At 38.4% G+C, this 72,089-nt stretch overlaps 1 protein-coding gene and 1 pseudogene across 5 annotated transcripts; both read left to right on the top strand.

The window, feature by feature from the left end:
• The first annotated feature begins 31,024 nt into the window (after window positions 1-31,024).
• On the top strand, window positions 31,025-64,071 carry CD55 (CD55 molecule (Cromer blood group)). 5 transcript variants are annotated; one of them, XM_021003157.2, is made up of 11 exons: window positions 31,025-31,344; window positions 32,939-33,124; window positions 34,712-34,903; window positions 35,681-35,780; window positions 37,243-37,328; window positions 41,751-41,939; window positions 46,525-47,691; window positions 49,322-49,342; window positions 51,114-51,198; window positions 53,546-53,622; window positions 54,819-56,269. In XM_021003157.2, the coding sequence occupies exons 1-10, from the start codon at window positions 31,263-31,265 to the stop codon at window positions 53,592-53,594; spliced, it is 2,157 nt and encodes a 718-aa protein (XP_020858816.1). In that variant the 5' UTR covers window positions 31,025-31,262; the 3' UTR covers window positions 53,595-53,622; window positions 54,819-56,269. The 5 variants fall into 5 exon arrangements, with proteins under 5 accessions (XP_020858816.1, XP_020858814.1, XP_020858817.1 ...); XM_021003155.2 differs by having other exon boundaries at window positions 53,546-56,269; XM_021003158.2 differs by lacking the exons at window positions 51,114-51,198; window positions 53,546-53,622; window positions 54,819-56,269 and adding an exon at window positions 62,630-64,071.
• A 3,073-nt stretch (window positions 64,072-67,144) lies between these two features.
• On the top strand, window positions 67,145-68,199 carry LOC110219686 (E3 ubiquitin-protein ligase RNF138-like; annotated as a pseudogene).
• The last annotated feature ends 3,890 nt before the right edge of the window (window positions 68,200-72,089 follow it).

Below are 72,089 nucleotides of genomic sequence, written 5' to 3'. Positions count from 1 at the left end.
TCGCATAAGTTCTTGTTCCTCATAATTATATAGATAAGTTGTGAGACAAGTGGATTTAGTGTCCTCACTACACCTCCCCTGGGAGGGAGGTGATATAGTTATCTCCATTTTACAATGAGGTAACTGAGGTGGACAGGAGTTAAGTAGCATCTGAAGCTAGTATCTGAAGCAATTGGAACTCAGGTCTTCCTGACTCCAGGTACAGGACTCTGTTCATTGTAACACCTAGTCACTTCTTAATCACTTTCTAGTTGCTTCATAATGACTTCCCCACTTATTAGCTATGGAACTATGCTGCCCTCCTATTGTGAGGATCATATGAGATGATATGAGTAAAAGCATTTTGTAACTCTAAAGTATTATATACCTTTAAGGTGGCGGTGTTATTATCAGTAACAACAATGTAGCACATGTTCTGGGCTCATTCTCCCAATTCCCACTCTCACTGGCAGGACTGGTGCCCAAAACTCAACTATATCTTCTACCCTTAGGACTGTTGGGGACCCTGAGGACTTGAGGGGCATTTTTCTAGTACTCTATCTCATAAGCCTCCACTGGTGGTGTTCCTTCTTTCCCTAGCTAGGTGGTACAGTGAATAGAATAATAGACCTGGAGTCAGGAAGACCCGAGTTCAAATAGAGTCTCAGACATTTAGTAGTTGTGTGACCTTGAGCAAACGACTTAACTTCTGTCTGCCTGTTTCCTCATCTGTAAAATGGGGATAATATTATCACCTATCTCTCCCATTGTTGTGAGGATCAAATGAGATATTTGTAAAAAGCTTTGCATATCTTAAAGCATTATATTAACTATATATATGTTATATTATAGAAAATATAATGCTATATATTATAATAATATATCATGGATGTAATATTATATATAAATGCTATTAGCTGCTATGTCAGTTAGACGATTAGCTTTTAGGAAAAAAGCATTTATTTACTAAAGTGGCATGGTAGGAATAGCTGGTAAAACACACATACACCAACACACACACACATACACAATCTCCTCTTTCTCCTCCCTCCAAACAAAAGTCTGTGACACATTCTTTCTTTCTACATAAAGAGCCCAGGGGAAAATTGGCTCAAGCTTAGAAAGTACATATGGCAAAGGGGGCATCACATCTCCTTTTGCTGGAGTTCACAAGATGTTCCCTTTACATACAGTGTCCCCTTAGGTGAAGGATCCCCTCTTCACTGGACTCTAAACTACTGAAGCTGTCTTTCTTTTATTTTTTGTTTGTTTTTTTTTTGTGAGGCAATTGGGGTTAAGTGACTTGCCCAGGGTCACACAGCTAGTGAGTGTTATGTGTCTGAGGTTGGATTTGAACTCAGGTCCTACCAACTCCAGGACCAGTGCTGTATCCACTGTACCACCTAGCTGCCCCAGAAGTTGCCTCTCTTCTGTGTCTAGTTTGTCCTTAGCTTCTGATGTGGACACTGCCTCCAATCACTCCTGTTCCAGGGAAGCTTCTGGGGCACCAATGAGAAATACAAATTTTCCAACCTTTTAAAGTCTGCAAAGTCCTCCTCTGGTTAAGGGGGAGAGAACAGGGTTTAGGCAAAAGGCAATTCTTTGGCTCCTCTTCTTCCCTCCCTCCCCACTGTCATCCCACAGCAATTCCCTTTCAGGGGGGCTTCCAGCTTCCTGAACTGTCAGACACTCTAATAATGCCAGAATAAGAACTAGATGGCTGGTTTTGTATAAGTCCACAGGGTATGTATGACCAAGTTTCCTCAACCAATCTAAACATGCCTCCTTTACCACCTAGATGAAATGCCTTTGAGTGACTGATCAATTGGTTCAATACAGGAATATAGGCTTCGTTTACATCTTATTCATATTTCTGATTAATTGGCTGACCTAATTCAAGTTATCACCTGAGCAAGGAAATTATTTGCTCATTTAATTGATTGATTCAATGGACTCTCCAACGCTAACAATAACAAAAAAAAGTGGTAGTGCTAGACAGAGTCAGGAAGACCAGGGTTCAAATGCTACCCCTGACATTGACTGGCTATGTGACCCTAACAGGTCTCTTAATCTCACTGAGTCCAGACAACAACCTAAAATTTACCTATTAAGTCATAGACCAATTGTGATTTGTGTCACAGAGGCAATTCCAATAGTAGGAGTTCCTCATAGAGACAAATCATGGCTCATTTGTGTATGTTTATATATAAGGTGTGTGCTGCCAATATAGGTTATGTGTATGTCCACATGGGTTGTCTAAATGCAGCAATCAGGGAGGCTTGGATACACATGGCTGTAGAAGTTGTGCAGACCAAGCTATTTCAGACAATTCACTGAATGAATGAGCTCTCCTTCTGGGAGCATTCCTTCTCTCTCCTTACTGATCATCTTTTTGATCCTACAAAAGGAACCCTAGAATGATCTAAGTCAAGTGCCCCAGGCACCCTGATGGGGGAAAAACAACACAATATGGATAAAGAGATCCCAGAGGAAAACGTCAATGTGGAAGAGCAAATCCCAGCCTTGACCTTTGCTAGAGTCCCATCTAAGGCAGAACCAAAAGCCATGAAGAATATGGGTCATCCTCAGCTTCTCATTCTCACTCACCTCATATCCAATCAGTTACTAAATCTTGTTGTTTCCCCAATATTTCTAGTATACAACCCTTTACACACACACACACACACACACACACACACACACAGAGCTATCACCCTACTTCAGGCCCTCATCAACTCTGGCCTAGAAACTTTTGGAGTAGCCTCCCATCTGGTCTCCTTGCTCAAGGCTCTTCCCATAATAATCCATCTTCCTCATGTCAAAGTGATTTTCCTAAAGCTCAGGTCTGATCATGTCACTCTCCTAATCAATAAACTCCATAAGATAAGACATTTTTAAAATCCTCTGTTTGCCATTTAAATTTCTTCACAACTTGACCTCATTCTATCTTTCCGGACATGATATACATTACTCCCCCCTTATATACACTCAAATCCAGCCAAACTGCTTTTGCCACTCCTCACACATGCCTTTGTACTAGCGATGATAACCAGTGGGATTAAACATAAGGTTATGAAAACATGTTGTCATGTAAAGGAGAATTAGGACATCTGGTTCCTTCTCAACTTTCCAGCTTCTTCCCTTTAACCAGGTTACTCAACCTCTGAATTCTTAGAATCCCTGGCTTTATTCAAAGGTTGGTTCAAATACCACTTTTAATGTGGATCAAACTTTTTCTCAGCTACTCCTTTGCTCCTTTTCTCTTAGTTGCTATTGCTTTCCTACCTGCTCCCCCAAATTTATTTTATCTTATTATTGTTTTTGTATTTTATTTACATCTTATTATTATTTATGTCTTATTTGTATATTTTCTATTTTGTATCTCCCTAGACATGTACATGTTTCCTCCTCTCACTAGAATGTAAGCTCTTTCAGGGCAGGGATTATTTCATTTTTGTCTGTGTCTCTGGCACCTAGCCCAGAGCCTGGCACTTAGCTTATTAGATTGATTGGCTGATTATTGCATGCCTTTTATGAGAATGGATGGGAAACAGCTCTGTGGATTTGAATTCAAATCTTTTCTATGTCCATTAAAAGGCTTTACATTTGGAGCCTGAGCCCTTGCAGGGAGAACTAGTGGTTACCTGTGGAAGAGTGCCAAGCTCAGATATTCCCAAGTTCCACCTGGTTGAAGGGAATGCACCAGAGAAGGTATACGTCCCCAAAGTGAAGCTGGGACCTCTATATCACAAGAGAGTCTCTTACATAAACATAACTTCCCAGTGTATAGATTAGGAAAATGTGACTCAGAGGTTAAGTAACCTGGTAAAAGGGAGAAAGTTTGAAAGTTGGGAAGAAACCAAGCGTCCTGACTTTCTAAATGCCACAGAAATCATGGTGTGAAATGAGAATAAATCAGTTCAACCCAATAAGCACTTAATAAGGGCCTACTAAGTGCCAGGCACTGTGCTATAAGCACCACGGATACAAAAAGAGGAAAAAGACAATCCCTGCCCTCAGGGATCTTACAATCCAATATGCATATTCTTTGAGGAGCATGCAGAAAATGTAGCTGCCTTAACAGGGAATTTTCTGCCTTGACTCTATTATATTGCCCACAGAAATTCACACTTTAATTGGTAGGTTACTTGGACTTCAGCCATTTGGCATTTCAACTCATATTGTGACTCTTGGTGAGTAGCAAATTCTTAGGAAAGTTTCACAGACATGTTATTGTTTGCTTATTGTTAAGCAATCTTGGTAATTAATTATGTATATACTTTTCACTGAACACCAACTCATCAGGGTGGGTAGGGAACATGAAAGAAAGCTGGGCCAAATTCCTCCTCTTAGTTGATTACTTCAGAGAACTAATATTGAACTTTAAAATAGCAATGGCAAAGAGTGCCAATAAGCATTTGCTGGAGACCTACTATGTGCTAAATATTGTGGGAGGTTAAATGGGACATAAAGAAAAATACAAGGCAAGCTATCTTCCAACAGTTTATAAGCCACTTTGGGAAGAAAAGGTGAAAGCTTGAAAAATTATGACAGTACGATATTTTAATAAAAATTCAAGAGAATAGTAACTGGCAAGTGCTGTCTAGTAGAATGAATACTGGCTACAGAGTCTAAAGATCTACGTTCAGAGTTCCAGCACTGATACTTGTTGGTTGTGTGACCTTGGGCAAATGACTTCACTTGCCTAGGATTCAGTTTCTTCACCTGCATAATTGGTAGATTGGACAAGATCTCAAAGGCCCCTTCAGGCTCTGACAGTTTTTGATTCCACAGAGGGGGAAATATCACATGCTATAATCATTCAGAATAGAGAGAAATCATTTTAGGATGGAGTGGTCAGGGAAAGCTTTATGTAGAAGGAGGGATTTAAGCTGAGTTATGAAAGACAGGCATGATTTGTATAGTTGGAGAATAGGGTGAGGGCATTAAGGTTGATTAGAATGGTTTAAGCAAAAGTACAGAGGTGGGAAATCACAATATGTATTTTGGGACATGATGAATAAATCAGATTATTTGTAATGGAGGCTTTGTGTAGGGAGAGAGAGAGAGATTCAGAAAAGAAGTTTGGATCCAAATGGTAAAACATTTTGAATAGTAGGCTAAGGAGTCTATAAAGTGATTAGCACAGTGCCTAGCACATAGTAGGGACTATATACATATTTCCTTCCTCTTTCCCTTCTTTTTATCCACAAAGATATCACTTACTGAGTGCCTTGTTGAAATTTCTGTATCCTACGTCCATAACATTTTCCTGAATTGTCAATCTAGTAACCCTATCAAAAAAAGGAATGGGATTAATATGGCATTAACCTTGGGCTCCTCATATTTAGAGGTGGAAATGACTTTAGAAATTATCTAATCTCAGGGTTCTTAACTTGGGCTCCATTGACCCTGATCTGTGAATAGATTTCAGAGTCTTTGAACTTGGATGGGAAAAAGTCACATCTTTATTTTCACTAACTTATTCTTTTTTTTAAAAATTTATTTTATTAATTTATTTTGGTTTATCAACAATCATTTCCATACGCTTTTGAGTTTAAAATTTTTCTTCCCCTTCCTCCCCAACACCCTCCCCAAGAAGGCGCACAATCTGATACAGGCTATACATTTACATTCCTATTAAACATATTTTCACCTTAGTGAAGTTGTAAGTAAAAATTAAAACCAATAGGAGGAACCATCAGAAAGAGCAAACAAAACTCAACAGAAGAGAAAAAAAAAGAAAGCAATTCAACTTTCACACTTATGACTACTATCTGTGTCTTTTTCTCCATCCTTTTTTCCCCGTTTATGTTTTTCTTTCTCCTTTCTCTTTTGACCACTGCCTCCTTCAGTTTCTCCTCCCTTCTAGTATCCCTTTCCCTTTTCTTCCTCTTTGCCCTTACTGCTTCTTCCCTCCCTTCTATGCCCCCTCCCTTTTCTTTCTCCTTTTCCCTCCTACTGCCTATAGGGCAAGTTAGATTTCTATACCTAACTGATTATGTTATTCCCTTCTTGAGCCAAATCTGATGAGAGTAAGGTTCAAACAATGCTCACCCCCCTCTTCTTTCCCTCTGCTGTAATAGGATTTTCTGTCTTTTCCTGTAATGTAATTTACCCTTGTCTGCCTCCTCCTTTCTCAGTACATTTTCTAAGATCAGACTAATCCACTTACTTGGATCCATTTAACACACTTGATTAGATTTTTTTTTATCATTACATCAAACTCAACTAATATCCACCCCCTTTATGTATACTCCTTTAACATGGTGTAATAACAATACAGTTCTCAAGAGTTGCAAGTGTCATCTTCCCTTGTAGGGATGTAAACAGTCTGCCCTTATTAACAACATTTTGTATCTTTCTGTCCCATTTACCTTTTTATGTCTTTCTTGAATCTTGTACTTGAAGATCAAATTTTTTGTTGAGCTCTGGTCTTTTTATCAGGAAGGTTTGGAAGTCCCTTCTTTCATTGAATATCCATCTCCTCCCTTGAAAAATCATGCTCATTTTTGCAGGGTAGTTGATCCTTGGCTGCAATCCAAGCTCCTTTGCCTTACAGAATATCATGTTCCATGCCCTGCGGTCTTTTAATGTAGAAGCTGCAAGGTCCTGTGTAATCCTGACTGTGGTTCCATGATATTTAAATTGTTTCTTTCTGGCTGCTTGCAGCACCTTCTCTTTCCAAATTTTGCTATTATGTTCCTTGGCGTTGTCAATTTGGGATCTCTTTTGGGTGGTATATTCTTTCTATGGTTATTTTATCATCTGGTTCTAGGACTTCAGGGCAGTTTTCCTTTATGATTTCCTGAAAGATACTGTCCAGGCTCTTTTTTTCATCATGATTTTCAGGTAGTCCAATGATTTTTAAATTGTCTCTCCTGGATTGATTTTCCAGGTTGGTTGTTTTACCGATGAGGTATTTTGTTTTCATCTATTTTTTCATTTTTTTGTTTCTGTTTGACTGATTCTTGCTCTCTCATAGAGTCATTAGTTTCCATTTGTCCAATTCTAGTTTTTAACAGATTGTTTTCTTCTGTTAGTTTTTGTACTTCCTTCTTCAATTGGCCAATTGTATTTTTAAGGGATTTGTTTTCTTCAGTGTACTTTTTTTCCAATTGGCCAATTGTATTTTTTAAGGACTCTTCTACCTCTCTCGTTACACTTTTAAAATCCTTCTTGAGTTCTTCTAAGAAGGCTTTTTGGGCTTCAGACTAGTTCATATTCCCTTTTGATGTTGCAGATGTGGGTTTATTGACAATGTTGTCCTCTTCAGAATTTCTGTCTTGATCTTCACTCTTCTCATAATATAAATCTATGGTATGTTTCTTTTCACTCATGGTTTCTTTATTCCCTGGCCTTTAAAGAGATTGAGCTCTTCTGCTGAGGAACATAGGGCACTGATCCAAGCTTCTTGTGTTGGGAGCCTAGGTCTTGGTCACTGGCTTTGTGTGCTGGGCCTCTTATGTTGGCAATTGGAGGCTGTAGGGTTCTGGCAGCTTACCTGGTGTTGGGTTGGAATCAGCAAGGCTGGGACTTTAGGAAGACTCTAGGTTGCTTTCTTCAGTTCCTTTCAGATGAATGCTGCAGGGTGCTTGTAGGCCTGGGGTCCTTTGTAGTGCTTCTTACCTTATTTTTGCTGAGGCACTGGGAGACCTGTTTGCTGGGCTGCTGCACTGCTGTTCCCCATTTTGCTTGTAGTTCAGCTGTTCCGGGTTGTTTTTTTTTTCCGGGGTGATATTTTCTGGGTTTTCAGAGGTTGATAGAGGAGTGTGAGAGCGACTACCTTTTTACTCTGCCATCTTGGCTCCCAGAAGCAGAAGTCTAGTTTCACTAACTTCTAACTGAAATTTAATATTTCAGTCATGAATTTAAAATGGATTATTCAGAAAGGGGATCCATAGTCTTCACCAGATTGCCAAAAGGGTCCATGATCCTGATGTTTCCAACTCTCTATCACTATTTTACAATGAGAAAACTAAGACCCAAAGAGTTTAAATGATTCACCAAAGGTCATAAGTAGGTAGCAGAGCCAGGATTCAAACTTAAATTCTCTGACTGTGAACTCAATGTTCATTTTATTATACCACATTGTTGCTAATGAACCAGTGCTGGCCTCTAGTGATCACCACTTTCTTTTCTTATGTTTACAGATCAGTTTCTTTCTTGACTTTCCTACTTCTGTTACTGATGCTACTGTTTTCCCAGTTACGCAGGATCAAAGCCTCTATCATTCTCCTTTTCACTCACCCATCATATCCAATCAGGTGCCAGGTTTTGATTTACAGCCCATTTATCTGTCTACTCTGCTATCTTGCAATCAGTGTTGCCACTTCTTCATGCTTCATGCTTCATACCATCCCTATCACTCACCACAATAAAATTATTTTCCTCAGCCACCACTATTCTCTATGCGCTATCTCCCCCATTAGAATATAAGTACCTTAAGAGCAGGGACCAACTCACTTTTATACTTGTACCCTTAGTGCTGAGCACTGTACTTGGCATATAAAAAGTAAATAATTAATGCTTTTTCATTCATTCATTCACTCATTCATCCTACTTCAGCAATATTGCTTACATCTGCCACCTCCTTTCAATTCTCACCACTTTCACCCCAGCCTAGTCACCCTGGACTCCCATTACTCTCACCTGGATTGTTGCAAGAAGTTGCTAATTGATCTCCTTCCAGTATCTTCTCCTGCTAGTCCATTTTCCATACTGTCTCCAGATTAATCATCTTACAGGAGAACTCTCATGTTAAACCCCCCCTCCCCAAATCTAAAATCTTCAAAGCTCCCATTTGCTGACAAATAAAATCCAAACCTCTAAGCCTAGCATTCAATGTCCTCTAGCATCTGTCCTGAACCCACTTTTCTAGGACTATCTCTCACTTCTCCCCTTACTCCTTCCTCCACCAAAAGTGTCCTCTGCTTCAGTTAAGCTGATTACTTAATGTTCTTGAACATGTCCTGAGCTCTCCTTTTTCTGCATCCCGATCCCTGTCATTTTTGTGCCTAAAATGTGCTTCCTTCCATCTCTACCTATCAAAACCCTACTTTCATGGTCCATTTCAATAGTCACTTTCTCCATGAAACCTTCCATGGTCACCCCAGCCAGAAGTGAGCTCTCTCTTTTCTGAACTTTCACATCACTTTGTGTGTATTTCTCTTATTCTTCTTATCACATCCTATCCTGGTAATACTCTCCACCCTTGGGGACCCACCAGCTTTATCTTTATCCCCTGGAGGCTCTACTCCTAGCTCTGGACTTTCTCTACCATGCCACAGAGGCCTGCTTACCCTGGAAGTTGACTCCACTCCTGGATGGCTTACACTTAAAGTACATTCTACCCATGTAACCCCTTCTTCTGACTGGCTGATTCCTTCCAGAGCCTCCATTTAAGGATAATGTCCAGGCCAGCCACATCTTCCTCTCCAGGCTCCACTCCTGATTCTTATGCTTCCAATTCAGGTACCTCCCACCATTTTTCAGGTTTTTTTTTAAGTTATCTTTCTTTCAGCTTGTATTTGTATTCCCAGTGCTTAGCACAGTGCCTGGCACAGAGTCAGTGCTTATTAAATGTTTCTTGACCTGTGAGCTCCTTGGGAGCAAGGACTCCAACAGGTGTTTCATATTTAGATCACAGATAATAAGATTTAATAATAGCTAGCATTTATATAATGCTTTAAGGTTTACAAAGTGCTTTACAAATATTAGCTCATTTTATCCTGACAACAACCCTGAGAAGGAGGTACTAATATTATTGCCATTTTACAAATGAGGAAATTGAGGCACAGAGTGGCTAAGTAACTTACACATGGCCACACGAGGCATAACCAACAGAGATAGCATTCATTGAATGAATAAATGTACTTAATAAATACCATCCCTTTTAGATTCACAACATTTTAATGGGGATTCCCCAGAACCACAAGATGTGCAATGAAACCACAGACATTTTCTCCTAAAGCCAGAGACCTTTTGGTCAGATCAGCAATCCCAATTCAGCTTTAGGACTTTAGAGACCACCCTCATCCTCTTACCATCATATTCTGCTTTCTAAGCAAAGGAGTTTCTTTCTCATGCCTGATGCTCTAATAAATGAAGCATATCTACAACCAGATCCCTCCCTTGCTGCTACCACAGAGCAATGACCAAGTGCTGGGCAAATGGGCTGAGCCTGCTCTGAAGAGATAAAAACAGCTCAGAGCTTTGGCAACAGAGCCCTCACCCACTGGAACAGTGCAGATACCTCCTACGAAGAGCTAATAATATTTCTATAAAAATGGCATGTGTTATTTCCATTTTAAACAGAGAGCTTTATTTTTGACATGGTTTCAATGGAGTACAGCCCAGAGAAACATGTGGAGCTGAGATCATAGGGAGTTGCCCCAACAATTTAAAATTGGAAAGGAGGCATAAGGAGGATGTTCTGGAAGTGTTTTCACAGTTCACTCTGTGCAAAAGTCCCTTGTTTCTCTAAACACACCACTTCTATCACTTCCACTGGGTTGCTACCTATGATACAAACCTATCCTTAACCATGTACTGGTTCATTCACTTGTGAGCCAACTTCATGTAGTAAGTGTTAGAGGCAGGGTCTAAACTAAGATCTTTCTGACCCCAGGTCCAGCCCTCTATCCACTATGCCACCTGAATGGGTGACATGGTTGTATTTTAATTGTTGGGAACAGAAGAGGGGTTTAGCCTTCATTACCAACCCATTCCCCCCATTCCCCCACACACACACTTCAAGTTGAAAGATGAAAGCATCTCTCAATGATTTCCTTCTTTGTTGAACTCCTATAGTACTTATGGTCTACAGCATATTATTCATAACAAACAAACTTACTCCATAATTAATAAACTTGTTTTCATCTCAAACCTCTTCCTTTCTCACTCCTTCCATTTTTTGGTGCTCAATACATTCTAATGACACTGCTTCTCTGGCCACCCTTCCCAGCACTGGCAAAACCTTTTCTCACACCCTTAATTCAATGGTCATGGTAAGGAAGTCAAAACACTCCTTGCTCCCTGCGCTTACTTCTAGACTCTTCTTTCATCACTATTAATCAGCAACTTGTCTTCCTTTGAAGTTTATGATACCCAAATTTATTACCCAATCCAGATCCTCATAGCCACTATCTATTAACCCTCAGGACATTTTCCATCCTTCCTCAATGAGTTCATTGTCTCACAGTCTTTCTCTTTTCCCCAACTCCTTCCATCCCACTGGCAGACTTAACAAACATATTGGTGCTCTCTCAAATATTCTACCTTCATAGTTCTTCCCATACTCACAGGGTTGTTGTAAAGAGTTAAATGTAAATGAGTTAAATATGGAAAGCAATTTCTAAACCTTAAAGCACTTTACAAATGCTATTATTATTATTATTATTATTATTATTATATTATATTATTATTACTCATTTCCCATGATCTAATTCTCCACTCCAACTCAGTTACACACAGAGAAAGACATACCCTTGACCTTGACATTACCCATAAGTGTTCCACTTCCATGTTCTGAAATTTCTTTATTTGATAATAATCATTTATCATTCCATCTGTCCCTATGCCTTATAACCCTTAAGCCTATTTGTCATCTCCATCATGACCTCTTTTCCTTCCATCATTCTATTCTTTAAAGGTCATCACCTCTGCACTGACCACATTCTCTTATTCCTAACTGGATACCTTGGCGAAGTAACTCAAACCTATGCTGTTGTCTATCCTAGAATCCCATGTGCCCCCTTGTCTATCACCAATCATACCACAAACTCCAATCCTGGATTACTCCCACCAACAGCCTCCCTAGCTCCCATCTACATGTTATTCAATGGAATGGGAAGAAATCACAAAACTGTACTGATTGGGTCCACTACATATTTGTTATTTAATGTCAATCTGACCCTCATTTCAACAAAATAATCATTTTTCCCCTTAATAAATTTACTATCCCACTCTCCACAGCGGCTGTTTCAAATATTCTCATATCTCCTCAATCCTCCCCTCCTTCCACTGCATCTTCTTCTCCTTTTATCTGAGGACCTCACCTAGTACTTGAACAGAAAAAAATGAGTCCATTCTTCACGAGCTCTTTCTCCACTATCTTCCTCCTCATCTCATATCACTCAGACAACCTCTTCCTCTATCTTCTCCTTCACTCTTGTTTCAGATGAAAAGGTAGCCTGTCTACTGGTCATGGTCCACCACTCTAAGTGCACACTTGATCCTATACCCTCCTATCTTCTCTAGAAGATTGTGCCCCCTATCTTTCTTAGCATTGTCTTCTCCCACTAGAGGTTAAGCTCTTCGAGGGCAGAGACTGTTTTGCTTGTTTTTGTTTTTGTTTTTGGTATCCCCAGGACTTAGGACAGCATTTAATAAATGTGCGCTCTCTCTCTCTCTCTCTCTCTCTCCTCTCTCTCTCTCTCTCTCTCTCTCTCTCTCTCTCCCTCTCTCTCTCTCTCTCTCCCTTTCCCCAAACATTTGATGGTAGGACTATCAAGCTTAAGGAGCAATAAAATAATATCTTTAATTTAGAATACAAATCTGGAACTCCATTTGAAAAAGCATCTCATCCGACTCTTCTAAATTCCTTTAACAATGTTATAATGCAGTTATTGAAACATTTAAGTTGCACATTAGAAGTTCCCAGTTAGAACTCCTTACTTAAAAATGAGTCCTTGTATTTTAATAGAATTGCCATGACATGCATATTGGGATTCTAGATTTATTCAATGTATATGTGAGCGCTTGCTTTATGCTCAGGTTCAAACCCTCCTAGGCTCATAGATTTAGAACTGGAATGGATCTTAGTATTGTAATAGGCATAGACAAAGGCAGATATGTATTCTGATCTCAAAGGTCTTATGATCTAGTTGAAAATTTAAAGCATACACATATGAAATGTTAAACAATTGTAACAAACAAACCTCTCCAGTTTGGGGACCTTAACCTCTCTCACAGTTGTTGGCTCTCTTTCTGAAACAGTCCGTCTTCCTACTTGGCACTCCTACCCTGCCCTTTGCTGACAACATCAAATTACACCTTTGTACTCAACCCATTCTCCTCCAGACAACCCTAGACTCTCCCTACCTGTAACATCAGAAATAGGAAACCAACTGAACATACTTAAATGAGAACACACTCCCACTCTGGAAAAACCTGTGCCCTTCACCTGTACCTCATATCCACCAGAAAAGTGGGGAGGGGTGGGGCTAAATCTGAGGGGAACCTCTCCGCAAGACCATTGCTGGCCCCCCCACCCCGGAGACCTTTCTTCACCTGACTGCCTTGAAGACCCAACAGCCTGCTTGGCTACAGCCATCTTTTGTTCTTGCTCTCCCTGCTTCCACCCCTGGGAGCAAATTACTGAACATTATAGTGAAGCCTTAAGCCTTCCCTCCTGTGAATCAAGATGCTCTCTAATAAAGGTCTATTGCTTTAAGTATTGCTGCCCCGGCTGATTCCTCTGTGACCACTTCCTTTAAGTCCCCAAATCTGGGAAATGAACTGGAACAGAAAATGAGAATGGGACTAATTTCAAGAAAGATTGCACAAATTTTCTTTCTACTTCATTCTCTTTGTTGCAACCCTTATGAGCAGGCTGGGGCACTTCTTAGTTTAAAGACTGGGGAACAAGGATTCAGGCCAATTTGTCAACCTGGTCAGGGACTAAGCAGGGACACATAGGTATTGGGGACTGACTACTCTCTTTTAAATTTATTCCCCCTGGATTTCATGCTCAGCCATTCACTTGGGATGGGCATCTTTCTTCTCTCTCCACCTCCCCATTCCATACTAATACTGCTTTGATGAGGGAGAGAGGGAAGAGGGAGAGGGAGTGGCAGGGGGAGAGGGAGAGAGGGAGAAAGGGAAAGTGAGAGGGAGAGACGGAGGAGAGGGGAGAGAGGGAGAGAAGGAAAGAGGGAAAGTGACAGGGAGAGAGAGAGAGGGAATGAGGGAGAGAGGGAGGGAGAGGGAGAGGGATAGAGAGAGAGGGAGAGGGAGATGGGGGAGAGGAGATGGGGAGAGAGGGAGAAGGAGAGATGGAGAGGGAGAGAGGGAGAGAGGGAGAGGGAAAGGGAGAGAGGGAGAGGGAGAAGAGAACACAAAGTCACTAAATTTGCCAGGTCATCAGAAGTAATAGACTGAGGGTGCAGATTACGACAAATTTTTTGATCATGGCCAATGTCAGAATTTTTTTTTTGTGGTTGACTACACACACTTGTTGTAAGGACTTTGTTTTTCTTTCTTTTTAAATGGGTATGGGGGGGAGAAAAGGTAGATTTTTTTGTTCACTGATAAAAATGAATTTAAATTGTAAAGCCAAAACAAAGCCAGAATATAAATCCTTTGCCAACAGTAATGATTGTGGATCAGTTTGGTATTTATTATTCATCCTCAGAAAGTCTGAGGAGGAAAAAAGACAAGGCAAATGTCAGTAAGTCCTGCAGTACAGCCTTTGTTCTTCTCAGGTATCTCCACAAAATCTGGTAGGAAGCAGACTGATGGCTCTGGTGGTCAAGAAAGGGACCATACCTCTGGAGAACTCCAAATATTTGCCCCCAACCACCAAGGTGGCTTCTTGGTTTTTATGATGAAAGTGTAGTCTGTTAACTTAAGTCCTCTCAATTTTTTTGGAGGTTTTCCCTTTTTTCTCCCTGGTGTTCAGAATAAAGCATCTGACTTTGAATGGCAGGTGGCTGGCACTCAAAGCTTTCCTTCTTTCAGAAAAAAACAAAACAAACAGTAGTAGGCTTGCCTGAGAACTTAGCAGAGTGCTTTTTATTCCATAATGATTTTTACCCAACATTAATCACTCTCCTCCCTGCATAATTCATTGCAAAGCCTGGTGATTGAACTGTAGCCCAGGGAGAAATTTCTAGGGGGATTTCTTGATATAGCTGTAATGTAGGTCTGATTTGCAATTGTAAATTACAAAATTTACAGGCCAAAGGAAGCTTGGACCTTCAAAGCTTTTATGTTCTGTTATAAGAGATGTGTAAAAGATGTGCAAATGCCATATTTGGAGTGTTCCTTGAAATATACTTCAGGTAGTAGAAGGGGAAAAAAAGCATCTGACTAGCAGACCAGAGCTGGAGAAGAGGGCAGGAATTAATTAGCACAGAAGAGGAAAGATTAGGGCCAAGCCTGACTGTGGAGATACTCCATCAGAAAAAAACATTTTGGGAAAATAGAAAGACAATGTCACTGGTGGCTGTCCATTTCATATCCGATACCTTCATTGTTAAATTGTCAGAGGGTGAAAATTGAGGGGATGCCCATCAATTAGGGAATGGCTGTGGTATATGATTGTGATGGAATACTACTGTGCTGAAAGAAATGACAAGTGGGTTGGTTAAAAAAAAAACATGAAAAGACTTGTATGAAATAAAGCAGAATGAAATGAGCAGAAGCAAGAAACCATTGTATACAGTAATAGCAATATTGTTTGAAGAATAATTGTGAATGACTAAGCTATTCTGAGTAATATAATGATTCATATCAACTATGAAGGATTTATGAAGGAAAATGCTATATACCTCCAGAGATATATGGAAGTAAGTATTGTATGATTCCACATATATATCTATATCAAATGATGGCCTTTTCTAATGGCGGGTTGAGTGGGGGAGGGAAGGAGAGAACTTGGAACTCAAGATGTAATAAACAAATAAATAAATTGTCTGAGGAATGTATGCAGAATATTTGGTAAATTTTTAACATAGCCAGATATCATTATTATCATCAATTATTATTATTACTATTGTATTATGTTTTCCCCCTCCTTTGGCTGAAAAACTATAAAGGATAGATTTCCTGTTGCTGCCAATTAGGATGCTTGCTAATACTGATATAGGGAAGTAAATATTTAACCAACTGTGTTATATCCATATATAATAATTATAATAAAGTATATAAATATATAATTAATATAATAATAATGACAATAACATTTATACTGCAAAACACTTTAAATTGTCTCCTTTGATCCTCATAACAACCGTGTGAGGTACTATTATTATCCTCATTTTACAAATAAGGAAGCTGAGTCTGAGAATTTAAGTGACTTATTCTCCATTTTGTGCAGGGTCCTGGGTCAGCCAGTCTTCCATCCTTCCTTGTTCTACTTCTGATCTCTGGACTTTGCAGCCATGCACCTGCTGAGGACCTTTGTCTCTCCACCCCTATCTTTTAGCTCTCTGCACAATTCTTACTCATTTAGGGTAAATTGTTTCCTCAACAAACTTTTTGTTTTTATGTGCTGATACAATTTTTCCCTAGGAAAATAGTCATTATTTTGATAACTGACCTTTATTTCACAACAGAAAAACAGGATTTAGCAGGAGATGATGAATGGAAAATGTTGCACTTAGGTGAATGCTTCTGAGAATTCCTAAGGAAACTTTTGCATTTATCACATTTCCTAGTGACTCCACACCCAATTGAGAGTGTTCATTAATTCCAACTCTATTCAACAAGCATTTATCAGATAGCTATTATTTTCTCATTTGCTCTTACTCTAAGTTAGCATAAAAGGTTTGAATGGGGTGTGTGTGAATGAGGAAAGAGGCAAATGGTCACACATACCAGCATCTTTGTTGGAGGCATGATAAATTCACAATATGTGGTAGCAAAGCTTAGCTAGGGCTATGCACTGGAGATGCACATGAATGTTTTCACTTAGATTTAGTATTTAAAACAATTCAACCCAACTCTTCTCAAAGTTTCACTGTCTTACCGATCAATCAAAAAGCATTTATTAGATGTTTACTACATGCCAGTCATTCTGATAAGTACCAATGATACAAAAAATAAGGCAAAAAACCAGTTCCTACCCTCAAGGAGCTTACATTCTAAAGCTATATAGATTCCTTCACAATTGAGAACCCAATTACTGAGTAAGATTACCTGGTAGTGGGAATATTTCCATCTTTATTTTTCTCTGGAAGGTCTTTTCCATTCTTTCACAGAATACTTTACTCTCCTTGCTAACTTTTAGTCCTCTTTCATTTTATTTATTTAGGGAGACTAGCCTGCATTTACACTTGCATACACACATGTCATTATTACTCAGCTCTCAGAGAAACATAAATATAGCATGGATACCTCTGAATACCACAGAAACATTCTCCTTGCCCTGTTTGCTGAAACTGAGGTCCTTAATTTTCTATAGCTTTTGCTATCAAGCACTCTAGCAAGCAGTCTGTCATGCTTGTTTACCGTGCTAGGGGCTCTGTTTAGGACATTGCTAAACCTTGCTTTTTATTTTTTAAATTTTTTAAAAATGTCTTTAAATAGTATTATTTCCCCACAATTACAAATCAAGAAAAATTTTTAGCATCCATTTTTACAAGATTTTGATTCCAAATTTTTCTCCCCCCCCTTTTCTGAAAGCAGTAGACAGTTTGATATAATTTATACATATGCCATTATAGAAAACATTTCCATATTCATCATGGTTGTAGAAGAAACAGATCAAAAAAAAAAAAGAAAAGAAAAAAGAAGGTAAGTGAAAAAATGTTTCTATCTGCATTCAGAGTCTATCTGCTCTTTATCCAGATATGGATATGGATAACATTTTCCTTCATGAGTCCTTTGTACTTGTCTTGGATCATTGTGTTGCTGAGAAAAGCTGAGTCATTCACAGTTTATCATCACATGATATTGGTGGTACTATGCACAGTGTTTTCCTGGTTCTGCTTATTTCACTTTGCCTCAGTTCATACAAGTCTTTCCAGGTTTTCCTTTACTCTGAGTGTGTTTCTCTGCTTCAAGTGTGTTTCTTGTAAACACTATATTGTAGGATTCTGGGTTGTGATCCACTCTGCTATCTGCTTCTGTTTTATGGGAAAGTAAATCCCATTCACATTCACCATTTATGATTACTGCCTGTGTATTTCTCTCCATTCTATTGTTCTTCCTGTTTGTCCTTTCTCTCCTTTCACCCTTTCCCACATCACCAGTGTTTTGCATCTGTCTACCACCTCACTTGATCCTCCCTTCCTTCTGTCAGTCCTCACCCCCCATTCCTTTATTTAATCTCCTCCCCTCCTACTTCCCTGTCAGGTAAGATAGATTTCTATATTCATCTGATGGTGTACATTATTCCCTCTTTGAGTAAGGTTTAAACAATGCCCATCACCCTCTCTCCCATCTTCCCCTCCACTATAATTGGTCTTTTTCACCTCTTCATGTGAGATAATTCATCCCATTCTACCTCTCTCATCCTTCTGCACCCATTTTACTCAAAGTCTCTCAGGCTAAAAGACCATTCTACTCTGTATTTCTGCTGGCTCTGGTGTTCCAGGATTTGTTCTGGGGTGCTATTTTATGGCTCTTTGGAGGTGAATCTGGTAGAGCTACAGTGATTTACTGCTTACTCCACTATCTTGGCTCCTGGAAGGTCGTTTCTCCAGCCTTGCTTTTTAGATGGCAGGTTCATGGAAGGACAGCCTTCCATTAGCAGCTTTGCTACCTGTTCAGATGTATTTGATCTTGAGTGAATGTATTCCTGCCAAATGCCTTAATGCAAAATGCAATTACCTTCAGCTATTTTCAAAAGGTCTTTTGAATATAACTCTTGAGCACTATTGGGCTCATGTCTATGAAGCAAATTTTAAAAAATAATGACCTGTGTTCATAGGAATTCTGCCAATGGAAATATAGTTATAAAATGGCTCATGGTGATGCTCCCAATTAGAGAGGAAAAGCCTCTAATAAGAGGCGGGCAGTGTTGAAATTTTATCCCTGCAATAGGAAAGGTCACTGTCTTCTTTGTGGTTCCCAGAGGTGTTCTACATCCTAATGCCATGAACAAAGGGACATTAGGAAACATAAGAACAAGGTCTTATGAGAAAAAAGATGAGTGTTTATGAGAAACGTGGTTAGGTCTGTCAAATGCAGTCTTTAACAGAATGAAAACAATTAGAAATGGGTGCCAGTGACTGGAGAATGGCTAAACAAGCTGTCATACAGAAATGTAATGGAGTATTACTGTACTGTAGGAAATAATGAATGTGGTAAATACAGAGAAGCATGAAAAGATCTACATGAACAGATTCAGAGTGAAATAAGCAGAGCCAAGAAAATGATATACACAGTAACTACAGCAGTGTAACTGGAAAGAACCACTACAGGGGCAGCTAGGTGGCACAGTGGATAGAGCGCCGGCCCTGGAGTCAGGAGGACCTGAGTTCAAATCCAGCCTCAAACACATAACACTTACTAGCTGTGTGACCGTGGGCAAGTCACTTAACCCCATTGCCTAACCAGAAAGAAAGAAAGAAAGAAAGAAAAGAAAGAAAGAAAGAAAGAAAGAAAGAAAGAAAGAACCACTACACACCAAAAATCAAAAGTATAAAGATCAAGTATGAAGAGATTTAAAAGGACATTCTCACTCTACCCTTTCATTGATGTGGAATGCCCACAGGTTGCACATGTTTTGGGACTTTTTCAATGCATTGATAAGTTGTGCTGATTTTTCTTTTTCCTTTTTTTTTGTCTTAAAAATATTGCTATATTCAATAGCTCTCTGGGAAAGGGGAGAGAAAGAATACTGGGAAAAACTAAGATGATATAAAAAAACAAAAGCTATCAATGAAAGTTTATTTCGAAAATTAAAAAGCACTGGACTTGGAAGGGGAAAAAAAGAAATGGGCTCTAGTTGCAGCCAACTGAAATAGGGCAAGGAAAGGTAAGCTCACCAGTTTCTCCTGTCTATTTTTCTCTTTATGCACCAGCTACTAGAGTGAATGTCTGCAAATAATAATAATAAGAATAAATAATGATAATAAGAATAAACTTTCATATATCTCTCTACTTGTTCATTTAGAGTTTACCTCTTTTTTTTGTTTGTTTGTTTGTTTTTACTTTTTAGGCATTTTGGAGTTAAGTGACTTGCCCAGGGTCACACAGCTAGTACGAGTCAAGTGTTTGGTCTGAGGCCAGATTTGAACTCAGGCCATCCTATCTTCAAGGCCAGTGCTCTATCCACTGCACCATCTAGCTGCCCCTAGAGTTCACCTCTTACAGTCTTCTATGGAGCCCTAAGCTGAAGAAGGGGACTGCAAATGTTGCTGCTACTTGTCTCCCTTGCCACATCTCCCTCTTCTCCTTTCCTCCAGAGATCCTCAGAACTCTTGCTTCACTGGGAAAGACCTTGCCCTCGGGTCCTGACCTCACTTCAGCTTCTTTTCTTCCCAAGTTTAGATGAAACAAAACTCCCAGAGTCTTAAGTACAGTTTCCAGTGACTTTCCCCTCCTTTTTTCTCTTTGCTTCTTTATTCTCACTAATAATTAAATATCAGATGCTATATATTGATACCTTACCCTATCACAATCCCAACTTCTCTCCTAATATGCTCCGTATCTTCCATAAACATTTTGAAAACTTTGACACATGAGGTATACCTCTCTGAAAACTGCATTTAGAGTAGGAAAGCTAGTGCTTTGCTTCCTGGCTCTGACATTTCAAGGGGCACACTTCCTGTCAAGGGGCGGTCCCTTCTCTCCTTGGTCATCTGGCACAGCTGCTCCCAGGAGACAAATTAGGCAAGGTTTCAGTACCCCAGGGACTCCCCTCCGCTCTCACCCAGCTAATGCCTCATCACCAGTGTTTCTGGGAGAGAGTGAGAGGCTGAAGTTCTGTGTCCTCAGGCAATTTCTCCTTCCCAGCCAACTTGTCACTAGAGTTTCCAGGACCCCTTTACGGTCCTTATTCCCTGTAAGAATCAAGGTACACAGAAGCACATGTGATAACTGGACCAAGTCAGCTTCTGTTCCTATAAGATTGGAAGAAACATTAAAGTACCCTTTGGGCAGTACCTTCAGACCCCTATAAGGATTTTGCCCTGTTAATGGAGGATCAGGACCTTGAAATCCTCCCTTACATTGTCCTCTGCCCTTGCACAGACACCCCCACACACACACACACCACTGTTCTCTTCCTTAAGCCTCGAAAACCACCATCACACTAAGTCATATTCTATTTGAATGCTTATGCCTCCATATGATGACTGGTCTCTGAATCCACCAAATCACTCATACATTGTCAGTCACTTTCCTACTCTCCAAGTGCCCTAAATAACCAGATGAAATATCTCCCATTCCCCAACTGATAAGTGGTCAAAGGATATTAACAGACAATTTTCTGAAAAAGAAATCAAAGCTATCAATCGTCATATGAAAAAGTGCTCTCAATCACTAATAATCACTATTTTGCTATAAGAAATGACAAAGGGAATGGTTTCAGAAAAACCTAGGAAGAGTTATATGAACTGATGCAAAGTGAAATGAGCAGAACCAGGAAAACATTGTACATAGTAAAGCAATATTATAATGATGATTAACTGTGGAAAACTTAGCTACTCTGATCAAGACAATGATCTAAGAATATTCCAAAGGACTCAAAACCGATGAACTCTGAGTGCAGAACGAAGCATTTTTTACTTCTTCATTTTTCTTGCTGGTTTTTTTTTTTTTGCAACATGGTTAATATGGAAATATGTTTTATATGACTTCATATGCATAACAGGTATCATATTGCTTGCCTACTCAGTGAATGGGGGTGGGGCTGGAGAGAATTTAGAACTGAAAATGAAAAAACCTGGGTGGGGGGGAGAGCCTTCAGTCTCAAGACCACACATGGCCCTCTAGATCCTCAAGTGGCCCTCTAGATCCTCAAGTGGCCCTCTAGATCCTCCGTGAACAGCAAAATCCTTATAGGGGTCTGAAGGTACTGCCCAAAGGGTACTTTAATGTTTCTTCCAATCTTATAGGAACAGAAGCTGACTTGGTCCAGTTATCACATGTGCTTCTGTGTACCTTGATTCTTACAGGGAATAAAAGGATTTGTTCTATGAAGTTTGGATTCAGTCAAAGGGCTGCATTTGAGGGCATAGAGGGCCACATATGGCCTTAAGGCCATAGATTCCCCACCCCTGCCCTAAGGGAAAACAAATAAAAAAAAATGTTGGCTCCATTAGCCACTGCCTGAATCAGTAGATCCAATAGCATCTGGGTTCACTTCTACCTCCAAATTCTACAACACTTCAATCTCCTTAAAGATGGTTTCTAAAGTCCCTTCCAGTTCTAGTATGCTATTATCCTTCCCTCTGGCTGATGAGTTTTTTCTCATAGATGGGAATACTGTCCTATTGTCATTGAATGGCCCTTGGTATCAGACCCCTGTAATCAGTTACTCTGAGCCTTTGCCTAGGACTGCAACATACTCAGATTGAGCTCTACTATAGTACAGAGACATATCTTGATGTTTAAAATTCCTCTAGTAATGAACCTCCTCCATAAGAAGTGAGTCCTGATTTTCTAAAAAAGGCAGATCAATGAAATGGACTAGACAAGGAAAATTCAGAAATAATTATACACAATAACCCAGGGTTTGACAAATCATCTTTTTTTTCTATTCTATTATGTTATGGAAATGTTTATTTTATTTTTAAATTCAGAATAAAATAAATTAAATTAAAAAAATAAAAGATAAACCTGAAAACATAAATGACTAGAAAAGAACTCCTTATTAGAGAAGAACTTCTGGGAAAACTGGAATGTAACCTACAGCAACATTTGTCACAATATTCTACAATAAATTCAAAATGAATGTAACTGAAATATTGAAGATCATGACTTCTGCCAAAGGCATGATCCATTAATATTCTCCTGGTAATGCTATATGGCTAAGAATGGAATGATTCTTATTTCATATTTATATGAATAATAAGTAGTCCATATTTAAAGTGACCTAAAGGCCAATGGAAGAGTGTGTGGGAGATGTCATTTTGCTTTAGATATATTGCCAACAATGAGTTGTACATAAGAAAATTAGTATATTATCCATGACGTATGACTAGAGAAAGTGGTGGGTTATTCGTATAACGTGAGCAAGAGATGACATAGAGCCTGAGTGTTTCACTGGTAATTACTCACAAGAAGTTAGAAGACTCAGACAAAGGTATCATGCCTGTATATTATGAATTTTTTTGAGAATCAGAAAAGGCCTTGGCCATGGCAAGTAATGAATATCATCACCAAAAAAGGAAGTGGTCACATTTTAATAGACAAGAAACAGCTCATTAATCAAATGGAAGTCGTTCTTCAATCTGTGTAAGGCTACTGACTTGACAGAGCAAAGAACAAAATTAGCTCACAGCTAGAAGAAAGAATAAAAAATGAGCAAAAAAAAAATATGGCACACAATAAAACTCAATTCTGAGAAAACTTATGTGAACCGATACAGAATGAAATGAGCAAAACCAAGAGAACAATTTTTACAACACTCTCCTATGCAATGAAAGGTTCTCCCATAAGTTTGCTACAGGGCTCCAATCGGTAGTGTGCTGGTAAATGTTTAACCATCAGTTCTCTTGCGGGGAGGGAATGTGTCCTTGACACACGTTTAAGTATAATCTGCATTACATTTTCTCCATCATTTTCTTAAGTCTAGACAATCAAAGAAACAAGTCCTGATCAGTAGCATTTGCAGATCTCTGAGGTACAAATGCTCACACTGAAAATTACAGTGCAAGCTGGTTCCAGCAAATCCCTGGATCCAGCCTATTTAATGAGGACCTTCCTCTTTTTCCTCTAACATCATGAGGACACCAGTTGGTGCATATCTATGGAGCAGACTTACTGTCTCTTCCTTTGCTATACGACCAGGTTGTCTTTTATTTTCAAGAATACACATCCTTGATGACATCCTTTACGCTAGGGCTTAATCGAAGTTACTTATTTGTTATAAATTGCAACCTCCTCACATCCATTATGAGTGGCGATTGCCCCTCCAAGTCACTAAATATCTCTAAACATATGTGGAATGAAAATAATTTGTGTACAGAAGGCACTATGCAGAACATAAATGCAACAAAAATTCTGATGTTTACTTGAAGGTAGGCAAGATTATAGCAAACTGTGCAGAGAACAAGATGCAACAAAGTGTGGTAGCTCCATTCCACTTCTGCTTTTGATTCTATTGAAGCCATAACATTTGCAAGTAATTATCCAGTTGGCAGCTAGGTGGCGCTACTAGAGCTTCAGGCCTGGAGTGAAGAAGACATCTTCCTGAGTTCAAATCTGGCCTCAGAAACTTCCTAGCTGTGTGACCCTAGGCTAGTCACTTAGCCCCTATTTGCCTCTGTTTCCTCATCTGTAAAATGAGCTAGAGAAGAAAATGGCAAACCACTTTAGCATTTTTGCCAAGAAAATCCCAAACAGCATCATAAAAAGTTGGACACAAACGAACAAAAACAAATCCAGTTATGTTTTTGGCAAAATATGTGCTAAAAGTCTTCAACTTTTTAGAAACAGGTGCTGTCTTCATTTAGTAGCTCATTGTAATATTTCTCATAACAGTAATAATTGCTCCCTCTCTGTCCACCTGGGGTCAGAAAAACTGAAGTACATATGACTGCTACATATGATATTTCATTGGTGCTCAACGCATATGTGCTGGAGTGCTTGCAAATATGGCAACAATTGCCTATAAAAGGTAATATGGCTTAGGAAAGTGACTTCATAGCAGCCCAATGGGTTGGTGATGAAAGAGTGGAGGTGGTAAAGGTATAAAACAACAGCTTTGGGGTTCAGAAAAGGAGAGAGGAATGGGGAAACTGTGAAAAGCACCAGCTGTGAGATCTAGCCCCTAGCAGTAAGGTGGTCATACTACACGGAAGCAGATTTCCTATTTGGAGGAGCAGCTAGGTGGTGCAGTGGATAGAGCACTGGCCTGGGGATCAGGAGCACCTGAGTTCAAATCCTGCTTCAGACACTTGACATTTACTAGCTGTATGACCCTGGGCAAGTCACTTAACTCCCCCCCCAAAAAAAAAATATCTCCTGGGAGCCAAGATGGTGGATTAGAAGCAGCAGCCCAGCTGAACCCTCTCAACATTCCCCTCCAAACAACTTTAAAATAACTCAACAAATTTAACTTTGGAGTGGCAGAGCCTGCAAAAGGTCAGAGTGAGACATTTCTCCTGCCTAAGAAAACTTAGAAAGTCCACAGGAAAAATCTGTAACACTGGGATGGAAGCCTGTCCAGAGCGTAGTTATATAGCAGCAACAACAGCAGCTGCAGCACTAGAAGCTTTGAAGCTCTTGAGAGCTCTCAGCCCAGAGACAGGAAAGGGAGAGTCAGACAACTGGTCAAAAGAAGATTATAGGGGACCCTTTGCTGGTACTGGGTACAGGGCCTGGCACTGACTGGCAACTCTATTGCTTATACTCAGTTCCAGAGCAGAGGGTGGAGCTCATAGTCAGCAGGAATCCTAGTCACAATTCCGGGGCCAAGAGGTACACTAGCACTTGTAGCTGTAGGGGATCAGGAACCCTTCCCGAGTAAAGACCACAGCACAAACCAAGACAGCAGTGACCATACCTCTTCCCAGATCACAACCACCTTGGAAGCACCTGTGGAAGGAATTGTGATTTTTATAATAATTGATATGATATGTGTAATGAATATACTAATAGATTAGATTTTTCAGAATTGCCTCTCTTATGAGTCAGAGCTCACTATGCAGCTTGTAATGATAAATCAAAACTTTGACAACACTCATAATCACAGGTATCCTTCTGCCTGCATATCTGAAGTGAAACAAACCAAAGATTGTAGAACCCGTTCCTGTCACAGAACTCTGGTCCTACGACCCACCAACTAACGACTCCTAAAGACTTGAACAATGCTGTTCCCATAGAACTTTAGGACACCTGTACCTTAGTACTGTGGTATTTGTGGGCTGTTCATGGGAAATCACTCAAGGCCAGGGAAACATTGGTTGTAAATTCACCTTCCCCCCTCCCTTTACATTGTGATTTATGTATATAATCTCTGTCTTCACTTTAGCAAAGTATAATTCTGATCAGGAGAATTCTCAATTTGTAAATCAATTCCTCATAATGAAACTAATTAATTAAATGGCTACCCAATTACTGGCACTTTGTGTCTGGCCTGCTATTTTGTCATTCTCAGGTTAGAGACTGGCTCAATAAAATCCTGTTAACACTGAAAACAGCATCACAAAAAGCCTGAAGCTTAAGACAATACCTCCCCATTCCCAGGTGAACAGACCCCAACTAACATAAAGTTCAAAGTCAAGAAATAGGCTGGAAAAATGAGCAAACAGCAATAACAACAAAGAACTTGAACATAAAAAGCTACTATGGTGGCAGGGGTGCCCAAAACATAAATTTAGAAAAAGACAATGTGAAAAAAGCTACAAGTGAAGCCTCAAAGAAAAATGCTAATGGGATTCAAGCCCAATAAGAATTTCTGACAGTTTTAAAAAAGATATGCATGGTAGAGAAAAAAATTGGGAAAGGAAATGAGAATGTTGCAAGAAAATTATGAAAGGATAATTAACAACTTGGTAAGGCACAAAATATATTGAAGAAATAACATCTTACAAAACAGAATTAGCCCAATAGTAAAAGAGGCACAAAAACTCACTAAAGAAAAGGACTCTTCAAAAAGCAGAATTGGCTAAATGGAAATATGCTCTAAATCACAATTGTTTAAAGAAACAAATTAAAACAACTCTGAAGTACCACCTTACACCAATCAGAAATGACAAATGCTTGAGGGGATGAGGGAAAATAGGTACATGAATTGTTGGTAGAGTAGTAAATTGATCCAATCATTCCAGAGAACAATTTGGAACTAGACCCAAAGGACTATAAAACTGTACATACCCTTTGAGTCAGCAATACTACTACTAGGTCTATATACCGAAGAAATGGAAAAAAAAAAAAGGAAAAGGACATACATGTACACAAATATTTATATCAGCTCTTTTTGTGGTGACCAAGAATTGGAAATTAAGGGGATGCTCATCAACTGAGCAAAGGCTGAACAAGTTGTGACATGTGATTGTGATGAAGTTTTGTTGTTGTTCAGTAGTTTCCAGTCACATCTGATTCTTTGTGACTCCGTTTGGGGTTTCTTTGGCAAAGATATTGGACTGGTTTTCCAAATCCTTCTCTAGCTCATTTTACAGATGAGGAAACTTAGGCAAACAGGGTTAAGTGATGTGCTCAGAGTCACACAGCTGGGAAGTGTCTGAGGCCAAATTTGAATTCAGGAAGAGGAATCTTTCTGCCTCTAGGCCTGGTACTCTATCCACTGTGCTACTTAGCCGCCCTGTGATAGAGTACTATTATGTTATAAGGAACGACGAGGGTGGGGTGGTTTCAGAAAAAACACAGCAAGACCTATATGAACTGATGCAAAGTAAAGTGAAAAGAACCAGGAGATCATCGTGCATAGTAACAGCAATGTTGTAATGATGATCAAATGTGAAAGATATGGTTTCTCAAATGCTATCCACCTCCAGAGAGAAAACTGATGGAGTCTGAATGCAGATTGAAGTATCATTTTCTCATTTGTTGGCAATACGACAAATACAGAAATACGTTTGCATGATTTCACATGTATAACTGATACCCCATTGTTTGCCTTCTCAGTGAGGGTGGGAGGTGGTGGGGAGGACAGAAAGAATTTGGAACTTGAAGTTTAAAAAGAAAAGAATGTTAAAAATAAATGAATAATAACAATTTTAAAATAAAAATATCGCCCTCTTATCCTTTCCAAGTGCCCACATTAGTCCGTCACACATTGCCTGAAATGCTACCAATCAGAAATATATTTAATGAAGCTCTCTTCAAAATGCAGATATCCTTGGCATGGGGGAGGGTGCTATTTAGAAAACAGATTTATTTAATCAAAGTGATTTCCTTCTACCATCTGACACATTAAAAGAAGGAGAGATTTGGTTGGATAATACAGGAGAAGACTGAATTTTGGAGTATGAAGAAATCAAAAGGAGAGTGTCAGATAGGGTCGCCAAAGTGGTAGACTTTGCATAGTCAACATAGTATAAATGCCTTGGACAACAGTTAGAGATGGGGAAAAATGGACATGTTTTGCTGGCAGTGAGCTAAGGAAGATATTTGGCATCTCTCTCTGTCTTTCTCTCTGTCTCTCTCACTCTCTTTCTGTCTCTATCTGTGTGCCTCTCTGTCTATTTCTATCCCTCTCTCCCCTGGCCCACAGAAAATGAAGCTATTGGTCCTAACTTGGCGTGAGTCACATATAGTGGCTACATTTAATTTGAACCAGCAGTTTGAGGGTCATGCAAAATCATCTTTACTAGGCCTCTGGCCACAAATTATTTCAGACTCTGATATATATAAACTTCTATCTCTCAAAAACAGAATTTAAAAAATGTAGACAGAAAAGAGGCAGCCTAGCTGTAATGGATAGAGGTCTAGCCCAAGCCAGCCTCAAAGACAGAAAGACCTGAGTTCAAGCCCTGCCTCTGACACATATAGGCTCTATCACCCTTGGTAAGTCTCTTAAGCACTCAGTGACCTAGACAACTCTCTAAGACAAAGTTGCAGAGCAGGTTAAGGTTTAAATTGGTAGAGGGAGTTGTCTCAAAAGAAGGTCCGTATATCATTGAAATCACATGATGGGTCCAAAATAATTTTTTTAAGACAAATGCATTACTTAATAAAATTATGTTACTTAATATCATATTATTTGGTCAAATCACAGAATTTTAAAGCTGGAAAGGAATTTTCAGATTATCTAGTCCTAAAACCTCATTTTACAGATAAGGAGACTGAGGCCTAAAATGGTCAAGTGATTTACCTCCCAAGTAAGTTAACTTCCTCAAGGTCATACAGGTAAGCAAGTGCCTACATATCTTTACAGACGATGTAGACAGACAATGAGTTGGGCCTAAAATTGAACAGGAGGAGGAGGAGAGATGGCTAGATTGCATTTGGAAAATTACATAGTACTTTTAACAACCTCAAGCTTATCTCCAGCACAAAACTGTCTTTTCAGCACAAATATTCTCCAGGTAACATTACACAGCTGTGAATCTTGGATCAGTACAATCACTACAAACAAAAAGTCATGGATCAATAGAAAGGTGTGTATTGGCCTCCTCCTCATATCCCTGGCTTACTTTAAGACTCAACTCCGATTCCACCTTCTACCTGAGGCTCGTCATCCCCCAGTGCCATCTTAGAGATAACTTCCCATTTTCAACTGTCAATACCTTGAATGTGTGTATAGTTATTTGCAACGTGTCTCTACCATTAGAATCCTGTATGGCAGAACTTCTTTGTCTTTCTTTGTATGGACAGCACTTAGCAAAGTGCCTAACACATAGTGAGTGTCTCATAATTGCTTGTTAACTGAATGATTTCAGACACTTACTAGCTGTGTGACCCTGGGTAAGTCGCTTAACCCCTATTTGCTTCAGTTTCCTCATCTGTAAAATGGGAATAATAGTACCTACCTCCCAGGGTGGTTGTGAGGATCAGATGAGATAATATAAAGTGCTTAGCACAGTGCCTGGTACACAGTATCCTCTACAAAAATGTTAGTTGTTGTTGTTATTACTACTGCCCCTACTATGACTAGGTATAAGCAGGCTGCAATCATAAGCTTCCCTTTCTGTGTCATTCTATTTACCTCCTCAGAAGGGAAGGGAAAGACAAGGGGATTTCCAGTGGTAGTGCCCTGAAGGGATAAATATTGTCAAGGAAATGGCTGACTAGTAAAGAAGGTGGGCTGGTCATGTGGTGAAAGCAAGGGAAAACTAGGGGAGCAGCCTGGCCTCTACAAAATGGAAACTTCTGTACCACGCACAGATTTTCTGTTTAGGATCTGTGGGAGAACATAGGTGAGAGTCCCACAGAATAAGAAGGGGATTATGAGCAGGACTGAGAGAAGGGATGGTCCCACTGATAAGATCACAGATCCACAGAAGTTTTACTTCTACGATGATAGCCTCCAAATGAGTATTTGTGACTTCCTCAAGGAAACACTCTTGGGGATCATTTTAAACCTATCCTTAAAGACATCAGCCTAATAGTGGCAAAGCAGATAAACTTGGAGTAAGGAAGGCCCTGAGTTCAAACCTCACCTGTCTATGGGATTCTGGACAAGCCATTTCAAAACTTTCTTAACCTCAGTTTCTGTAAAACAGAGATAAGAATAGCACCTACTTCACAAGTTTGACACTGGAATCCTGTGAGATAACATATGTAAAGTGCTTTGCAAACCTTAAAGTGCCATATAAATGCTGGCTATTATTAACGTGGGGACATTTCTAAGAAAATGCATGGGAACGTCAGGCAGTGCACTGGAAATAAAATATTATCCGGCCCTTGAACAAATCCATGGCTATTCCTCACCTTAAACACTATGCGGTCACTGTACCCAAAAGATGGAACTAAAGAAGGTCAATTCAGATGATCAAAGACATGAACATCAGACGACTCACAAGAGGAAAGCGCAAGATTAAGAATCCAAACAGGAAGGAGAGATGAGCAAATATATGAAATCATGAAAGTTATGATAGGGTAAATGTGTAACAGTTGTGTTTACTATTCACTTCTTTCACATTGCGTCTAGCAAACGTATAAAACTTATGAGCTCAAAGCTGATAAATATAAAATGGCTTTAAAGGAGGTTTAGCTAAATGAATGAATGGCAGACGTCGAAAAATTATCGTCGCAGCCTACCCTTTTCCCCCCTGCCACAGCAGCTCTCTGTAATGATACAGGAGAATTGTGGGGAGAAGGGAGAGAGAGAGAGGACGGACACACCTACTCCATAATATATTGTTTGGTAAGTGTTCTTAAGTTCTTACACATTTATAAACTTTGTACACCCTTGTCTTCTTACCTCAGCGTAGTGAAAAGACCAATATTTTGAGTCAAGAGACTTGTGTGCTATTCTCCGTTCTTCCCTTCTCAAAACCCCAGTTTCCTCTTCTGTAAAAATAAGAGGGTTGAACCAGATTACACTAAGCTCCCTTCCCTTCTAAATCCTATTATTCTGTGAACAACATTTAAGTCCTCCTATCTTCATTTTCCAAATGCAAGATGCCATTTTTCAGTCCCGCCCTGGCGTTTCATGCCAAATCCCGCCACCCAGCTCTCCCCGACGCCCTAGCTTAAAAGTCTGGGTCCCACCCCTCACTGCTTCAGAGGCCCTTGCCTCTTTCCCGCACCTGCGCTGGACTCCGCTACTCCTCCCGGGACTCTGAGCCTTGGCCCCACCCTTGGCCCGCCTTCATTTAGCGAGGGACTAGAAACGCTGCTTACTCCAAGTCCAAAGAGCAATTCCCAGGGACTAGAAACGGGACTTCAGTGGACGCTTTTCTCCTCTTTCTATCCCAGGCGCTCAGCGTGAGTTAACTCTCAACCCCGCTGCTGTCCCTGGGACTGTGCATGTCATGAGCTCCGCGTCCCCCAGGGCACCCCCGACACCGGGGCTTCTCGGACTCCTGTCGCTGCTGTTGCTACCCGCGGCGCACGGTGAGTGGAGACTTGTGGCCGCCCCAGCCCCCTGGTCGAATGGCGTACTGACTTTGGGCAAGGGAGAGGGTTGCATGTGAGTCCGTCGTCATGGCAACCGAGAGTAACTGGGGACCAAAGAACTATAGAGGATGGGTTTACAAGCCTATGAAGTGGGTATGAAAGAGATTTTCTATGGACACTATCTCTAAAAAATACCCCAAAGTCTCTGCTCGCCAGGGTGGCTAGGTTTTTGAGTTGAGATGTGGGCTAGGTTCTGATTAATAGAAACTCTCATTTCTATGGAATTTTGAAGTTTGCAAAGTGCTTTCTCCACATCAACCCTATGAGATAGGAGGTGCAAATATTATCATGCCCATTTTACAGATGAGGAAACTGAGATTTAGGGAGGTTAAATGAATTGCCCACAGCCTCATAGCTAGTTTCAGAGGCAGCTTTCAAACCCAGGAGGTCTCCTGACTCTAACACTCCAAGACACCAAGCTGCCCCAATAGGTTAATAAGGAAACCTCTCTTAAAACCTCATTGGGGACCGAATAGGGTGAATTCACTAAGGGAAAAAAACCCCTAGTCTCTTAAAGGATTAGAACTGGAAGAGACCTTAGAGTTCATGTAATCCAGTTTTTAAATTTTGTTTAAAGAGAAGAAAGCTAAGATTTAGAGATGACAAGTAACGTGTTCAAAGTCACAAAGGTAGTAAGAAGCAGAGGTGAAATTCTAAATCAGTTCATCTTTCTCCAAATCCAGTGTTTTATCCATCACACCATGCTACTGCCCCCCAAATATTTTTGTTTTTCTTTTTTTCTTCCTTCCCTCCCTCCTTCCTGCTTTCTTCTTCCTTTCCTTTCCTTTCCTTTCCTTTTCTTTCTTTCCTTTCTTTCTTTTCTTTCTTTCTTTCTTTCTTTCTTTCTTTCTTTCTTTCTTTCTTTCTTTCTTTCTTTCTTTCTTTCTTTCTTTCTTTCTTTTTTTTTCTTTCTTCTTTCTTTCTTTCTTTCTTTCTTTCTTTCTTTCTTTCTTTCTTTCTTTCTTTCTTTCTTTCTTTCTTTCTTTCTTTCTTTCTTTCTTTCTTTCTTTCTTTCTTTCTTTCTTCCTTTCTTTCTTTCTTTTTTTCATCCTTAAAAGATCAGATACTTAATGAGCTCCAAGTATACACAGCCTATCCTGAAGTAGCTCAATGAAAGCAACCAGAAAACTGGAGAAGCTGTACTAATGGGCGTCTGGTTTCCTTTCTGGTTCTGTTTGGAAAAAAAAATGAATCATAAAGGGTGAGAACCCACGAGGATCTTGGAACTCATTTAATCCATCTTTCTGACATTTTACAGATGAGGAAACTGAGGCACAGAGAAATTCAGTGATATGGCTATGGTCACACAGATGTTTAGTGGTAGAGCCAGAAGTAGAATTCTTGAGTCTCATATTATTCCAATTCCTGGTTCTGTCAGTTCAGACTTGATTGGTAGTTATTCTATCTTTGGCGACTTCCTGTTCATTCATTCATCCATTTGTTCGTTCATTCATTTATATAATCACTTGAAAGGACCTAGTTACAATATGATGTTATTTCACTAAATTCAGCTTACTTTTTTTTTTGGTAGGTGCCTGTAGTATCCCTCCAGATATACCCAACGCCAAGCCAGAACTGAGTGGTCTAACAAGTTTTCCTGTGAAAAGCACTGTAACATACAAATGTAATAAAGGATTTGTAAAAATTCCTGGCAAGTCAGACTCAATTGTCTGTCTTCAATCTGATAAATGGTCAAGGTTGTCAGAGTTTTGTAATCGTAAGTCTTTCTTTTTAATATGCTTATGAAAAGTTGACATCCTGTGTCATCGAAATGGATAACATTTTCAAAGTGACTTTTAATGATTTACAATTAATGATTCAACACTGAGCATTTTCTGCTAAGTTATACCACAATCTTACTGAATGAAGGCATTCTTTACCTGAATCAGTTCTGCTTCTCATTAAAAGATTTTTCTAACATTACAGCCTCTTCCCAATTAATATAGTCACTGCTAGTAAGGGAATTAAAAAAAAATCATAGCTATTTTAAGTAATACTCTTGAGTACAAATTCCAGAGCTAAAATGTTTCTTAAACTTTATTCAAACAGAATTCTAAGTGGCATTTTAATTGCCCTATGTTTAATTCCTATTTATTTCACACCTATTGAATACAAGGGGGATATAAAAAGAAAGGTCCCTCGCCTTTGTTGTCTTTGAAGAATTTATAATCAACAAACATCTATTAAACATCTATTATGTGCCAGGTACTATGCTGGGTATTGCATATACAAAGACAGGAAACATTTCCTGCCCTCAAGGAAGGGGCAAACGATATAAATATCGTATATAAAATAATTTTGCAGGAGGTGAGGAAAAGGGTAACCATTAACACCTGGGGGATTTGTGAAGATCTTTACTTAGGGAATGATACTTTAGGTGAGTTTTGAAGGAAGTTAGTAGTTCTAAGAGGTGGCTGTGTTGAGGAAGAAGTATATTACAGGCATGGAAGACAATAGAAAATATATTTATTGTGAAAAGTTGTAGCAGGATGTTAGTTGTCAAATGGGTAGCACAAACAATAAACACAAAGAAGTTCAGAAGAAGGAAATCACTGTGAGCCCTGCCATATTTTGGATGGACCTTCTGTAGGTAATTTATGGAAGGACATGGATGAGAGTTATAAAGGATAAGTAGGAAGGAAGGAAATAAACAAACATTTATTAAGCACCTCCCATGTACCAGATACTGTGCTAAGCACTTTAAAATATTATCTCATTTGATTTTCACAACAATCCTGACAAGTAGGTGCTATTATTATCCTGGTTTTTATTGTTGTTGTTCAGTCGTTTTCAGGCATGTTCAGCTCTTCATGACCCCGTTTGAGGTTTTCTTGGCAAAGATACTGGAAGTGGTTTGCCATTTCCTTCTCCAGCTCATTTTACAATGAGGAACTAAGGTAAAGAGGGTTAAGCGACTTGCCCAGGGTCACACAGCTAGTAAGTGTTTGAGGCCAGATTTGAGCTCAGGAAAATGAGTCTTCCTGACCTCAAGCCCAATACTACATCCACTGTGTCATCAATCTCCATTTTACAGTTGTGGAAACTGAGGCTGCCAGAAGTTAAGTGACTTACTTAGGGTCACACAGCTAGTATCTAAAACAGAATTTAGATTTAAGTCTTCCTGATGAGTCCAGTGTTCTATCCACTGAGCCACCTCAATGTCTAGGCATGAATGCGTTGCTACCTGCATCATGGGGGAAATAGTCACATTGAGGAGATCACAACTGATGTGGTATATGGGAGGAAAAGTAAAGTTAGATAAAAAGGTTGCTTCTTGTTTCTGTGTTTTGCTTTTTATCATCAGGTACCTGTAACGTCCCACCTTCATTACGTTTTGCTTCACTCAAAAAACAGTTTAGTAAACAGAACTACTTTCCAGTGGGTTTCACTGTGCAATATGAGTGCCGTCCAGGTTATAAAAGAGATAATTCTCTGCCAGCAAATCTTACCTGCTTTCAAAATTTAATGTGGTCCAGTGCCTCTGAATTTTGTAAAAGTGAGTATGACTTGAAAATAAATTTTCTCTTTCAAATGAAGTGAGAGGATGGGATTGGGAAACAACGAATATCTGTTTCCCCTTTTATTAAAGGAGCCCTCAGTGCATGTAGTTTTTGCCTTAAATCATACCTGGAAGTTAAATTTATTATTTCTTCAATTTGTTTGTTTGGAAATAGGCAGACTTTTAAGATAACTTCTCAAATAGCACATTAGTCATATCTTTAAAGGTGACTAGAAATTTCACTAAAGAAAATGAAAACATATTATAGTGACAGCAATATTGTTTTAAGAACAACTTGGAGCAAATAAGTCAATTTGATTATTATACCTAAGTTAACTACAAAGGACATGAAGAAGATGCTACCTGCAACCAGAGAAAGAATTGATAAATAGAAGTACATATAGAATGGTTTTACATATGTATGTGTACACACACATACATATTTGTGTCTAATGGTAGCAATGGGGGGGGAGAGACATAAATTAAAAATAAAATAAATACATTTTAAAAAATTAAATGACGCAGCATTTTTAAAGTGTCTCTTTGGTGAAGTCTTTTCCTAAGAGGAAGGTGGACATAAAGGAAAAGTCAAAAGAAAAAGATGTATAGGTCTATTAATGCTATTGGTGTTATGTGTTTTATACTAATGCATGATAATAATGTTATTCAACAGTGCTCTGTAATATAAGTAGTAAAGAGTATAGATCAGATTGTATTTTGAGTGTATACTATGATAGGAGGATAAAGCCTAATTCCATTTTTATTCTCTTTTAGGAAAATCGTGTTTAACTCCTCAAGAGCTACCACATGGTCATGTCATTGTAACAACTGACATCTTATTTGGCTCAACAATTACCTTTACTTGTGACACAGGGTAAGTTTGAATAATATGGGAATAGGGAATAGACCTGTGGTTTCATTGGTAGAGGGAATTCCCAGGTCAGACAACTCATTCTACCAAGGTATGTTGGTATATTCTCTGCAACTTAAAAATTGCATTGAGATTAAAAGACCTGCCCAGGGTGACAAAGCCAGCATATGTCAAAGGTGGGATTCAAATCCTCTCTATCTACCATAACCACAGAAAAATCAAAGTGGGCTTAACATTAGGGACATATATTATTGCTGATAGTTTGAAACTACAGTTATCTGGGCTATTCTTTTCTTTCAACACACACACACACACACACACACACACACACACATGCGCTTTCCCAAGCAATTGATCTTACTTATATGTATTTCAAGGGCATGAAAGGTTTCTGAGATTCTGCGAATCCTTTGGAATCCAGAGCCTTCAGAATCTCAGCTTCCGTATACTTACTCTAATTTCATCACTGGTATCTATAGTAATTGTCAGAAGGCAGAAAAATCCAATAGAGCATGGGGGTTATACGCTGGTCTACATTTACCTTTATATATCACTTTAAAGTTTGTAATCTTCTTTACAAATAGTCTATCATTTTTATTCTCACAACCACCTTGGGAGTTAAGGGCTGTTATTATCCCCAATTCATGGATGAGAAAACCAAGAAAGACAGTGGTTAAGTGTCTTGCCCAAGATCACACAGTCTGAGGCTGGATTTGAATCGAGGTCTTCCTAACTCCAGATCTATAGCAGTCTATTCATTGGGCCATCTAGCTGCCTGTATTATTAATTATGTGGAGAGGGCTGGACTAGGTGATGTCTGAAGGCCCTTCCAAATCCCATGACCCTGGGAATTTTAACAGAAATGTGTTTGGGTTTTGGGGGAGAGGTGGAGCAGGGTAGAGATCAAGGCAGGAGAGGTATTCCCCCCCCCCAGCTTGACAGTTGTCATTTCTATTCCTAGTTCTCGTGCAACATCTCTAAATGACATTGGGAATGCTATTGGACTCATTTGTTCTTCACATTTTGTGAAAGGAGAATATCTGTCTTTTAATTTCTGCATGGTTATTAACTTGTTGTTTATAAAAGCATCTTGTATCCCTTTAAGTACTCTTCTATAAAAGAGAAATTGCTCTCTGAGGCTTTCAGAAGTACTGAAAAATTGGGGTATTTATGCCATATAACAAATGTCAAAGAAAAAAATTATTGCCTTTGTTGTATTGTGTGCTGGGGGAGAAGGTTCCGACTTAACAAAAAAAAAAGTCTATCTTTTATATTGTCCTATTATTACCACTTCTATCGCTTAAACACTTAGCTTGCTGCTTTTGATACAGTAGACTTTAATCACATTATTATGTCTCCACTCACTGGCAGAAAAAAGAACAACAAGCAGTTTCTGCAGTGGTTGAGAAAATTCAAATAAGAGCGTAGAACCTATTTCTTTCAGCTTTTTTTCTCTCTTGTTTAGATATAGGTTAGTGGGGCCACAAGATAGCCAATGTATTCTTATGGATAAAAATGTTACTTGGAGTGACCCACATCCAAAGTGCACAGGTAAGACATTAACAGAAGTTAAGTCAATGTTGTGTAGATTTTACAGCATCTGTAATAAAAAATTATTTAGGGGTAGCTAGATGGCAAAGTGGTTAGAGCACCAGCCTTGGAGTCAGGAGGACCTCTAGTAGTTGTGTGATCCTGGGCAAGCCACTTAACCCCGACTGCCTCAAAAAAAAAAAAAAAAGAAAAGAAAAGAAAAAGAAGTAAATCAAAATTATTAAGCATTTTGCTACTGGGGCATCTCAATAATAATAGTGAACATTTACCTATTGTCTTAAAGTTTGAAAGGCTCTTTAACATGTTATGTGCCTCGATCCTTATGATAATTCTGTAAAATAGGCATTATTATTATTATCATCATCATCATCATCTCCATTTTACAGTTGAGAAAACTGAGGCAGAGAGTGGTTAAGTGACCTGCCCAGGGACACACAGTTGTACTTACATACAGAATTCAAGGTATTCTGTCTTCCTGACTCCAAGCCCAGCACCCTATCTATCTACTTGCCATAGTAGAAGCCAACAAATGTTACTATTTTTAAAAGAACAAAAACTACTCTTCCCTAAGCAGATTTTTATCACGGATTTTAAGGAATGAAAACTTAAGGTTTAGTTCCTCCTTTCTAAAGCAACTAAACTTTATGACTAGGGTTTATTTTCGACATTTAAGTTACTTTTGGCACTGTACAGCCCATGTGAAAAAAAAATAGCATGGAAGATGGAGATACAATGGAATACAGTAGAAAGATTGGGACTAGGTTTTTCTGCCCTCCCCCCCAACCCCAACCCCAATCTCCGGCACACATTGTTTCCTAAAACCCAAGCTAGACTGTTGTATTCTCCTACTTCAATATTGTCAACACCCACTCTCATGCAAACAACTTTTCTCCTTATGCGATTCCCAGAAATGCATTTTATATACTCTGGCCACATATTTCTAGTACAGACTAGCTTTTGAATGGCAACCCCAGTTCACAGTAGCATGGTGGAGTGCCTAGGAATTATTATTTTTCATGTTAACTATGGGGATTAGAACATCGTAATCCATTAGTGGGTAGAGGACTTGTCATGGAATTAGAAAGACAATCAATCAATAAATCAAAAGATCTTTATTAAGTCCTTACCATGAACCAGGCACTGTACCAAGAACTACAAAGGAAACACTGCCTCTGCCTTCAAAGAGCTTATATTCTAATGGGGGAGAACGCAAGATGCATCCAAAGTAGGTATAAGGTGACCTTGGAGGGGAAGGCACTCTTGGCTGGGAGAACCAGGGAAGGCATAGAAGAGGGGCTTGAGATGGATCTTAAAGGAAGCCACAGATTCTACAATGAGGTAGAATATTCTAGACATAGAGGATATAGTTGCTGCAGAGGAGAGTAATATTTGAAATGACTAGAAATGATAGGAACACCTAGCTTCACCTCTTGCCTCTGACCATTGTTGTTGTTCAGTTGTTTCGATTGTGTCCAATGTCTTATGACCCCAATTGGGATTTTCTTGGCAAAGATACTGGAGTGGTTTGACATTTTCTTCCCCAGCTTGTTTTACAGGTGAAGAAACTGAGGCAAACATGGTCAAGTGACTTGCCGAGGGTCACAGAACTAGTAGGTGACAGAGGCCATATTTGAAATCAGGAAGATGAGTCTTCCTGACCTTTGGGACGTTCTGTCCATCTAGCTGCCTCTGACCTATACTATATACTATAAACTATGTATACTGTGTACCTATACTATGTCAGATTATAGGCAAGTCACATAACTTCTCAGTATTCCCAAGCAATTTTCTGAGAATATGAAGTTGGAGCGAGTGCAGATCTGTACTGATGGAGGGGGTTTCCACTTCAGATGTTCATCACATTGATAAAATCACAGTTCTTGACCAAAAAATCAAAGAAAATCTAATAGTTCCCACCTCTGGGCTGGTGAAAAGATGGCTAGTGTGTATACAATGTGTGAAGGGTTTGTACAATGCTTTACAAAGATTATCTCATTTTATCCTCACAACAACCCTGGGAGGTAAGTGCTATTATTATTCCCAAGTTACAGAGCATGGAAACTAAAACAAGCAGAGGTTAAGTGACTTGCCCAAGGTCATACAACTAGCAAGTAACTGAGGCTGGATTATGACTCAGATATTCCTAATTCCAAGTCTACTGGCTCCATCCTGTGTGGTATCAAGCTGCCTAAGGGAAGTTTTGGCAAGGTGTCTGGGAATACAAGTGTTAACAAGCATTCTAAATTGAATCTTTATTTAGTCTCACCCACATAGGCAATGTGAATAACAAGGTTTGTGTTGATTGTTTTACTTTATCAGTGCTTCATTTATGCCTAATAAGAAATTTAAAAGCATTACTAAATTAAAATCTATAGTAGCTCTGTGTCTTTAAAGGTATATATGATATTTTTCTTGAAGTTCAATTCCTTTTGTTGAGCTGTTATGTGTGTCTGAGAATTTTTTTGACTTTCACTAGCAGTCCTTGTACTTGGAAAGTCTAGGAATCCTTGCCTTAATCTTTACGATCATAGGGTCATGGATTTGGAGCCAGAAAGAACCTTAGAAGACATCTAGGCTAATGTTATGATTGTGATTGCCCCTGTAATCACTCTTAAAACCAGAAATGAATTGTAACTTCTCTGTAGCGCCAAATTTTTCTAACTACTGTCAAGTTTTAATTTCAAGGAGCAGTAACTATTTAGAACTAGAATTTGAGGTTGGAAGGCTGGATAGTTCTAACAAACAGGGAATCATCCTACTGTCTTTTCTTAAACCTCTGTCTCAATATTGTCCCTCTCTTATTTCAGCCCCCATGCCATTGACCTTTTATTGACTCTGTCATCTCTCTTTACTTCCCTGCCAATGATTTCCTTTCCAGAGATATCTACCTTTAACCAGGGAAGTGAAATTAGTCTCCTAAACATCTAACTCAGTATTTTTATTCTGTTCCTGATGTTAGAATAAAATGTCCCAAGAACATTTCTGATGGGGGAGGGTGGGGAAGAGCCTGAATTAGTTTTAATTCAACTTAATTCAACAAATATTTATGAAGACTCCACTATATACAGGACAACATCCTAGGTGCTAAAGGAGATTTAAATTTAGACCCAGCAAATGAGGTCTAGTGGGGAAAGATACATATACAAGTAACTGTAATACATGAAGTGAGAAGAAGAGCAAAATGCTATACAAGGTTAGAAGGGGAAAAGTTGTTGAGAATGGAGGATTGTGGGCATTTTATATGTTTGTAAATAGTCATCCATTTTATCTAAGTTATCAGTTTTACTAACATTTAATTAGGCAAAATGGTTTGTCATAGTTTCCTTTATTTCAATCTTCATTTGTGAATTCTTTTTTAAACCCATTTTTAACACAACTTGGTTTTCCACTCTCTTTTTAAAAAATAAGATTAAATAGATGTTTATTTTATTAGTTTTTTCTGCCAAATAACAAAAAGCTCCTATTTTTATAGATCAATTCAGTGTGTTTTTTCTTTCAATTTTGTGAATCTCTTTTTTAATTTTTCCAGATTTCTATTTTGATATTTAGTTGGAGTTTTTTCATTTGTTGCTTTTCTAGTTTTTAAGTTGCATGTCCAATTCATTGATCTGTTCTTTTGCTGCTTTATTGATGATATGTTTAGAAATGTCAGATGTTTTCTAAGGACTGCTTTAGGTGCATCCCAAAAGTTTGGCATATTGTCTTATTGTTGTCATTTTCTTTAATGAAATCTCATATTGTTTTTATGATTTGTTTATATGACCAACCAATTCTTTAGGATTAAATTATTTATCTTCCAATTAATTTCATTTTGTTCTTCAAAGGCCCTTTATTGAATATAACTTTTATGGCATTATGTCAATAAAGAATATGTTAAATATTTTTCTTTTTCTGTGCCTCTAATCATAGTCAATTTTTGTAAAAGAGTCATGTCCAACTTAGAAATAGGTAAACTCCTTTCCATTCCCATTTAGTAACTGGCAGAGGTCTATTATATTTAACTTTTTCAAAGTTTTATTTAAGTACTTATTTATTGTTTATGTCTTGATTAGATTTGCTTAGGTCTGAAAGAGGTCCACTGAAGTCCCCTGCTGTTACGATTTACTCTCTTTCTCTGCAATTTAATTGACTTTTCCTTTAAGTATTTGATGCACATTGAATATTACTATTGTAATAATCTTTTAAGCTATATTAATAATAATGCAGTTTCCCTGCCTATCTCATTTTATCCTTCATATTTTTGCCATCATGATTTAACATGTCATTTTGAATAGCAACATATTTATGGTTTTAGTCCAGTAGTTCACCTCATTGGTTTTATTTTCTTCACTAATAGAATTTTTCTAATTTTGTTGTCTTTAATGAAATGCCATTTGCATAAGACATTTAATGTTTTAAAGATCTTGGACTTTTTTCCTTTAGAAATTTTATGTCATGACCCTCCAGAAATTGCTAATGGAAGAATCCAAGAAAAACAGGACAGTTATAAAAATGGATCATTTGTAACTTATGTATGTAATAATGACTTCTCACTTATTGGAGAAAAATATATCCATTGTACTGTTAAAGATGAACAAGGAGAATGGAGTGGGCCTCTCCCTGAATGCAAAGGTAACTAATTTATATACTAAAATAATTGGGGTTTTTTGCTTTATTTATACTTGTGGAGAGAGCAAGCTTAAATTAAGACTGTGCCATAACATCATGAAAAATCCATTTTCAGCAAATTAATGGAAATATCTTTTCCTTTATGTATTCCTAAAATATTGGGTATGAAATTCACTCCTAAAACATGAATGCTATTCCCTCCTTCACTTCAATTATAAAATTGGAAATGAGGTCTAAATGGAAAAAAGCCACAATTAAAATGAGTTTGAAGTGTGTGGAAGGAGTCAAGATGTTGATTAGCCCAGCAGCATCATTTACGTTATGTATACAGGCAGTGGTATTTAGGTAAATTTTAACAACCAGCTTTCAGGGGGTGGGGAATGGGGGTAGGGATGTAACACATGATATACTTTTAATTTTAATCTGCAGTATTGAAATTTTCTCCATCACTTTCTTAAGTGTTGACAGTCAGTAAAACAATAAATCAAGCCCTGATTTTCGTAGCATTTGCTAATTTACACAATGTAAATACACTGAAAATTTAACAAGTGGTTCACTGATTCAAGCCATCTCTCTACACGCTCCCTGTATAGGCAATATTGTGTCTACTAGGTTATCTCCATGCTTTTTACCTGCTAAAAGAGGCATTCATTTTTCTATTGTATAATTTTTTGCAATTTTTAGCTCTTTTATGATTCTAAAAACTCCCTTCCACCCAGAGCTTTCACTAAGAATTCTGGTACCAAGGGCATATTCAATTTAGAGAAGGCATGAAAAGGGGTAGAGAGATGGGGGAAAGGGATAGGCAGACTCAAAGAGGAGTGACAGTGAAGAACTGTGGATATAAAGGGCCTGATACTTCTGGGAAGGCCACTGAAGATGAAGAGAGAAAGTGGCTGGGTATGGGTCCAGTATCAATACTCTAGTTTCTCTTAAAGGTGTATTCTCTTTCTTTTCCTTTCTTTTCTTTTTTTTTTTTTGGCCTTTTTTGGTGAGGTAGTCAGTGTTAAGTGACTTGCCCAGGGTCACACAGCTAGTATGTGTTAAGTGTTTGAGGCTGGATTTGAACTCAGGTCCTCCTGATTCCAAGGCTGGAGCTTTATCTACTGCATCACCTAGCTTCCCCAGGTGTATTCTCTTTCAAAAAGCTTTCTAAAGTAGAAAAATGGTTACAATAAATATCGGCATCTTGAAAAATGTCTATGACTCCATATTTTATCTCTATTCCTGAACTCTACCCACCTTGCAACCAGGTTGTTAAAATATTGTCATTATTTTCAGATGTCACTTGCAAAAGTCCAGTAGTCTCAGATAGGCAGCCAATATCCCCATCAAAAACTCCTTATAAATATCAGCATGCCTCGACATTTGAGTGCAAACCTGGATTCGTCCTGATGGGCAATAGCACCATTTACTGTGGTTCTGATAGTACATGGGTGCCTGGAATTCCATCCTGTAAGAGTAAGGAAATAATGCCTTGTTATTCCCCATTCAAAACATTTTACTTATTTCTGTTTGTGCATAGAGCAATCAATAAATATTTATTTAATGTCTACTATGTGCCAGGCACTGCTAGGTACTGAGAATACAAAGACAAAAATGAACATCTCTGCCCTCAAGAAGCTTACAAATTCTATCACAAATGTAATTTATTTTTAGAGGCCTAAAATTAATCTTAAAATCAAATGATAATGGCAAAATTAGTTAAGTGTGTTTAACTTTTCAGGTTGCATTGTCAGGTTATGGAAAAACAGGCAGTAAGACTAAAATGAAATTAATAAATTCAGGAAAACGTTCAATTTAGTAAATATTTATTGAAAGCCTACCATAGACAAGGCACTAAACTTAGGGAAATACAAAAATTAATGAGGCAGAGATCCTGTCCTTAATGTCAGTATGGTCTAATACAGGAGATAAGATATGTGCACAAATAAATTGAATATTAGGCAGACTATGGTGTGGGAGAGACACAAAATAGGCGTAAAGAGAAGAAAGATGATTTCCAGCTGGAGGATATTTGTGTTGGGCCTTGAAAATTGAGTAGGATTTTAGCAGGATGTGAAGAAGAAAAAATTTTAGGGTGGCTAGAACAGGAACAGTAAGAGGAAAGTTACAGAGGCTGTAGGGTGCTGGTCATGTTTGGGAAAGAAGTAGTCAGTATCACTAAACTATAGAGTACATGAAAGGGAATAGTGAGCGGTGAAGCCTGTAAATTAGATTAAAGCCAGATTGTGGATGGCTTTGAATGCTTTACTCAGGATTTGGGGCATGGAAGGCACTCTGGTATAAGGGAAGGAACACTGCTGTGCAGTCAGTGGATCCAAGTTCAAATCTTTGCTAGTTGTACTTGCTACTGATGTAGCAACCTCTGTGGGCACCATGATTAGTGTAAAATCAGGGAGTCAGACTGGAAAGGTTTTTGAGCAAAGGAGTGGTGAATTTGTTATCATTTTGTTGACCGTTGTGATTCTGGGTTTTTTGTTTTATCTTGTTTGTTTTGGTTGTGAGGTTTGTTTGGGTAAGGATATGTTGGTAACACACAAGAATTTGGAAGTTAAAAGCACCTTGACTAGGGGATCTTTAGTCATTTGTTTTGCAAGCATGTTAATAAAATAGGAAATACCCTAGTATAATTCAAGGGCCACTAATATGAAATACATACATGGACTGACCTTTTGCTTCTTCTATAAAGAAATTCCTATAAGTGAATTAATAACTTACATGCTATGTATAAAATTAATACACGCATTTTTCTGCTTAAGAAATGCATGAAAGATGAAAGTCCATATTAGGGGAAGGGTAATTGGGAGGGCAGAAAGAATAGTTTTAGTGCTAGTGCTAGCCTACTAAGAGAGTTTATGGTAGACTACACACTTTTTACTTTTTCCCCAGTCCCTCAGCTGCCTCAGTTGAAGTTGGAATCCCAGCAGAGTATCTTGAAGTAGGAGGACCCTGAAGGTAGCAAATTGATTGAGGCAATCCTGGACTTGCTGCCTGGGCTTAGGTTAGTGGCTTGTGGGAAGAAAGTATATCCATCTCTGCTCCTACCCCAAAGGAAAACAAACCAGATAAACAAAGGAATTTATCATCAATGGCAAAAGGTAGCCAGGAAGTCCAATGGAAGGGAGGATCCCCCTAGCTTGTCCTTCCATGCACTTTTCCCTCTCGGGCCCACCACCAATACATTTGGGTCACAACCAAAGCCATATCCACAATAAATGGGAAACTTTAGCGTAGACTCCCTATCCTGCATGCAGACAAATCATCTGATTACATACATACATACACACAGAGAAAAAAAAAATATATATATATATATATAAAATGTCTATGTACCTATATATTATATACCTATATTTCTATGCATACACATATATACCTGCACATATGTATATATAATATATAGTATATATGTCTAAAACTATTATAGATTATATATGAATTTAGAATTATAATTAAATTATATAAATTTATATATAAACTTTATAATTAATCTATTTATATCATGTATTTTATATGTAACAATTTATATATAAATGATAATAGATTATGTGTTATATAATGTATTACAGTTTGAGACTGATGATTAGATTATATTACTATAGTTTTAGACTGCTTATATTATAGTTTTAGACATTTACCTGGGGCATTGAGAGATTGAGAGATTGACTTGCCCACAGTTACACAGCTGGGATGTGTCTAAGGCATAGCTTGAGCCCCATGTCTTGAAACCATGACACTGAGGCTAGCCCCACCCTACCTTTAACCATTTAATATTGGCAAGAAACTGAGGCCAAACTGGAAAAACCGAGGCCAAAGCACCTGAGGCCGTACAATCAGCGAGGGAGGTAAGACTAGATCCAGGGCACCTGATATGCATTCTAGGCTCTCCATGCTGCCCCAACAATTCCCAAAGTATAATTGTCCATATTCCTGGAAGTCCATTGGGCTCTTCCCAAGGGATCATAGGCTGGTCTAAAATATAAGGACGGGACTTGCTGATGTGTGGATTAAGTGTTCAGCCTGTCCAAGAAGCAGAGAGAGGAGAAGCAGCAGCATTTTACACAGAGTGACTTTTTGGCTCAGATTTGATTCGATCTAGACTCCTCATTTCATTGGTATTGATTGGGAAGCCCAAGTGAGGAAACTCCTTTTTCTGACTTTGCAGCAGCAAAATTTCACCACCCCAATTTGAAAACATGGAACAAAGATACTGACCATATCTGCTGTCAACTTGTATTATAAGCAGACATGATTATATTTCCGTCTATCAAATACACATTGAGACAAGAAGAGTGAAGACAGAAATCTCACTGAATGCAGTCCTCATTCCCTGTCCCGTTTATTCGTAGGCTCATAGATCTGTGTCCTAGAAAGGATCTCAGAAGCCACTTAGTCCAACCCCCTCATTTTACAGACGAGGAACCTGAGGCCCAGAAAGCTTACAAGGCTTACCAAGGTTACCCAAGGTAGTAAGCTTCTCAAAGTCAAGTCTGAGCACTTGGTGTAGAAAAACATATTCAGCTGATAAATGCTAACTTGGAAAGTAATAGTTAATTACTGTGTATGGTTGATGTTCCCTTTATAGAAACTACCACATTGGCCCCAACAGCAGAAAAATCAATCATAACAAAGGCACCAGCAACACCTGCCCAGGCAATGGAACAGGCCAGTGCAACGAACGCACCAGCAACACCTGCCCAGGCAATGGAACAGGCCAGTGCAACGAACGCACCGGCAACACCTGCCCAGCCAGTGGAACAGGTCAATGAAACGAACGCACCGGCAACACCTGCCCAGCCAGTGGAACAGGTCAATGCAACGAACGCACCGGCAACACCTGCCCAGCCAGTGGAACAGGTCAATGCAATGAACGCACCAGCAACACCTGCCCAGGCAATGGAACAGGCCAGTGCAACGAACGCACCAGCAACACCTGCCCAGGCAATGGAACAGGCCAGTGCAACGAACGCACCGGCAACACCTGCCCAGCCAGTGGAACAGGTCAATGAAACGAACGCACCGGCAACACCTGCCCAGCCAGTGGAACAGGTCAATGCAACGAACGCACCAGCAACACCTGCCCAGGCAATGGAACAGGCCAGTGCAACGAACTCACCAGCAACACCTGCCCAGGCAATGGAACAGGCCAGTGCAACGAACGCACCAGCAACACCTGCCCAGCCAGTGGAACAGGTCAATGAAATGAACGCACCGGCAACACCTGCCCAGCCAGTGGAACAGGTCAATGCAACGAACGCACCAGCAATACCTGCCCAGGCAATGGAACAGGCCAGTGCAACAAAGGCACCAGCAACACCTGCCCAGCCAGTGGAACAGGCCAGTGCAACAAATGCACCAGCAACACCTGCCCAGGCAATGGAACAGGCCAGTGCAACAAATACACCAGCAACACCTGCCCAGGCAATGGAACAGGTCAGTGCAACAAACGCACCAGCAACATCTGCTCCGCCAACGGAACAGGCCAGTGCAACAAACGCACCAGCAACATCTGCTCCGCCAACAGAACAGGCCAATGCAACAAACACTCCATCAAAACAGGCCCCACCACCAACACAGCAGGCCAGCACAACGAATGCTGCAACAACCCCCACCACACCAACAACCAAAAAATCCACCCCAACACGGAGTTCTACCAGAATTGTAACCACTCTTCGTTCTACCACAGCTGCATCTTTTCACATGACTAGACCTAGCTCAACAAAATTTCAAGGAAAAGGAACTATTCCTTCAGGTCAGCAGGCATGCTCTACTTTTTTTTTTTTAATCGTTGTAGTGAGTTTGAGTTGTAAAAAATGAGGTTTTACGATGTCCTGTTTTAAGATAATGGGTTGTATAGAATTGAATGGGTCAGATGAGGATGTTGGTTAAATGATCCCTGGCCCGTCAATGCCATAGAAGCTTTCTGCAGGTCCCCCAAATCCTCTGCACTGGCATCCTTGGATGGCATCTGGACAGAAAGTGAGAGAAAAACCATTAGACCATATGGGAAAAGAAAAGGAAAGTGGTGTCCTACTAAAAAACCGTTCCAAGCTAAGGTTGAGAAGGGAAATCCTAGCACTTAGAGAAGTTTCAGGGGACCATGGAACCCAGGAAGAGGCTTATACAGACCCATGTGGGTCTCCCCTTCATTATGTATTCTTGCATATGGCTCACCTGACTCTAAAACACATCCTATCCTCCCTTCTCTGTGTGTTCTGAATCTACCAATGGGAAATTCCAGTTTTATGATGAGAAACTATTTGAGAGGAAATGTTTCTTCAATATAAAATGAACTGACTCTTGTAGGGAAAAACTTAATAGCCCTTATGTTTTCTTCAAACTAGGACCCTAGATGAATTTATTCACCTCAGTAGGGTGGGCTCCTATATATACACATATATGTGTGTGTGTGTGTGTGTGTGTGTGTGTGTGTGTGTGTGTGTGTATGTGTGTATGTATAGGTAGGGATATTGTTATATATGTGTGTATGTATATGTGTATATGCATAGCTATATATACATATACACGTGTAATATATGGTATTTGATATATAATTGATACACATCAATATGTATTATGTATTATTATAGCGTATATATATAGATAGAGATGTTTGAGGATAAAACGAGGTCAAATTCTACGCTATTCAAACTTAGCCGAGAGTATGAGTCACTAGAGTACATGGCTATCCTGAGTTAAGGTACAATTTGTGATGGTTAAAGGACTCTTACGCTCCCATCATGACAGGTCGAGTCAAAACATAATTTGACCTTTACATTGTTTGCACGGGATTTATTTTCTAGTAATAATATCTAATGTCCCTACAGCACTTTAAGTTTTACAAAGTGTTTCTCTCAAAATAATCTTACGAGGTAGGAAAATTTCCTCAAATGAGATTTTATCATGAGCATTTTATAGAATTAGTTTATTTAAAGCTGATCTTCTCTCTAGATTTAGATGGGCCATACAGCACATTTGATGTGGAAGATAAAGGACTGGTCTAAGAATCAGGACAACCTGGGTTCAACCTGGTTCAGCCAGCAACCTGGTTCAAGTCCTATCTCTACACATGAGCTACATAACCCTGAGCAGGTTATCTGATCTGTAAAGTTCCAGGCAACCCTCTGAAACTACACATTGCAGAATGGTTGCTAATTTGTGTTCACCCTGATGAAATCATAGACCAAAAAAAATGTTTAAAGCTCTTGCCTTAGATAAAAATCTAGCATAAAATTTTAAAAGCTTTTAAATAGCATATTTTCTAAATATACAAATCTATTTTTGACATATTGTTGTATTTTAAATCTGCGCCATTGATTCTTCTAGAAGACATCAACATTTAACTCAAAATTTACTATTTTCTTTATTCGTTCCTTCTTCAGGTGCTGTCATCAATACGTATGGTAAGTTTGGCTGTCAGACATTCTTAAGAAGTTGTGATCCATGTAAGAAGTCTTTGCCTAAGGAAAGTGAAAGCTTAAGAGTATCAAAGATATATCAAGTAAATGGATGGTATGGACAAATACTGCTGAAATTCAGGAGGATTAAATGCTCCTGGGTACTTGATATGTTCCAGATTTCTTCCAAAAGAACTCCAGTAAGATGGATCTGCTTCAAATTAATCAAATCATATTAAGTGTCCACCTTGTGCAGAGCAGTCTATGGGGTGATGTGGAGAAGTCAGAAGGAATTAAGATACAGTTCTTGTCTTCAAGTAATTTATAATCCATTGCACAATTCCTCCTTTACCTGACACTATGTATGCTGCCTAGATCAGGGGTGAGGAACCCGTGGCCTGAAGGCCATGTGGGATCCTCTAGGTCCTCAAGTGTGGCCCTTTGATGGAATCCATTCATGGCTGCACTTGGGGACTTAGAAGACCCCATGTGGCCTCAAGGCCACAGATTCCCCATCTCTGGCCTAGATAGACGATTCATAAGTATAATCAGCTTTAAACTATAGCCATTACATTTTTATGCCTTTTAATTGTGTTAGTACAACTTGACTTCTATAAAAACAGGTTATTCAGATTATTTTTTTTTACTTCAGTTAAAATTTAAATTTGAAAAAAAATGCTATATTCAAAGTTTATAAAGAGAACATTTAATGATGAGAATGAGCAAAAACCTTGTCAGAGACCTTGGTTCACAGTATGAATGTAAATCCTGGCCAAACTGGCTCTTGAAAATTCCACCAGTGGAAAAAAAAGTGAGGGGAGGGAAGGATCAAAATATCAACCAGGATGAACAAGAAAGCCATCTGGATTGCAGGGTAGAACTGGAGAGATGGTGGAGAGTTATTCTCGGGTACGTGGATCTGGAGAATGTCCCTTTCTGCCATCTTCCTCTCACATACTCCAAGGCACAGACTAAACACTAACTTCTTTGTGCACATACCTGCATGACTGTAGAAAGGTTTTAAACCTGTGCATTGTTGATTTAGAAGGGATGGGAAGGGGGTGGGGAGAGGTTGGAATATCTTTGCCTTTTAATCATTCACAATTTCTGCCATGCTGATGCTAACACATTTCATATTGCAGTAGAATTTCAGAGAGGATTAATTATGGTGAAGGAAGGAAGGAAAGAAGGAAGGAAGGAAGGAAGGAAGGAAGGAAGGAAGGAAGGAAGGAAGGAAGGAAGGAAGGAAGCCGGGCAGAATGGAGTAAGGGATGTAAAGGATGGCCAGAAGCAGAGACTAGGTAGTTAAGGTTGTGTGGGAAGGGTGATCTCTGAAAACATCATGTGAGATTTTAACTTAACTTGAAATGTTTCATACGAAAAACAAGAGTTCATTTTGTAAAACAATCCCTTCCATAGTAGGAAGCAGAGAGAACATCCTAACAATGATGATTCTTGGATGACCAAAAGCCCTTAAAAAACTGAGGACAGAGGTGATAAATTTTATAATTCTGCTGATCAAAAAATAGATCAGATATCACTGGAGGATATCAATGTTTAATTTTAAAAGTGGGAGGACAAGCTAATCTGAGAAATGGGTATTAGATATTCAGTCTCAAACCTGAGGATTCAGGAAGGTATCTAAGAAGTCTGGCTCATGTCCTCTGTTTTGTTTGATTTTGAATCGTTTCAGAACAACGTTTCATAATCAAGATACCACATTTAATGTTTTTCCTTTCCACACCTAACTTGGTTATCAAAATGTTTTTCTTTCAAGGAATAGGTGGTGGTCTCATAGTAATGGCTGTTCTAATAGTACTTCCGGTTTTCATCAAGCTTCTTTTTAACTCTGGGAAATCAGGGTGAGCCAAAATTCAAAAGTCTTTTTCTTCTTTTGATTTGTTAGCATCTTCCAGCATAAAACTCAGGTTGGGTGCTACCCCTGCCAAAAACTTACAGATTATTATTGTGCTTTGATATGTGAATGCCATTTCTTCTTTCTATAAACAACGTCTAATTACTCTCTTTAAGACTATACTCATGACTCAAGTGTATGCAGCAACACAATTTGCACTAGTAATTCAAGGAAATTTTAAAATGAGGGCGGTTTATTTATTTGTTTTTCCTGCTGCATAAAAGGAAAAATGCTAAATGTTCTGATTTTCCATTAATTCTTCAGTTTACTTCATGATGTTGGTTGTGTTTCACAACTTTTGCTCATCTGAAACAGGAAAACATAAACACTCCTGTAGCTGCTGTATTTGGGTCTGCTTTTGAATGGAACTATTTGCTAATAAATAAACATTTTTGGTTTTCTCATGGCGCTTTGATTGAAAATCTCAAGGTCACACAAGTTATTGTGTATTAGACATTAGGATTTTGCTTTAGGCAGAATCTCTGGGCTCCAGGCCTGTCTCCAATGCACATGGCTGTGTGACTGTGGGAAATCAGTTAACTTCTCTGTGACCCAGCCAATTTGGTAAGGCCACTATAGTTATAGACAAGCTCCAAGCTGTAGCTGTGGAAAAAACTTTCACATCAGGAATTCCCTACACTGGTGAAATGAGAAGTCCTGACCATCCTACAGGCCCTCAAATAATTTATTTTTTAAAACAAATTTAAAACACTTAAATGTGATATTAAGATAATTAACTGTATTTTAATTTCACAAGTAGTTATTTAAAACACAAGTATCAAACATTTTGATTATTTTAAATGTTTTCATTTCTTTAATTTTTTTTTAGTTACTTTTTCTGGCAAATTTTAGGTGAGGGGATTTATTCATTCATTTGCAGCTGGAAGGGACCTTAGAGGTCACTGAATCCAGTTCTTCCCCATTTTAAAGATGAGGAAACTGAGACACAGAGAGGTTAAATTACTTGCCCAGGATCTCATAGCTCTCAGGCAGGATCTGAAGCCAGGCCTCCCTGATTCCATATCCAATACCCTATCCACCATACCACATTGTTTAGACATTACTCCTAAAACTGTAACTATAGTTTTTGACTCTTGTTTTATTAGCCAAAATATGTCTGATGTAAACATATATGACACTTCTGAGTCATGTAAAAGTACCTAAGTGTGTTGGTTCAGCTGCCTTTCAGTAGTTTCTCTAGAAATACAATTTTTAGTGTCACTTTTATATAGTTTCTTATATTCCTTGCTGATTTCATTTTATGATGTATTCATTATTCACTTATCACCTAAAAGCCAGTGATTTATTTTTTCTTGTAGGGGTAGGGGAGAATTGCCAATTTTTCCTCATTTTCTCTAAAATCTGACACTATTCTATTTATAACTGATTCAATTAGAATGCCTGTATGTCACCCTTTTTTTTCCTGTGAAGAAAAACACTGTGAGAACATGTATTTGTTCTTTGGTGAATCTTCTGTGGTATTTAAATGGCAACATTGGTACCATCATAGATGGGCTCACAGGATTCAGAGTAGAAAAGCCTATAAAGTTCTTCTAGTCCAACCTCTTAATTTTATAGATGAGAAAGGCTAGTAAGTAGCAGAACTGATATTTTAAAAACCCAACCTTTGCTAACCCCAGGGCTCTTTTCACTGTAATGTATTGTTTTACAGCAAGCAAACCTGCTTCTCTAAGTGTAGGGAACATTCATGAAAACTAGCAATGAAGGGAATTTTAATTCCTCTCTCACTTAAATATGGAACCACTCCTTACTCTGGGTGTAACCAGCAGGGGGATGGAGCTGACTTTACGTTATTGGACATTAATAGCATTTTGCTTTGCATTCTCTAGTAGAAGTGGGTCTGTGGCAGTTGTTCAGTGTGGGAAAAAATAGACTTTAGGAAGTTAAAGTTCACTTATTTTCAGCTTCTCATTAACAGTTAACAAGGCTTACTTCAAAGGGAGTGAACTGGTTTAAAAAACAGAGGGGGCTTTGGATGGGAACTGAGGAGATCTGGGTCCTAATCTTGCCTCCCTTACTAACTAGTTATATGGCCAGCTTTTCTGGATCTTGATTTTCTCATCTCTAAAATTGAAGGAAGGTAGATTAAATCATTGCTAAGACCCTTTCCAGTTTTAAGATTCTGAGTACAATGGGTGTAGTAGTGACTTTCATATGTTGATAATTTTGTTTGGAATTGGGATAAGTACTGCAAAGAATGACTTGATTTTTCTTTTAGATTAAATATACCCTTACCTAATTCACTTAGCTATTTTCCCTCCTCTGCTATTCAGCTCTTACGATATTCATGAAATCAACAGAGAACTTAATGTTCTTACCTGATAAAAAGGAGATGGGCAAGCCCGCAAAAGTAAGAATTTTTGGTAAAATGAAAAATGTCTGTTCTTATCATGGCTCTTTTCTGCAGCTCCTAAAATGTTAGTCAAGAGATTTGATTTGGGACTTTTCCATATCTGATATTTATTCTATATTCTATATTCTATTTTATGTAGAATATTCTATATTCCATATTCTGACATTTACTACCAGATATGCTTTCATTTTAGTTTTCTTCTTTTGACTAAACACACAAATCATTAGAATGTTTATTCATTAATTCTTTACAATTCTACAATAAATCTTTCATCTTTTTTATCATAGCAAATAATGCTGGGGAAAAGTGGGCTGTATATTAGAGCTTATGCATACATATATTTTTTATTATCCTGCTTGTTATAAATGGAATGCTATTGGCCTGCATTTAACATGTTACTTCTTTTTCTTCACAGTTTTAAAGTTTCGGATGCTTTCAAAAATACTAACATTTTTACAGGTATTTTTGGAGTTTTTGAAAGAGATCTAAGAGGCATCAATTACAGCAGAATAGAATTTGGCTCCTTTTCTTCCAACATATACTTCTTCCAATAAATAATAATAATAGCTAGTATTTATATAGCACATTAAAGTTGGCAAGCACTTTACAAATATTTTCTCATTTCTTCTCCTCAGCATCTTGGGATATAGTAGTTATTATTATCCCCATTTTACAGATCAAGAAATTAAGTTATAGAAGTGCTCTGTCCAGGGTCACACGGTTAGTAAGTTCTGAGGCCAGATTTGAATTCAGGTAATAATCTGATTCCAGGTCCAACATTCTATTCTGTGCACTGCTCTGCTGAGCTACCTCACTTGGGTACACATTGCACACACGTATGCATACACCATGCCTTACTCCCGCAGAACACTGCTTACCTGAAAGAACTCAACCTGGAAACTTGTTTTAAATTTTTCTGTGTTACTCAAAAGAAACATAAGAAATGAATTCTCATCTTTTAAATCAATAATTCTACAGCTGCTGAACAAAGGTACCTCCAAGAAAAGTTATCCATAATACCTGGTCTACTGCTTTTCCATTATCTACAACATTCTTTTTAATGAATATCCTTTACGCTCAATGCTTGATGTTTTATCCCACTAACTGTACAAAACTAATGCTTAATTCAGGCTCTTTAGTTGAAAAAAGCAAGCAGTCTGTGATCCTGTGTTGATTTTTTTTTAACTTTGCAGGAAATACATGTATAATCTTGGCACTGCTGATTATGAAGCTATTAATGACTGTCTAACTAACAGCAAAAAAGAAGAGTTAAGGAAGACAGTTCTTTTGCACAGACTCTATCTAATTCCGCTAGGGTGCTCATGAGAAGTGGATGTAATTTTCTCCATTATTCCCCGCCTTTCTGCAAATGGAATTTTCTTATTGGGCTTGGTATTTGAATGAAGTAAAGAAAGGAGTCAGTCTCAGAATCTTACTCTGAAAACCAGCTTCTGAAAACACTAGCAATTTGCAGTTTTGCAGACTGTTCCCTTTTATCTAAATGTGTAGCCAAGGACTGAATCTTGCTTACCTTAGAACATGAGTCACCCAAAAACCACTCGACCAAAATCTATTCAAAATCAGCTGGTTTTCACTGGTGATTTGATACCATTTTAATTCTTACCTCTAAGGCCAATACACTAGTTTCTTCACTTCAGCTGCATGACATCTTCCCATGCCTTTGTCCTTATAACGGTATCAGAAATAGAAATCTTCAGTCTTAAGAAGACTTTAATTAGGCATTGAGGGTAATTTTTTTTTTAATATTAGGATGAGATTTTGTCACACTTTATGCAAAACTGCCAGAAAGAGTGGCTGAATTGTCCAATCCTCCTTGCTGTTGATCAAATTCAAAAGAAGAAAACCCAAATGAAAAGTTAGTCATCTTTTCCTGTTGTCCTTAGGATCTGATTAATGATGTTAACACAAATAACAAAGGAAAGTGTGATTACCTATGACTTCTTGGTGTTTTTGACTTGCCCAGGACTCTAGAAATGAGGAATTGCAGGTTTCTCCTTTCTGTAGAATACATCAGCTGGCACTTTTGTCCATAATCTGTCTGGGGAAAAAAAGCCTATGAAAAGGATGCTTCTGACTTAGTGCCTAAGTTAAACTAGTTTAATTTTTATATCCAGAGATTGTATAAAAGTGAATTTTTTAAAGAAAGAAAAAGGTTATGTACTTTTGAAATAATATATTCATAACCAAATTGTATATTTTGTTGTCTTGTAATTTAAAATTTATTTATTTACATCAGTGAGTAAAGTTTTACATATGTACTGTGAAAGTTCACATGTTCAAGATTTATGAGGAGAATCTTATTTTCCCAAAATAAAAATAAGTAAATGAATGTTTGATGATGATTTTATACTATCAATTTGCTAAACTATTTCATTACATGTGAGTAAATGATACATCTGTTTGCACTACTATATAATAAGATTTTAAAATAAGGTATATTGTTTCCACCCAAGTAGTAGTTGGGGATTTTAAAACAAACTAGGTTGTTGTTTTTTTAAAGTTTACGATACAAATTTGGCATTGTTGAGCACTACTTACCTCACAAGATTATTATAAGGAAAGCAATTTGTGAACTTTAAAGTATTTGTTGACTTCAATAAATATGAGTTCTTATTGTAGCTTACAGCTCCTGACAGAGGTGTGATGCTGTTGTTGATGTAGGGGAAGAGGGAAGGCTCAAGGGACCACTCATGGTTTTCTATATTACACCAAACTCCAATTCCTTTTAGCACTGATTCATCCCATGACCAGAAGCAGCCATGGGTTTATCATTCCCAAGTGCAAAGTCACCCATATGGTTAGCCAGAATCAAGAAGGACAGATCTGCACATATTCTGTGGGATAGCCCAGTTTTAGAAAAATAATGATAATCATAATAATTAGAACTGTCAAAAATAGAACAGCTTGACTCACAAATTGTGAATTTCTCCGTCTTTAGCAATGTTTAAGCGGAAGCTGGACAACCATTTGCTGGGACATGCTTTAAGAAGAATTTAGACTAAATAACTGTGAGAATTGGCCTATTGCTAGGCCCTACCTGACAAGAAGTGACTGGATGTTTGACCACTAATTGACCCACCTATGTGCTGGAATGTTCCTATGAACCCAGCAACAGTCTTGGTCAGCTACATTTACAGTTAGGAATATATGTTAGCAAACCATCAGTTTAGGAAACTGCATCAAATGCAGGTCTGGAAGATTTGCAAACTATTAATCATGGTGTCCTTTTAGCTGATAGGGGAGAGAAGGTTTGCAGACCAGACCATTGACTAGGCACCTTCTAACTCAGTCCTTGTGAATCTGCCCAGGCTGAGACCCAGAAGATCTGGGCTCCTGATCAGTATACATATCCCATTACACATCTTAAGCGCCTCTTAGACTTTAGGGTAAGAGAGCATACCTGTGAGGAATAAACTGCCTGTCTGTGACCCTTGGAGCACTTATGTTCTTTCTTAGTACCTCCTCATCTACAATGCCTTCACAAAAATCCTCAGTCTCTTGACCTCTGTGACCTCTAAGGATCCTTCTAGTTCAAGGATTCTATGATAATTCATTGGCTGAAACCCTGATAACATTCCTTACTACATTTTCAGACTTGGGGAAATTCAGCTCTCTTAAAGTTTGCCTGAACCAGGTACAAATACACTTTGATGTTTATTTATGTTTCTCTGTTAGGGTTAGCTAAGTTGTGATAGCTGTAATGCATTTCATAATGTCTGATGTATAATTTCTATACCTCGCTCATAGTAGATACATAAGGATATATTTGTTGGAATTTTGCAAACTGCAAATGCCATCCTTCATTTCTGAATGAATTGGCATGGCTGGCTAGAAAAATTATCTAGGGAAAACTATAAACTCCTTGAGCAAAGATCCTACTGTCTTTTTAAAAAAATATATTTTATTTTTAATTTATGAAATAAAACAAGCATTTCTATAACATAGTAGAATAAAAAAGAGATTGCACAGGAAACTGCAAATCTAGTATGTACAACTTGCTATTCCTTTTAAATATATAATAAAGTTATCATATAAACTTCTTTTATTTCCTTTTTTCCTCCCCCCCACCCTAGAGAGGGTTACCATTGGACACAAGTATGTATGTATGTGTGTGTGTGTATGTATGTATGTAAAAGCATTCTATACATACTTCTATTTATCAGTTCTTCCTCTGGATGCTGATAGCATCATCCTTCATGTGTTCTTTGTAGTTAATTTGGGTATTTATAATAGGCAAAATGACTTAGTCTATCAAAATTGTTCTTCCCACAGCATTCCCTAATTGACAGGCACCCCCACAATTTCCATTTCTTTGCCCCCACAAAGAGAGCTGCTATAAATATTTTAGAACATACAGGTTCTTTCCTTTTTTCCCTATCATCTTTGGAAATAGACCTAGCAGTGAAAGGGCACGCCTCAAGGCCATTTTCCTTGCCAGTAATCAATTTACTTACAGATAAAGAGAACTCTTTAAAAATACTCAGGTTCATACTAACTTTATTTTCCTGGTTGTCTGCGTTGTTGTTTGTCACTATTTTGATTTACACCCTAAATTTGTAGCTACCCTTGCATCTGCCATCCTAATCAGCCAATCGCTGACTTAAAATACAGTACTTGGGAACTAGAGAAGTAAAACATCACTGACGTCTTAGAAATTGGGGCCTTTTCTCTATAAAAAGAGGCCAGTAAGCTATCAGTAGTGTTGCAACTTCGATTAGCTCTCTGGGGAGCTGTCTCCTTCCCAGATGTGAGCTGAGCAGAAATTGCAGGCCTCTTTGCTGCCTGGTTAGCTAGTTAGTAGATGCTGTATTCGAGACACAAGCCTGAGGAACCATAACACCCACATCTCTAATTCTCCTGAGACTTCTGCTGGCTTTAAAGAATAAATCTATTTAGGATACACATTCATGGACTGTTCTTCCTTGCGGGTGTGTTCGCTAAGTTAACAAAAGAAAAAAAAATCACTCATTTAGAGATAAATTGCTGCTAAATGTAGAAAATATGATGAGCTGATTGATTTTATAAAAACATGGACAGACTTGAATAAAATAATGAAGAATGAAATGAGCAGAACCAAGAGAACATTGCATACATTAATAGCAACGTTGTTCAAAGAACAACTCTAAATGACTAAGTTATTTGGAGTATTATTTTCAAATCAACCACAAAGGAAGATACTGTCCACATACAGAGAAAGAACTGATAAATAGATGTGTGCTTAGTATGGTTTTACACATGCACAGAATGTGTGTGTGTGTGTGTGTGTGTGTGTGTGTGTGTGTGTGTGTGAGAAATGGTGGCCTTCTCTGGTATGGGGTGAGGCGAGAGGGAGGGACGCAGTATGGAACTTAAAATGTAACAAAAAATGTTCTAAAATAAAATAAAATATATGGAATGTAATATGTATTACTTCTACCAAAGGTGATAAACAGTTTTATATCCCCCCCCAAAATGTGATAGACTGGAGATTGATTCATTCTTTTTTTATTCATTCCTTCAGTAAACATTTATTAAGCACCTACTATATGCCAGGCATTGTGCTAAATGCTTCAGATATAAAAAGAGGCAAAAGACAAGGAGCCCTTAAGGGACTTACAATCTAGTTATTCCTTCAGACCTAAATAAACACTAATCTAACTGGTACCAGGAAGAGTGATTTTTGCCTTCCTGGGATCTGAAAGACACACTGGATTAGGGAACAGGATTTTTTTTCCCCTTTTATTTTTGGCTAGCATTTTGTGTGTGTGTAACTCCTATCCAAGCTTCTTGTTATAAATTGATCTTGCAGACAACTGTAGGAAATAAGTAAAAAATAGATTTCTGGGAGACAATTCTCAGTAACCAGCAAAAATGGGAGCTCAGCAGTTACACTCAATGTGGTCAATGACCTCTGGATTCAGAAAGCGAGAGTTAAACTCCAGGAACTGCCTCATTTTGCCTTTTTTTCCCATATAATTATAATTTCCATAAACTTTCTGCTAGGGGGTTGTTACCACACAGCATGTCGAGTTGTTTTTGAGTGGTGTCCAACTCTTCATGACCCCATTTGGGGTTTTCTTGGCAAAGATACTGGAGCAGATTGCCATTTTCTTCTCCAGCTTATTTTACAGAAAAAAGAAACTAAGGCAAACAGGATTAAGTGACATGCCCAAGGTCACAAACTAGTAAGTGTCTGAGGCGGTATTTGAACTCAGGTCTTCTTGACTCCAAGGCCAATGCTCTATCTACAATGCCACCTAGCCACCCTGTATCAAACAAAATAATCCACCACTTCTGGGACCTTCCTTCAAGCCTACAAATAAGCTCACATCTCCTTAATCTTTAACCAACCTTCCCTTGTCCCTGTCACCTCAAAGTATCGTCTATATTTCTCTTCCTTACTACAAATCCCTATAAAATCCAGTCTACATTCAGTGATCCATTTTATCACCATTTGCTTCTCAGTCCCTTGCAGTTTGACTTCTGACCACACTGCTCTACCAAAATTGCTCCCTCAAAGGTTCCCAATGACCTTCTTTGCAAATTTAGTGTCCTTTTTCCAGGCTTCATGATTTTTGACTTTTCTACATGATTGAATGCTGTTAGCCTACTACTTTCTTATTTTTTCTCTTTCCCCTGGCTTCTGTGACACTGCTTTCTCTTATTTCCCCTCCAGCATGTGTCGCTGCTTCTTCTTGGTCTCCTAAGCTGGTTCACCAACTTACTTTTGAAAACATAGTCATCTCAAGTTTCTATTATAGTTCTTTCCTTCCCACACACTATCCTTTAATGATTTTATGCATTCACTTCTCCCCTGAGTGAGAGGGCTGCATTTCCAACAGATTTTCTCCACCTGGATGACTGATGGCATATACTATTCAACCTGTCCTAAAAAACATTTATTCCTCCTTAGTCTGACCTTTAAGACTATACACAATCTGGTTCCCACCTACTTTTCCAGCATTGTTTTTCATTACTGAAGCCTGGAGTCAAGAAATCTGGAGTTCAGTTCCCATCTCTGACATTTACTGTAACTGTGTGTACCTGGGCAAATCACTTAACCTCTCTCTGCCTCAGTTTCCTCAACTGTAAAATGAGGTTAATAATTGCACTTACCTCGAAGGGTTATTGTGAGGATCAAATGAGATGATCTGTGAAGCACTTAGCACAATGCTTGGCATGTAACAGGAACTTAATAGATCTTTTCTTCCTTCCTTCCTTCCTTCTTCCTTCCTTTTTCCTTCCTTCCTGATTCCAGGCTCAGCCTTCTATCCATTGCCTCACCTAGCTGTCTCTATGTGGTTGGCACTTAATATATGTTTATTGAATTAACTGAATAATTATAATTTGAAATGGAAACAGCATTATATGACACTGGTATATCAGAATTTGTCCAATCATTCACCAACTGTTAGATTTTTAAGTTGTTTCCAGTTCTTTGGGGGAAAAAATCAAAATGTTACAAATTGTGACACAAATTTTTTAAATAGCCTTTTTTATGGTGACATTCCCAATAGTGAATATATTTATAACTTTCGTAATGACAGATTCAAATGATTTGCATAAATTATCTCTTAAAATGGATTGGTCTGTAGTACTAATTCAAATGATGGTAGTAACTGCAAAAGATGACCTGTACTTGATATGTGACACCAATCTGACAGATTTTTAAAGAACTGGTTAAAATTATAAGATGGGGAAAATGTGTAATTTGAATCCCTACAGAATTAGAGAACAATCAGTGAAACCTCTTTTAGTAGGAACACTGGAATTACCCCAGAGAGTCTGACATGTTAGGTAAACTGACGGAATCCACAACAAAGGGTAATACTTTTGCACATAACTTATTTGGAGAAAGGCAACATGGTTTCTATAAAAGGAAATCATGCCTAATTATCAGTGTTTTCTAAAGAGGCAATTATGCTTGTAGACAATGGACAACTCATAAGTATTTATTTAGACTTTCTAAAAGACACTCACATTGCAAGCCATTCTGTCAAGAGCAATGGAATACTAACCATCCCAATTTTGCCAGCTCATCAGGAATTTTACTTAGTTTGGGTTTTGAGCCAAGGAAAGAATCCACACTCATTACCTGGTTGATAGGGCAAATATAGTCAGCAGAAACATGTACACTCCACTTGTAGTCATTTCTGAACTCCAGATTCCCAAACACACTGGAACACATCTGCTTAGGTCAAAACTAAACTTCCTTTAGCTTAGGAAGCTAAACTATGGTCATTACAGGAGCTAGTAGAAACCTCATTTGGATGGCTTGTCAACTTAGTGTTAGGAGCTCTAATGAGTGGGAGAATACCAGGCAGTATTACAGCTGTTACAATTCTATCCACAGTTATGATTCTATCTAGAGTCTACAGACATTTCTGGCTTTGATCTAGCTCTGAAGGACTAGCTAAATATAGTATGACCATAAACATTGTATAAAAAATAATAATTTTTTTTTAATTAACAGCCTGTTTCATATGTATCAAAGGGCTTTTCTCCCAAACATAATTGACAATCGAATGTAACTTATATGCCTTCTTTCTTATATTCATGTTATAATTGATATTTTTTCTTCTTTCATTTTTGCCACTTTTCAAGCAAATTAAGCATGTAACCAATCATATTTTACAAGCCTTCACAATCATTGAGTGTACTTAAACAAATTAAAACAGATAATACTCCTATGTATGTTACAAAACATTTTCTTCCATTTATTCTTTTTATTACAGTTCTCTAATCACAAACATTTTATATAATTAAAAACAAAAATATTAAAATTATTCTTTTTAAACAAAAAAGGGGGAATCTGGGTTATTACCCCTCATTGATGATTGATTATTAATTTTTGAGAATTGGCTATTAATTTTTATAATTGGCTATTTATTTTCTAAATATTAACAAAGATGAGTACACTCAAGCCTAAAAACATCCAGAGGCCCGGATCCATCACTGGATCCATTACTAACAAGGGGACGAGGGTGTGCTTATATTTTTTCAGAAAACTTTGATAAACCTGCCTGGATACTGGAGAAAAAATGTCAGAGCATGTATAACAACTCACAGCTCGAATGCAGACTATGAAAATTTGGGGGAAGTGCAGAAGGAGCCAATCTACAGTGACGAGTCGCCTTCCCACATAGAGGCCAAGTGAAAGCTCCCTTTCATCAAGTGATGGAAGACTCCTGAACTTGTATTTTTAGCAATAGTAGCTTTACTTTCTGCTCAAGTGTGTAATGTACAGAATGCTCAGCACTGGACTTCTTTTTCCTTTTCCACCCTGGTTGCAACCTATCACAAATATGGACAAATTGGGACTATATATATACAAATAACACCTGTATATTCGGAAGACAAGAAGATCCCTATCTCCTGGACAAAGTCAATGTTACGATTACCCTCAGATCTCTAGCATCCAGGACACCTATACATTTTTTAAAAATTTAGCAACAATATTGAATTATGTCTTTTCCTTGTTACATCATTTGTTAATACTAGTTTGTCTAATGGATATGTAAATTTTATTCAATCTAATACTATTTTTGAATTGGAATGTTACTTGTGTCAATTGTACTCTCAAACAATGTATTGATCATAATGACTATATTGTACTTTTGGTAAAACAATAATCATTTGTTATTTTCCCTACTAATATTTCACATCAGTAGTTCCAGAACTCTGGAAAATGTGCTCCTAAAATTATTATTTCCTCCTTAAGTCAATCAAAACCATTTATTGGTCTCCTTATTATTGGTTTAATCATTGTTGTTTCTTTTATTATATCTACTACTGTTTTATCTATTGTGCTACAATCTGAAATTTAAACTGCATAATTGCTTAGCAATGTTTAGTACCTAAAGCACAAGAAGCTATTGATTTATTGTATAAAGTCAATTTATTAGAGCAATCAGCATTGTAAGTTAGAACCCTTGAAAACAAGGTTGCTATTGCAATGTGATTATAGATTATTTACATTACCATGCTACCTATGATGCTTCAGATCCTAATACCACATGAGACAAGAGACGTGCCTGCCTATTGAGGGCATGGCACAACCTTAATATTACCCTCAATATTAATACCCTTCATGATATTACTGCCAATTTTGAACTGCTCAGTATGCTAACAATTGGTCTGCGGTTTTACAACATTAAATTTAAATAGATACTATGATGCAACAAAAATTGGATGTTTCAGAGCAGTCAGTGATAGCTTTAGGAAGACAAATAGAACAATTAATAATACACTTCAATTTGAAATGTGATTATAGCTGTTCTTCTATTTGTGTAACCCCATATGTGTATTCAAATTTTACTAATGCTAATGTAACCATTGAACAAATATTAAATAAGCTCCAAGGTGCATGGCACTCTGACAATATTACCTGGGATATTAACCAGCTATCCAAAATACAATATGAAATTGCTGATTCTTGTATTGATGGTATTGATCCTAAATATACTGCAAACAAATCATTAGATTGGATTGATCAACTTAATCCTTTTAAGAATGTATTAAGTTTGCTATTGCATTTTTTTACCTTGGCTATGTTTTGTATAAATTTTGTGTTTCCTCCTTCCCTGCTTGTTAAAATACACTCACCTTCTTTAGGTGAGATTTTTTCATCCCTTCATCTTCTCAAGTTAAATAGTCAGAGGGGAGAGATTGTTGAGGGCTTGCACTGATGGGTTTGAGGATTTAGGTCAGGCTGGGTTGTTCCTGTTCCTGTCCATTATCTAAGAGCCACCTCGGTCAGGACGTAGGCTCTCCAACCTCTTCCAGGCACTGTCTGTCCCTTGAGAAGGTGAAGGATTTTCAATAAACCTTGAAAGATAACAGGAAGCGAGGAGACGACTCCGGGGGGGACTCCCCCCAGTTACTGTTACCATGAGAAAAATTATTGTTGATAATTAGCTTTTTCTACTCTGGGTTCTGTTCCCATGAACGGGGTATAAAACCTCTAGCTCTCATATCAACAAATGGAACTGGTTCTGAACCTGTTACCCACCTGGCCTGCATATCTCTTTATCTCTCTCATACTCTACCGGCAATTAAACACAGTCATGGACACAGGAATCCGCAACAAGGCTCAATCCTTGAAGTCTGGCTGCTACAGTCATTTTTTTCTTTTTGATTTGTTGCTTCCATCCTGTAATTTTATGCCAGAGAACTCTCTAAAAGCATTAAATTTAGGGGTGGCTCTTGTCTAGGTTTCCCCAAATGTGGTTAGTAGAATCCCCAATTCCTGTGCAAGAACTCAATGTATAATTGACTTAATTTTATCCCTTACAGAAAATGTGTAAGATTCAAAGGACTTATAGAAGCCTATGAAAACATGCAGAAATATAAATATTTAAATATGAATCTCCCCTAGAAGGTAAACACACTTGTGGCGGGGGTGGGGAGTCAGGGGAAGGAAAGAGTTGAATTTACCTTTGTTATTACCTTTACCTTTACTATTCCTAAAAAAAAGTATTGCAAAAAAATTCAATAAGGGATAAAATATTTTGGAGTTCTCCAGTGTAACCCTTCAGATGAAGGCATGATCTTGCAGAAATTTTATGTACAAGGCTGTAAGAACATTAAGCACACATAGAATAGGAAAGATAAAACATCCTCAACAGCTGCCTCAGGGTGAAGGTCTTATTAGGACCAGATGTGAAACAGAAGCATAAGAAAGAAGCAACTCCAAGAAGTTAGAATATGGATTGCTTCATGAAAGACAAATAGTGTTTCAAAGGCACATTACAAAGACTTTCAATGGCCAGATCTCCCAGGAAGGACCTCAAATAAAAAGCTTTTTTTTTATTTTTGAGAAATGGAATCATCATGTGATTGCCATTATAGAAAGAAAAAAAAAAGAAAGTATAAAAGGTAGGTCATTTCTTTGGATAAAGAGCTGGCTTTCCAGAGTGCTGGGACTAGTCAATGTTTTCAAAAGGTGGGATGCACAATAAAATCTCCAAGTTTATAAGACTTAAGAGCCACTAGATAGTGAAATTGTAACCTGATTTAAACTTGTCTTTTTTTTTGTGAGGCAATTAGGGTTAAATGACTTCCCCAGAGTCACACAGCTAGTAAGTGTTATGTGTCTGAGGTTGGATTTGAACTCAAGTCCTCCTGACTCCAGGGCTGGTGCTCTATCCACTGCACCACCTAGCTACCCCAAGTCTTGGCATTTTAAAAGAACATTAAAACCAAGAGTTCCACTGTGGATAAATGTAACATAATACATTTTTAGAAAAATGTAACTCCCCTTTCCCCCTCAAAGAAAAACAATCAAAACCAAACTTATAAGATAACATAATGTGATCAATTGTTTTACAAGAAAGGGAATTTGGAATAATTTTCGGCTGATTCTTGAAAGCATCAGCCTAATATGCTGCCACATCTAAAATGACCAAGAAAATCCAAGGGATCATCAAGAGAACATTGGAAATTTGATTCAATTCAATAATCCTTTCTCCAGATTTTATCACCATGCCTCAGCTGCCTTCTCCCTCTAACCAGTGATCCCCTTCTCCCATTGGTGAGTGCTTCCTTGAACCTCCTTTTTGAGGAAGGGCCTAGACCTGTTATCCTTCTTCATCACCACCATCTTACATCCCTTTCCTACCACACACTGACTTTTCCCATTTTCCTCATTTGAATGTAAGCTCCTTAGAGGCAGATACTGTCTGTTAATTTGCATTTGTATCTTTAGCACCTACCATTTGGCTTGGCACACAATGAGCATTTAATAATTGTTTGTTTACTATTTACCCACTGAGTAATCATTTATTTACCTCTTACTATATGACAAGTACTATGCTGGGTGCTGAGGAGACAAAGGAAAAAAAAAACAAGTAGTCTCTACCCTCAAGGAGCTTTGGTTGTCCATCCTTTCAAAGAGGACCAATGACAAGATGGGGTGATGTCTTGACTTGTGAATGAATTTGATTTAATTGAGGCAGAGCTGCACAAAGTTTTCAGCCTCACTCTTTCTTCCAGTCATGAAAGTTCAATGGCAAGACAAAAGTCAAGACAATTATCGATGACCTGGGATGCATTGCATGATCTTGGCATCTTCAATGTCTGACCAAGCTCTAAGCACTCCACAACGCCTGCTTTGGCCACCTTCTTGGCCATTGGAACAAATTGTTGTCATCTGCCCACTCTGCTGGGCAAAGTCTTGACATGCTTGGGGTAGAAACCCTCAACTTAATGACAGGTTTGAGGCCTGTCAGTCACCCTCAGCTGATTTAGCCCATCTGCCAAGATGGTTTACCAGGGTGTGGCTGGTGCACATACTACAGCTTCTTGGAGCCACAGATGAGAGTTGGGTGATAGGTGGATGAGTAGCCCTAAAAGGGGCTCAGCAAGCCTTCACACCAGAGGTGCTGGTCCTCCCTGAACACCCCATACACACCTAGGAGTGTGTATAGAAAATTAAGTACTTTATACAAGATAACACCCTCTGCCTCCCCTGAGTGCATGCTGTCATCCTTACCTCCCACCAGTCCTGCACCATGGCCAGATGCTCTCCACTGCCACATCCTATACTGAAGATGATTTCTACTGCCCGGCCTAATGGGAGGTGTTCAAAACCCCAGTTCAGATTGCAGCCGATCAACATGTTTTTGGTTTTTTGTAGAAAGTGTTTCCTGACTTCCATAAAAAAAAAAAGTGGGATACACTGTCCCTTCTATTATAGAAATGTATCTAGAAGAGAGCAAGCATGTCCTGAACAGGTCCTCACTGTCAAAAATTTCATAAAGAAATTTTCTGGTAGCTGCAGATGCTGTGCAAAATAGATAAAATTCTATTGCATCAGATAGCATTAGAAATCTTGTAAATAATGTCAGAATGAATAGGGAGCGTCTTCCATCATTCCAAACTTTTACATCTCTCAAGATTCAGTAGGGAATAAGTGGCAACTAGGTGGCTCAGTGGATAAGCTCCAGCCTTGGAGTCAGGAGGACCTGAGTTCAAATCCGGCCTCAGACACATGACACTTACTAGCTGTGTGACCCTAGGCAAGTCACTTATCCCTTATTGCCTCACCAAAAGGCAAAAAAAAAAAAGTTCAGTAGGGAATAGTACAAGGAGTGAGACATCTATATCTCATAGAGACCTACTGAGGAGATACAAATTCTCCTAGGCATCCCATATTTAAGTGTGTTTTTACAAGACAACATTTACTGGGTCATTACAACGATAGTCATTTCTAGGGGCAGCTACATGGTGCAGTGGATAGAACTCTGCCCTTGGAGTCAGGAGGATCTGAATTCAAATCTGGTCTCAAGACACTTAACACTTACTAGCTGTGTGACCCTAGGCAAGTCATTTAACCCCGATTGCCTCACCTAAATTAAAAAAAAATACAATAGTCACTTCTTTTGATTGTCCCTGTGTGTGACATGTCCTATTTGTGTATCTCTTCCATGGGGAGATCCTAGATTACTATAGATTACTAGAAATGTTGTTAGCCATCCAAATTAAAGATATTATGGAGAATTTCTGAACCTTCAGTTCTATGAAGAAATCCAACATCAAACTGCTGTTGAAGAATCTTATCAAGTAAATTTCTGAAGGCTTTAGTCATTTGCATCTTTAAGTGCCATCTTTAAGTGAAAAACTACATGAATTCATGTTTCAATAATGTCCTATGTATATTGATAGAAATTCAGTCTAAAAAAAATAAAACAATATAGACAAAATAATTTCAGAGCAGAGGACAATAGCAACGAAGGAGATGGGGACAGGCTTCCTCTGGAAAGTGTGGTATTCTTTCCTGAGGAGGCGCAGAGCCAAGATGGCGGAGTGAAAGCAGTGACCTGCTTGAGCTCTCCCCCAAACCACTCCAAATACCTATAAAAAATGGCTCTAAACAAATTCTAAAGCAGCAGAACCCACAAAAAGACAGAGTGAAACAAATTTCCAGCTCAAGACAGCCTGGATGGTTGATCAGAAAGGTATATCATGCTGGGCTGGGACAGGAGCACAGTTCGGCATGGGCGCACAGGCAAGGCAGGCCTCAGAAAACCTGGAGCAGGCCTCAGAGGACTGAATCACAGGCAGCTGTGGCAGTTTCCAGACTTCTCAACCCATGAACGCCAAAGACAACTTAGAAGGTCAGTGGGAAAAGTCTGTGTTCGTGGTGGTGAGAGAGAAGTGCAGGGTCCCAGCCCCATTTCCCAAGCTTGGCCTCAAGGCAGTGGCTGCCTCCTGAGCTTCCAGCCCACAGACTGAGGGGGAATTGGGTGGCTGATCAGAGGGGGATTGCAGGATCTCTTTACTGGTGCAGGATTCTCTTGCTTTGCCCATGCTTGGTTCTGGGTCACAGTTCTGGGTGGCGGTCATGGGGCAAGGAGGAGCACTAGCATGGTGGAGCTTGTAGTGGCTGTACAGAGAAAATCCTCCTCACAGTTCCAGCACAGAAAGGAGTGCTTGTGGTCACTCATAGACCAAAGCACAGGCCAGGAAAGAAGTAAACACCTCATCCCTTATCATATCACCTTGGAAGAACTGAAAATTTACAGGTCCCTAGAAATAACTCTGAAAACAGCTGCACAAAACCCCTGAAGCTTGGGACAGTACATTCTCCACACTGGAAATAGATCCCTACCTTAACAAAGAGTTTATTACTTAAGTAATTGGCTGGGATCGTTAACAAGCAGCTCAAAAAGTGTCAGACTATATATCTTCCTTTGGTGACAAAGAAGATCAAAACATACAATCAGAAGAAGACAATGAAGCCAAAACTCCTACATCCAAAGCCTCCAAGAAATATATGAAGTGGTCCCAGCCTTCTTGAGGATGAGCTCAAAAAGGATTTTGAGAAGCAAGTAAGAGAAGTAGAGGAAAAACTGAGAGTGATGTTAAAGGAGACCCCAAAAAATACTGAAGAAAATAACACCTTAAAAAATAGCCTAACCCAAATGGCAAAAGAGGTCCAAAAAGCCAATGAGGAGAAAAATTCCCTAAAAAGAAAAATTGGCCAAATGGAAAAGGAGGTCCAAAAGCTTGCTGAAGAAAATACTTCCTTAAAAATTTGAATGGAGCAATTGGAAGATAGTAACTTTATGAGAAATCAAGGCATTGTAAACTAATCCAAAAGAATGAAAAATTAGAAAACAATGTGAAATATCTCATTGGAAAAACAACTGACCTGGAAAATAGATCCAGGAGAGAGAATTTAAAAATTATTGGACTATCTGAAAGCCATGATCAAAAAAGAGCCTAGACATCATCTTTCAAGAAATTATCAAGGAAAACTGCCCTGATATTTTAGAACCAGAGGGCAAAACAGAAATTGAAAGAATCCACAAATCTCCTCCTGAAAGAGATCCCAAAGGAAAACTCCTAGGAATACTGTAGCCAAATTCCAGAATTCCCAGGTCAAGGAGAAAATATTGCAAGCAGCCAGAAAGAAACAATTCAAGTATTGTGGAAACACAATCAGGATAACACAAGATTTAGCAGCTTCTACATTAAGGGACTGGAGGGCATGGAGTATGATATTCCAGAGGTCAAAGGAGATAGGATTACAACCAAGAATCACCTACCCAGCAAAACTGAATATAATACTTCAGGGTAAAAAATGGTCATTCAGTGAAATAAAAGACTTTCAAGCATTCCTGATGAAAAGACCAGAGCTGAATATAAAATTTGGCTTTCAAATACAAGACTCAAGTGAAACATGGAAGAGGTAAACAGGAAAGAGAAATCATAAGAGACTTATTAAGGTTGAACTGTTTACATTCCTGCATGGAAAGATGATATTTGTAACTCATGAGTCCTTTGTCAGTATTAGGGTAGTGGGAGGGAAAAATTATATGTATGATAGAAGATAGATAGATAGATGATAGATAGATAGATAGATAGTAGATAGATAGATAGATAGAATAGATAGATGGCACAGGGTGAGTTGAAGATGAAGGGGTGATATCTGGAAAATAAAATTAAGGGGTGAGAGAGGATTATACTGGGAGAAGGAGAAAGGGAGAAGTAGAATGCGGTTAATTACCTTACATGAAACAGACAAGAAAAGGCTTTTACAGTGGAGGGGAAATAGGGGAAGGTGAGAGGAAATGAGTGAATCTTATTCTCATAAGATTGGCCTTAAGGAGGGAATAACATACACAATGGGGTATGGAAATCTGTGTTACCCTACAGGAAAATAAGGGGGGAAGGGGACAAGAGAGCAGGGGGTTGATAGAGGGGAGGGCAAATTAGGAGGGGATAATCAGAAGCAAACACTTCTGAGGAGGGACAGGGTCAAAAGAGAGAATAGAATAAATGGGGGGTAGGATAGGATGAAGGGAAATATACTTAGTTTTTACAACAGGACTACTATGGAAGTGTTTTATATGACTACACATCTATAATATGTATCGAGATGCTTACCTTTTCAATGAGAGTGGGTGGGGAGGGAGGAAGGGAGGAAATTTGTAACCCAAAGTTTTAAACAACAATGTTGAAAATTAAAAATAAAATAAAATAAAATACAAACTGAAATGATCAAAAAAAAAATTGGTCAGTTAAAAAAGTCTTTCCTGATCCCTTATAATGCTAGCATCTTCCCTCTAAATTATCTCCAAGTTCTCCTGTATATATCTTATTTGTATATAGTCGCTTGCATATTGCCTCCCCTCATTATATTGTGAACTCCTTGAAGGCAGGGGTTGTTTTTGCCTTTCTTTGTATCCCCAGAGCTTAGTACAGTGACCAGCACATTTCATGATTGAATAAATACCTATTGACTTGGAGAAAAAAAAAAGTGTGATACTTCAGCTGAGCTTTGAGGGAAGCTCTAGATGTGAGAAAGTTGAAGTAAAAAAGACTGAATTCTAAGCATGGAAACAGCCTGTGCAAGGTTAAAGAGACAGAAAATGGAATGTTTTGTAAGGGGGAACAGTGAGTGGGACAGTTTGGCTAAAATGTAGAGTACATATAGTGTAGGATGATCAGCTGTGAATGAATTAGCTATTCTTAGCAATACAGCAATGTGGGACAATGGCTATCCATCCCCAGAGAAAGAACTGATGGTGTCTGAATACAGATTGAAGCATACTGTTAATTTTACTTCATTTTTCTTGAGTTTTACTGTCTGTTTTCTTTCACATGACTATTATGGATACGTTTTGCATGATTATGCATGTGTAACCTATATTGAACTGCTTTCCTTCTCAGTGGGGAGGGGATGGGGAGGGAGCAAGGGAGAGAATTTGCTCTCAAAGTTTTATAAAGGAATGTTAAAAATTGTTTTTTCATGTAACTGTGTTAAAATAAATAAATAAATAAATTTAAAATAAAAAAATAAAAAGTAAAACGTAGAGCACATAAAGAAGGATATTATACAATAAGTCTGGAAAGGTAAACTGGAACCAGAGGGTAAAGAGCTTTAAAAGTCAAACAAAGAAGGGGAAAAATAGGGAAGCTGGGAAAAAGAGTGGGTTTTGGAGGTGCAGCCAAGATAA

The sequence above is a fragment of the Phascolarctos cinereus genome, unplaced genomic scaffold, assembly GCF_003287225.1.
Source record: "Phascolarctos cinereus isolate Bilbo 61053 unplaced genomic scaffold, phaCin_HiC Scaffold_5;HRSCAF=322, whole genome shotgun sequence".
NCBI classification, from domain to species: domain Eukaryota; kingdom Metazoa; phylum Chordata; class Mammalia; order Diprotodontia; family Phascolarctidae; genus Phascolarctos; species Phascolarctos cinereus.
This window is presented reverse-complemented; position numbering and strand designations above follow the sequence as displayed.

Bases quoted from the DNA above. Each gene is read 5' to 3' on its own strand.
- CD55 (XM_021003153.2), top strand. From the start codon at position 31,263: ATGAGCTCCGCGTCCCCCAGGGCACCCCCGACACCGGGGCTTCTCGGA. The intron at 31,345-32,938 runs GTGAGTGGAGAC...TTTTTTTGGTAG, and splicing joins GTTGCTACCCGCGGCGCACG to GTGCCTGTAGTATCCCTCCA. The intron at 47,692-49,321 runs GTCAGCAGGCAT...TTCCTTCTTCAG, and splicing joins AAAAGGAACTATTCCTTCAG to GTGCTGTCATCAATACGTAT.